At 33.1% G+C, this 72089-nt stretch overlaps 1 protein-coding gene across 2 annotated transcripts; it reads left to right on the top strand.

The window, feature by feature from the left end:
* The first annotated feature begins 28900 nt into the window (after window positions 1–28900).
* On the top strand, window positions 28901–62663 carry LOC127725234 (DNA-directed RNA polymerase III subunit RPC2-like). 2 transcript variants are annotated; one of them, XM_052232094.1, is made up of 27 exons: window positions 28901–28999; window positions 29586–29650; window positions 31185–31260; window positions 31724–31824; window positions 32112–32327; window positions 32720–32951; window positions 35551–35667; window positions 36255–36440; window positions 37486–37599; window positions 38256–38366; window positions 39383–39472; window positions 40654–40816; window positions 41356–41509; window positions 42067–42141; window positions 46189–46287; window positions 47048–47175; window positions 48924–49009; window positions 49571–49694; window positions 51120–51278; window positions 51639–51765; window positions 52300–52443; window positions 52887–52935; window positions 53370–53387; window positions 53824–53929; window positions 54620–54716; window positions 57333–57530; window positions 62099–62663. In XM_052232094.1, exons 2-27 carry the CDS (start codon window positions 29598–29600, stop codon window positions 62319–62321), a joined length of 3246 nt encoding a protein of 1081 aa, XP_052088054.1. In that variant the 5' UTR covers window positions 28901–28999; window positions 29586–29597; the 3' UTR covers window positions 62322–62663. The 2 variants fall into 2 exon arrangements, with proteins under 2 accessions (XP_052088054.1, XP_052088053.1); XM_052232093.1 differs by lacking the exons at window positions 28901–28999; window positions 29586–29650; window positions 31185–31260; window positions 31724–31824 and adding an exon at window positions 32979–33044 and having other exon boundaries at window positions 32116–32327; window positions 32720–32885.
* The last annotated feature ends 9426 nt before the right edge of the window (window positions 62664–72089 follow it).

Raw genomic sequence — 72089 nt, 5'->3', positions numbered from 1 at the left:
TAGATCTTTTAATATTGTTTTATTGGTATAAATAATTATTTGTTATCAGTATTTTAAAACCAAACTAGATATTATTGTTATACACATATGCACTTTCACGGAACTATAATCAGTCGGTATCTATATTTTGGCATTGCACAAGGTCATGTTTTTCTCGGACTGTTAATGACGTCTTTTACTAAATCCATTAGATGTCGAATGTGAACTGATTGATATTAGGCTTAGATACATGATTTTGATAATAAGTTGTTATTGGCTTTGAACTAGCTGTCAGTAAAAGCGAGTACTCTCAGATCTGTTCTTTGTGGCTTTTTTGTTTTTAGGGATGTATAAATACTCTGCCACGTCCGGTTTTTGTAAGATGTTTTTCTGCTTTGTATGGCAAGCCGTTCTCGTCAAAACTATGTTTAAATCATTTTTTCGAAAAAAATACACACTGAGAATTAAAAAAATCAAACTGAGATTTAAGAACCTAAAATAACACACTGAGAAATCGAAATTACACACTGAGATTTTAAAATTACACACTGAGATTTTAAAAAGACACACTGAGATGAAATAAATTGAAAAACACACACTGAGAATTGTTAATTACACAATGAGATTTCAAAAATACACACTGAGATTAATATGCATATTACTAATGAAAAATCACGAGATGAATAATTCAACAAATTAATATCTTGGTCTCCCGAACTCTTGTCATTATAATGAAATGCGGTTCCTACAACCAATGATTTGTATAGTAACTAACTATACAAATCTTTGCTATACAACCAACATTAATAAATTTCAGGACTTAACAACTTTTTTGGCTAACTCATATTCATAAGATTGTTGCCTATAATTCAGCTTATTACTAACAGTATATCGAGATTTTTTGCTTAAAACTGTTTAAGCATAGTCCCTTTTTAAAAGTCTTTCAACTGTTACCCCGATTTCGCAACGTAATATTTTATATTTTTGTTACATATATATGCTATAATAGGCACTTCGGGGAAAAAATCACTGCATTGTTTGTATTTTTGCAGATTGTTCCAATGTTTTCTTATAATTTTAATAAAGTTTTTCACCATTTGGTTATATTTTGTGATGAGAGTAAGTGGGTATTTTTCTTGTTCTATTGGTCTTTAATAACGTAAGTTTTTTTAATGTTTTTTATAAAACATTTAGCGCCAAATTGAAAGACTAACGAGTTCTGTCCCCTAGTTGTTTTAAGCTCAGTTTGTAATAGATTCAGATTAAGCATGCTAAGTAGATATGTGCGCATAAAAAGTACTCACAAATCTCAGTGTGTAATTTCAAATTCTCAGTGTGTAATTTCAAATTCTCAATGTGTGTTTTTCAGTTTATTTCATCTCAGTGTGTCTTTTTGAAATCTCATTGTGTAATTTTCAATTCTCAGTGTGTGTTTTTCATTTTTTGTAATCTCAGTGCGTTTTTATGAAATCTTAGTGTGTAATTTTTAATTCTCAGTGTGTTTTTTTTTAGGTTTTTTAATCTCAGTGTTATTTTTTTTTTTTTTTTAATTCTCAGTGTGTAAATTTTTCGAAAAATGGTTTAAACATAGTTTTGACGAGAACGGCTTGCCATAGCTTTGTATCGATCTGATGAGTTAAGTAAGCCCTTTAATTTCAACTGATTTTCATAATTTTCTCTTATGTTGTGCTGTAACACCACTGTCCCAGGTAAGGGGAGGGTTGAGCGCTCACAAACATGTTTAGCCCCGCCTCATTCTTTATGTGGTTGTCCCAAGTCAGGAGCCTGTAGTTCAGTGTTTGTCGTTGGTTCATGTCTGTCATATTTGTTTTTCGTAAATTGTTTTGTTATAAATTAGGCTGTTAGTTTTCTCAATTGAATTGTTTCATATTTTACATGTCGGAGCCTTTTATAACCGACTATATGGTATGGGTTTTTTCTCCTTGTTGAAGGTCGTACGGTTGCCTATAATTGCTAACATCAACTTCATTTGAATTTTGGTGGATAATTGTCTCATTGGCAATCAAACCACATCTTCTTATTTTTATATTGGTAGAAGTTACATTTTAAATTAATTTGTTTAAGCCGATACCTTCCTTTTTTTCATGAAGAAAACTGATTACTCATACTCGATTTATCCGTATCTTCGTGCTAGCGCTATTGTGTTTCTTTTTGTCTTAATATGTCTTCAGTTTACGTGGATCCATATTTATGCATCCCGCTATCGGGTTTTTTACTTTGGACGTTCCTGGTGCAGGTGTGTCCTGAGGAGCGATTCGGACGCAAGAGGGTTTTTTTCACAGTGTTGTTTCCGATTTGTTTATCCTTGTAATTATATTTTACTTCATATGTTCTTTGTCGAGAAGGTGTGTGCCGTATACGGTATGTACTATCAACTACAAAAGCTTTTTTGGCGGCGTCTTTGTCAAATTTACTTTCAACTACAACACCCTTTTGTTTGAATTTATTTTCTAGTAAGTTGTGATGTATGTTTATGGATTTCGGTATTTTTGTTGAACTTTTTTAAATAAGTATTGAATACTATTGACTTCAAGTCGGATTCTCTATAAATAACCGAGAAAATCCTACTGTTTTGTCTCGTTACGTGAAATATCCAACGTTTTTTTGTTTATGAAGCTCATGTAAATGAACGTCTGACTTCAAAGACAAATGGACTTACCTACAATGACAAATATGTTGTTGTCCCCGGAGACAAAGCCATCGATAATATCGGTTTTATTTTCCTTTTCAACTCATATTATATCAACTGCTTGAAAAGGTATTAGGTATATTGACAGTTCACTTGGAAACAAAACATATACCTCCACGACACATACCAAAAGTCACTGCGGAAATCTTAAACAATCCTTGCCATGTTTTATATAAATATAGAAAGATGTGGTATGATTGCCAATGAGACAACTCTCCACAAGAGACCAAATGACACAGAAATTAACAACTATAGGTCACCGTACGGCCTTCAACAACGAGTATATGTTCCTTTGGAATTTCAACCAAAAATAAAGAGGTGGGCTTCCTGGACTCTAATGGATACCCAAATTACAAATGCGTCCTAACAAACAAGATTATATTGCCGTGTCTGTCAAATGATTCAGGAGACACCAAACTCATAAGACGATAACGAACTTACAATGCCGTGTGACTTTGTCAAAAAAAAACGAAAAACGACCAAAAGAGAACTTGTGAAACATTATACAAAACACATCATAGAAAACTAAAAACTGAGCAATGGTAGTTTATATTTAATATAGGAAGCTTATGTTTGGATTTTTTGTGATCTGTCGGTGATCTAGGGTAAAGGTAATGCTTTGTAACTTGTACCTTTGAGTTTTCAAAGCTATATGTATGTACTGGTAGATACCTCCGTTATTCGAATGATACAGTGGTATCCGTGCCGTTCCCTTACAGGATTAATAGAGATGTGCCACTAACTTGTGTACAACCCACCACCAAGGACAAATCCAAAAACCCAACACCAAGGGAGTGTTAGGACACCAGGAAGTCTGTTATTATGGTGGAGGCAGCCGAAGTACTCGGAGAGAACCACCGGGCAACTCGGCAGGAACAGACAAACCGAAGAGATATCTGAATCTTCTGTCTGTCTGTCTGTCTGTCTGTCACGCTTTGTGTTGTTCTTAACTTGTTTTTCCACAATATTTTTGTCTGGTATAGTTGTCAAATTTCATGGCAGTAATAATGATTGTTCTTTTAGATGTGCTTTTTTTAAATACTGGTCTGGTTCTATAGCAGGAACCAGCCCCACAGCCACTTTGTACAGAAACATAAGCTTCTGGCTTGAGCGTCTTGTCTGTAGGTCTTGAGGTTCCAGTTTGACGATCATATTTGAGACGCAACCATCTTCTCTGGATTTGTAGTCTCCCGAATCTCGCTGCTTGTTACTGTATTATTTTAAGCTTGTTGATGTTTGTAGATGTGTAGGGGTCCCATACTATTGCTCCATACTCCATTGTTGACCTGACAAGCGAAATATATGCTGTTTTCTTGCATTCTTGTGGGCAATATCTCAAAATCCTTCTCAGGAAACCTATAGTGTTGAGTTAGCCTTTTTCGCTACGTTGGAAATAACAAAAGTCCATTTTAGGTCCTCAGAAATATGTAGGCCCAAGTATGGGTTATGTTGGACTTGTTGTAGAATTTGTCCGTTTAAACTGTAGAATTGTTGGCTCTTGTTTTTTAAGCTTAGTATGTAGCATTTCTTTGCGTTGAACCTCATTCCCCAGTTATTTACCCATACCTCTAGGTTCTTGAGATCTTCTTGAAAAATGTCATGGTCTTTTGGGGTCTGTACATCTTCGCTAGCCAAGGGTTACGATCCAGTCTACCAGGGGAGGGGACTGGGTCGTTACCTTTGGCTAGCGAAGATGGGATCTGTAGAGTAGACAATCATCTGCGAATAGTCGAACTGACAGCGTCTGGGATTTATATCACAAAGGAAGAGTAACGGTCCTATGAATGTGCTTTGTGGGACACCAGAGTCAACTGTTACTTCTTTAGATTGTTCTCCTTCTATTATTACTTTATTTTTTGTTTGTTTGTCAAGAACATGTTCAGCCAATTGTTGGAACCCCCCCCCCCCCTTTTTTTTGGACGATCAATGCATTTGAATGGGGACATATGGTTGGTACCCCCCCTTTTCTACTGAGTTGAGACCCCCCCCCCCCTTTAAAAATGGCTGGATCAGCCCCTGTTTATCCTTTTTTAATACGCAAGATATGTTAGCGTTTAGTCAGTCCTGTGGTAGAGTTCAGTGTCTACAGATTTTTGAAAGATCACTGTCAGTCCTGGTGTAATTTGGCTTGCGCATTCTTCGAGTTTTTTGTTTGGGATACCATCTGGTCCAGAAACTTTTGATTGGTTAACATCTTTGAGCAGTTCGTCAAGCCCCTTTTCTGTTAATATGAGGTTATAGGTATGGATTCCTACATATGTTTTGTTGTTTCTGATACAGTTGTGGATTTGTCTATTGTGAAGACAGATTCAAATGGCTGAATTAATATTTCGGCTTTTCCTTTACTGTCGCTGATTAGTGTGTCTTTGTTCTTTAATGGGGACACTCCAATGTTGTCATTTTTCCTCGATTTGATATATTTCTAGAAAGGTTTGGTATTATTTGTTTCTACACCTTTTAGTACGGTATCGTTGATATATATGTCCATTGAGCTTTCCTAATCTGTATTTTGATTTCTTTTTGGAAGTGCGTATAGTTGTTTCAGTTTTTGTGAGCTTTGCTTGTTGGTGAAGTCTGCTTTTCATTTTAAATAGCTTCCTTATTTTGTGTGTTATCCAACGGAGGCTGTTTAATGGCGGATTTCTTTGGATGGTATGTGCTTTTCCATCCTTTGGAATAATTCTTTCTTAATGTGTCACTCATTTCTTGGACGTTTGAGCCTTGATTGTACATCTGTTTTATCCTTGATGATATTTTGGTGATGTCTGGACAGTTTAAATCTCCTGTCAATATGATGTTGGTGTTTTTGGAGGTTGTCATGTTTAATTTTTTATTATTCATAAGCTGCTGACTACTTCGGTATAAATGCTGAAAAAATCATATATGGTGGTAAACAATTACAACAATATTTACAACTTATCAGCAAATCTTTTGAACTAGGCTGTATATCTGACATTCTGAATATTGGTACACTATTTCTTGCATACAAGAATAAGGGTGATGCTAGATATGCTAAAAACTATAGAGGAATAACAGTCACACCTATATACTCCAAAATAATAGAAAAGATAATAAAAATATGGGAAAACCCTATCATCCTGGAGAGACAAAATCCATTACAAAGAGGATTTACTGAGAACACCATCCCTCTGTTATGCGAACTAATCATTGAAGAGTTTGCGCGTGAAAGTAAAGATCTAAAACTACCAACATACATAGCTTTACTGGATGGTAAATCGGCATTTAATGTGGTTGTACATTCGAATCTAATAAGGAGATTATATCAAACAGGAATTTCCGATCAATCAATAATCTTTATAGATAGCCTATACAAAAAAAAATATCGTGTATAAAAAGCCAAGGTGGTGCCATAAGTGCCGACTTATACCAGTTGTATTTCAATCCTCTACTAAACCTCTTATGCGAAACAGGAATAGGTGGACACATAGGCAATATTAGCTGCTGCGCTCCAACATGTACTGATGATGTTGCTACCATAGCAAACAATCCACTAGAGCTTCAGATGTTGGTAAACATTGCTGTCAACTTTAGCAAGAGAGAGGGTTACACTTTACAACCAACAAAAAAGCGTCATATTACCCATAAACACCTCATCCAGATCGATTGAAATAGAAGACAACTTTTGGCATATAAACAATAACCCTATGCCAGCGGTAGAACACTCCTCACATATTGGTATACAAAAGTGTCAGAAAAACTCAGCAAAATTAACTGTAGACGAAAACATCAAGAAAGCAAGACGATCATTATACAGCCTAATGGGTGCAGGCTTGCATGGGAGGAATGGATTACATCCCGAAACAGTAATAACTCTTTTAAATACATATATAATTCCTATACTAACTTATGGTTTGGAAATACTACTCCCGACAGGCAGCATTTTTGATACTATCCACCAATTCCATAAGAAAATTACAAAACAAATACTTTGATTGTCTCAACAAACAGCTGACCCAGCCATGTACATAGTAAGTGGAATGCTACCAATTGAAGCTGATATGCACCTTAATTAAAGCTCTAACACTTTTCGGAAACATCACTAAAGCCAACAAAACATCAGTTGAATGGAGATTGGCAGAAAGACAGCTACAATTAAAATCACATACAAGTAAAAGCTGGTTTATAGAAGTAAAGAAAATATGCCTAAAATATGATTTGCCTGACTGCCAGAAATTCTTAACATATCCTCTTGGAAAATTCCAATGGAAAAATCTGATTACAAGGAAAATTTATACATACTAATAACAACTCTGAGGGTTATTCAAGTTTACAACACATAGCAGGTGCCTATAAGATCAAAGCAATCCATCCAATCCTTACAACAAACACCTCAAACTACAGAGACATCAACAGAATACCTATCAGAACAAAAATCGCAACAGGTAATTACATACTACAATCAAATGGAGCCAAATTCAACAAATGTGAGGTACCTGCCACCTGTAAAATCTTTAATAAAGAGGACGAGACTATAGAACACTTTCTAATCTCATGTACTCCACTAGAACCGGAAAGAGAAAATCGTCTTAAATTAATACGTGAGCAGTGTCTTATAACATTGTATAATGTTAGAACTATTTAACATTAGTTTGGATGTAAACTTAATCCATATGATAATTAACCTTGTGACATTCTGTGTCTGCACTCAAACCAGTGATTTATGTAGCTTTATTAGCTTGCATGTTGAACCTGTCTGTAGAACACTTATATATATATATAACCTGCATATGCAAAGGTACAAGCTCCTAAAGACACAAAACTTAAGAAAGTCAAATTAAAAAAGCTAAGTAGTAGTTGTGTGTGGACTTATTTAAAAGAAAAAATATATTTTAAATTTCATAAGTGAGACTTGATGTGTGATACTGGTGAAGGAATATATTGACAAACTTGTATAGTGTACAGACTTTATTATTATTCTATTGGTGATTGGATATTATTACTTCGTACTGAAGGTGTGCCTATATTTGCAGAATATATAAAGATACAGATACAGATACTTATTCATATTCCAATTCGTCTACGCATTTCATGTTTCGATGGAGCATGTCAAAAAGGTCGAGTACGGTAATTTTTTCAAGTTTGCCTTTGAGCTCAGGTCCGTTCGCGCCCAATACACGTTCACACCCCACACGTTCGCCCCCTGGGTCCGTTCGCACCTTTTTTTTTTATTCAAAAACCTGATGAATTAATTATCAGATGTTTTTTAGATGTTTATATCAAAATATTTTTATTTTCATAAATAAAAATTCGGGAATTTTTAAATGAAATATTGTTTTAAATTGATTTGATTATTAATATTATATGTTAATTATATGTATGATTACTGTTAATATGGTGTTTACACAGTTAATCTTGGTGTTATTGTTATGTGTTTGAAAATCGTGATTGTTGTTTTAACTAGCTTTGATGTAAATTCTGCATGTAGTTAGCATGTATTTAGCTTAGTATCAGTAAAAACAATGAAGATTCAAAATGTTATTGTTGTTGAGTTTGATGATAACGGATAAAAAAATATTCAACACAAAAAACCTTTTTAGAAAGTCACTTTATTTTGAAACAATGAAAAAAAACATTTATAGCAATACACTAACCAAAAATTATTTAACACAAAACCAATAAAAAGGGTGCGAACGTGTATTGTGCGAACGTGTTGGGTGCGAACGTGAAAGGGGGCGAACGTGTTTTGGGGCAAACGGACCCAGATTCGTGTTGTCAACGTATATTTGTTCCACCTAACAGAAGTTCCACTGGAAACTTTGTTATAAACAATGTCATAATATCTGTTCCTGTTGGAACAAATATTCTATACCATTTATTCCGTCAGGAACATTTACTGTAATATTTATTCCAGTGGAAATAATATTCAAGAATATTGTTTCCATTTGGAACTTATATTATGAAGGAACTTCTATTCCGTGACAGTGTTCCCCTGTGGTTTCTGTAAGCTGTGTAACCCTCTGGGAAGACTTCGCTCGAATTAATTGCGTCCTTGGTGGGATTTTTCACGGGTTTTTCTCCTTTTAATCATCTGTTCCACAAATTATGCCGGTTTTGATGTACCTTACTGCTGCTTTGGATACGGATGTATTATCTTTTATACAGTTTACAGTATGGTTTACATTCTCAGGTTTCGTTTTTCGGCTAAGTTAAATATGTTGCTACTATGTGTTCTGTTCTTTTCAGCCTGGTAAGAGTCGGGGCCACTTTGAGTCCGACCGAGGCCTCCTAAGTACCCATTCAGGCATTCTAGTTTAAAGGGTGAAAATCACCCTTCTAATGTACTTAAATTTCCAGCGCCTGAGTCAGCTTCGAACCCGGGACCTTGAGCACCGTAGCCATCCGCCTTAACCATTACACCACGAACCCACACACATTTAGGGGAGGTAATACTTGATGCTGTTTTTTTTCGTACTCTCTTTTGATTTATCTTTACTGTACGTAAGGAACTGAGAGTAATTTGATGTTGTTCATCATGATATTCTTCTCGACAAGTTATTTGACCAAAATATTGATCCAGATATTTGGGAAATCATTTTTGATATGTACAACAACCTTACCTCTAAAGTTAAATGGAAAAACGGATTTAGTAACAGCTTCCCTGTACGGCAAGGAGTCCGCCAAGGAGGAATTCTATCCACCCATTTGTACAAACTGTACATTAACGACCTACTTACAGAACTTGAAGATAATGGTATGGGCCAGTACATCGGCACAAACTTTACGGGATGTCCAACCTGTGCAGATGATATTATACTTTTGTCATCAACTGAAGAAGAAATGCAATCTATGCTAGATACATCTAAAAGATACTCAGACAAACATATATAGATACAAGATCCATTCTACCCAAAATAATATAATTAATAAATATAGTAACTCAAAAACAACGAAGAGTGAAGTTCAATTCAAACTCGATGATAAAAACATGCCATCAGCTAATCAAGGTACACATCTGGGTATCATAAGAGCAATTAAAGACCAAAATAAAACAAACATCCAGGACAGAATTAGCTTAGCCAGAAGGACAGCCTATTCTCTTATGAACGTTGGAGTACATGGTACAAACGGATTAAACCCTAAAACTTCTTTTATGATATACAGAGTATACGTTCTACCAAGGCTACTTTACAGCCTGGAAGTTCTGCCACTAAATAATGGGGACATTAAGTTGCTAAGAGATTTCCACGTGAATTTTTTGAGACAAATACAAGCTCTTCCCTCATGGACAGCAATTTCAGCAGTATACTTACTCTTGGGTGCGCTCCCCATAGAGGTAGAAATTCACAAAAGAGTTCTTAGCCTGTTCCACTCCATCTTTTCATCTAACAACGAGAATCTAAAAAAGGCTCTAGAGAGGCAATATGTCCTGCAAACACATGAACTAACTTTCCTTAACAGAGTAGCAGATCTTTTATACATGTATAATCTTCCTCCATGGACTTATCTGAGAGATCAATTGCCATCAAAGTTATCATGGAAATGCAAGGCAAGAGAAGCAATAAACAACTACTGGAAAGTGAATCTTCAAAGGGACACCAATAGCAAAACAACACTAAAATTTCTCTGTATCCCTAATTTAGACATTGGAAAACCTCATACTATCTGGAATAGTCTACCACCAAATATTGGCGAACTCAGGAAAGCAACAATAAAAGCAAGGCTATGCACAGGGACATATATATTTCAATCACAGAAAGCTCGTTTCTCAAATATTAACCTTGATGCAACTTTCCCAATTTGTCAACTGGAAGAAGAAGATGTCATCCATTTTCTCACTCGCTGTCCCGTTCTGGAAGGCATACGCAGAGAATCTCTAAGTGTTATCAAAAGAATTACCATCAGTAAAATTGGGCTAGGAAACTGGAATTCCAACTTTCACGAGAGAACTTGTATTGCCCAACTAATTTTGGATTGTCTGCAACTGGCTCTAAACAATATTCTCCCTCATGATGACCTTTTTCTTAATTCAATAGAAGAATTAAGCAGGAACTTATGTTATAGACTCCATCTAAAAAGAGTGTCTTCTCTTAATGTCTAGTTGTCATAAAGTCAGTGTGGTTGTATCGCGCTATACCTTAAACAACTATCTTCAACTTCATAAAATAAAATATGGCTTTTTTCTCCAATCTAAGGAATAATCATTTATGCTTCTTCGACAGTACAACTAGGTCAGTGTGGGTGTTCCGCGCTAAACCTAACATCAATCTTTTACACAGAATTAAATGCTGCGAAAATCTAAATGTTTAAATCTTCATTTAATTTAGGTTAAATTAATAGGCTGTTCCGCGCTATACCTTCAATTGCTTTCTTTAACTCCGTAAAATGAAGCAACGTTTATCTTTAATCTAAAGTCATCATAAAGGTTTTTGGACAGAGCAACTAGGTCAGTGTGGGTGTTCCGCGCTAAACCTATCAATCCTTTACGTAAAATTAAATGCTGAGAAAATCCATGAAATTTTATGCTGCGTTCACACGTAATTCGAATTCGATTCGCATTAACTAATTCGAATTAGTTTAATTCGCATTCGAAACGTTTAACGTCCAAACGTAAATTCTAATTCGAATTGCAATGCGCGTCAAATTCGGTTTACTGTCCTAACGACGTTAACTTTTAATTCGTATTAACAAAAACGCATTTCTAATGCGAATTGGATGATGCGATTTAGCCAATTCGAATGAATTCGAATTAAAAAAGAAGAGTGTGTGAACGCGATTAGCGAATTCGATTCGCATTCGATTCGAATTCAATTCGAATTAAATGTACGTGTGAACGAGGCATTAATGTACGTGTACGAGGCATATGAATAACTGGTCAGCGTGGTTGTGCCGCGCTATACCTATAGTTGGAATAAATGTACATGTTTACCGTTAGCTTTAATACCCAGTAGCTTCACATATATATATATAACAGATAGATAATGGCTATGCATAATTAGATCGCTTAGGACATATAAGCTTATATGCATGATTTTATTGATTTTATATCGCCTAGTAGTGCTCATAGACAGATGTAGTAACTCCAGCATGTAGCAGGCAGGAAGCTGAAAACTCGTTATTGTTTACCTTTAAGTAACATTGTTTAGTGAATGTAAAGATTTTTTACTATAATGCATGCCCTGTAAATAATATTCAAACCTTTTTTTTTTTTTAAATTTTATTGATAACTTTTAAACTGTGACCCATTTTTAATGTACATAGAAGTTATTATTAGTATCTTTGCAGGGATTTAACTGTACATAATGTTATTTTTAAATAGTTAGGTATTCACTTAATAATTTTTATAAGGATTTACCAACCTTAATTCAGTAAGGTTGGTGTACTCCAACTATTGGAGGAAGATATAGAGCAAAGAAGAAGTAATCTCGGATTAAAAATGTCTGCGCCCATGGACATTTATTTCTGACTAACGCAATATTTTTTTCTTAGGCCTACTGATGTCTGTTTCAACAAGGCAGCTCAAAAATGTCGACAGCAGATTTGACAGCGCCAATAAAGAGTGTTGAGGTATCATTTTCATTTGACAATTGACAATATTGAATTGCACTAACAGTTTACACCGCTCTTCCAATTGAGCTAACACTAACAGCCTAGGCTAAAGCACAGCAAATGAGGATGTTATCTCTACTAGGTTAGTGGAAGCACCACTACACTTTCCCTGTATCTGTATCTGTATATTACACAGGGCAGGATCCGATCGCGGATATATGCGCACTGGAAGGAGAGCTTGTTGCCAATGTTGGTTCAACTGTCTTTTGGCATGCGATGTTCTCTTCCAGATGGTGACCCCATCTCAAGAATTATTATAATATGATGCAGGTGTTACCTGTGAAAGGGGACGAAGTCAGAAAACCTTTAGAATACTTTATGATATCCCATTAACAGCAGATAATGCCAGATTTATATACATGCAGTCCGGTAAATCCGCCCACATAAGGCTTTGATCGTATGTATTTCTGCTTAATTATATACAAATTGTATCAAATTTCATATAAATCGATTCACTGACCAATGAACTTTGAGTAGTTTATCTCATTTCCCAAAAAATATCTGAAATAAACATGATAAATTTTAAAATCAACAAAACAAGTGGGTCATCCGTGTTTTTATCGGAAATGTGTTTGTCCATTAATTCCACCCACACACAGTAAATATGTATGGAGGGCCAGTTTATCACAAATTTGTGCAAGGAAAGGTTGATCTATTTATTAATTGACCACTTATAAAGATATTCCAGATAAACCAAAAAAAATTTCAAGTCAGAAATGAGTTTTATAAGCAATAATATGATTATCGTTAGCTTTAGGAACTGTATTATATATATCACTAGATATTTTCGTAATAAATGTTTTTTTCTTTAAAATTTGACATGCAGTGATGATAAGTACAGTTCCTATGAATAAAATAGCAGACTAAATATTCACGGAAGTGACAATTACGAAAGTAAATGGTAGTGGGCGGGTTTACCGGACAGGCTGAATTACCGGACACTACTGTATATAAACATTTATTGCAATTCCCAGCATAATTTCTGGTGAAAAGTAACTGAATTTGATTTAAGACATGATTTATACATAAAAACAGAAACATATAATACATATTATATGGGACTATTATACTAACTGTTAGTATAATAACTAGTCCCAGATATTAACATGTAACTTTTCATTCTATCATGTCAATTACTATAATTATATATATATATGCAATAGGTCCTAACCATTTATTGTTAATGAGTTTGTGCCAATAAACTTATTTGTATTGTATTTGTCTTATTAGAAGTGTTATAGTCTCAGCAAGGATTTAGCTTGTTAGATACAGCACCCAGGTATCACTGTAGGTGAAGCTTTTCCTTACATATGCTGATCACTCTATAACCTAGGTTAACTTAACCTATAATTATAGAACCTGTCAATACACATTCATTTCACATGGTGTGAAAAAGACACAAAAAAAACACTTTTTAAAACGTCCATTTAAACTATTTTCACTTTATAAATAATTGTTATACTGCATATATATGTAATTTGATATCTTTATCGAACATTTAGATAATCTGATGATTTTGGTGAAATTCTATTAAAATGTTAAAGTTTAAATATATGCATGCCTTTTATTTAAGCAGAAGTATATATGTCATCCTACATTTCAGGGATGGGGTAATTGAAAATGTAATGGTAATTAAGTGTAATGCATTACAATTTTCCATGTAATTGAATGTAATGTGTAATTGAGCATTTTTTAATTACATGTAATGGTAATTTAATTAATTACAATGAAAAAAGCATGTAATGCTAAATTACTTTTCAATTACATTTCAACTACATGTACTTTTATGGTGTTAATGATAAGAAATTGTGTTATTAATATCAATATTATTTGTTTGACATACAGAAATGTTTGATAAATAGTCTTATAACTTAAAAAAATGTGAGAATCATATATTGATGTTTAAGAAAGATCTTTATCTAAATAGATTGATAACATGTATATACATACCATCAATACATGTATGTATGGTTAAAAAAATGTGTAAATCTTTCTTAGACGGTTCATTTAGAATTTTAAATCACTGCACACAATCATTTTGTCAAATTAGTATACACAAAAGGATTATAGAAATAAAAATTATCAGCTGTAAAAACAAATGACAATTAATCAGACTAAATGTGTAATGAAACAGCCTAGCGACAATGCCACTATTACATGTATGTTATATAATTACCAAAATATTGCTTATATTTAAACATTATACATTGTTTGTACTAAAAATTATTTTCAATCTAATGACATGCATACTTTTGAATAATTGTAAAGTAAAAAACAGTTTACTTCTCATTGTATCATTTTTGTCTCGCCTTGACGGAGTCAAAAAGCGAGACATAGGTATGCTGTTGGTGGCGGCGTCAACAATGTATTAGTTTGTGATATAATCATTAGTTCTAGTTTATGGTGAACCACGTGTGGTAGGTCAATGATATTTGGTATGCAGTTGTATTAGCATTGGCACATCTCATTACCATGGAGATTATTTGGCCCCACCCCTCAGTTATGGTCTATTGACTTTGAAACTTTGCTTAGTTTACATGTATTAGTTTGTGATTAGGTCAGTTTATGGGGAACCACTAGTGGAAAGTTAATGATATTTGGTATGCAGTTGTATGAGCATTGGCATATTTCATTTCCATGTAGATTATTTGGTTCAGCCCCCTCAGTCATGGTCTATTGACTTTGAAACTTGCTTAATTTATATGTATTAGTATGTGATTAGGTCAGTTCAAGGGGAACCATTAGTGGTAGGCCAATGTTAATTGGTATGCAATTGTATAAGCATTAGTACATCTCATTTCCATGGAGAATATTTGGCCCAGCCCCCTCAGTCATGGTCTTTTGACTTTGAAACTTTTGCTTAGTTGACATATATTAGTTTGTGATTAGATCAGTTTAAGATGAACTGCTAATGTTAAGTCAATGATATTTGGTATGCAAATTTATTGGCATTTGCAAGTCTCGTTTCCATTGAGATTATATAGCCCCACCCCCTCATCATGGTTCATTGACTTTGAAACTTTTACATAGTTTACAAGTTAATGTTTATGTTCAGGTTTGTTTAAAGGGAACGACTTATAATAAGTCAATGGTATTTGGTATGCATGGTATGCAGTTGTATTAGCATTGGCACATTTCATTTCCATGGAGATTGTTTAGCCATGTACCTTCAGTCATGGATCATCGACTTTGAATATTGGCATAACTTACATGTTAAAGTATTGCTATTTTAATTTCAACATTTGCATTAACAAATAGGCGAGACATATCTCTGTGTTAACAGTTTATTTTCTGTTTTTACACTTTTGTGATGCTTAGCCATGAATGGAGAAAACAAAAGTTATGTCGATTCTGCTCAAGATCTGTAGGTACATTGTGAAGATATGTAGATTTAAATAACAACAACAATAATACTTTATTTTAAGAGGATTACACAGTTAGCTATATAACTAATCTTCCCTGAGGCCCTCAAAATAGAAAAGCATAAACAAAAATGCAAACATATACACCATGTACACATGATACATGGCATACATTAGTATAAAAGTCAAGTGACACATGACACATTCCGTGTAGAATGATTTTATAATTTAAAATAAAATGAATCTATCTCAATCATGTCAATAGTTATTTTCAATTCTTCGTTTAAGTGTCACTTCTTTTTCTTTTGGCAGTAAGTTTGTAACTAATGTAATTATTGAAATATGATAAAGAAAAGTAGTTCTGTGAGTTCATTTTTTAAAATCTTTTATCAAAAGATATGATTTAAAACTATAAAATGTTTGTTTTTTTTTTTTAATTTGCTGCGTTTAAAAAATGTTATGTCATAAAATGCTTATTTCCTAATTCATTGAATTTCACAACAAGTGATGTCTTCATTCACGTTTCTGAATTATTTTTATAATATTATAATATCAACCTTTTTGTTGTTACTTGTTTCGTTAAAACAAATTTTATTAGTATTAATTATTACCGTTATAAAATTTGTATGCACCTTAATTATTATAACGGCTGAATACCAAAAATGTACTAAGTTAATTCACCTTTCTAAATGTTTCTTTGGTGTCGACATTTTTATTACCCTGACTAATTTGCACATAGACTTGATTAAGGAAAATCAAAGAAGATCACTTATGGTTTTGTTTTCCCTGCATAGATTTGTCAAACTGCCATATGTGTCATATATATATGTGACTTTGATGGATAGTTGTCTCATTGGCACCCATACCACATCTTCTTACTTATATAAACAAAAACTAAATCAATTAAAAACCAATTGTTCAAAGAACAATTGAAGGTCTTTCCACATCAATTTTCTAAATAATTGATAAGAAGCTACTTCTGGTTTACTCAAAGTTACTATTGGGATCCAATCATAAGTTTCTTCATACTGATTCAATAAATATATGGTTTCTATATACTTTTGCCAGAAATAAGGGAGATAATTGCCAACATCCGGTTTAGAAAATGTCACTTCTGGTCTCATATGATAGCTTTATTTACACTGATTCCAAAAATATATGATTTATATATACTTTTGCCTGTAAAAAGGGAGATAATGGGCTACTTCCGGTTAAGAAAATGTCACTTCTGGTCTCATATGATAGCTTCATTGACACTGATTCCAAAAATATATAGTTTGTATATACTTATGCATGTAATAAGGGAGATAATATGCTATTTCCGGTTTATAAAATGTCACTTCCGATCTCAAATGATAGGTTAATGTATGCCCATTCAAAAAATATATGGTTCTAGATACTTTTCCATGAAATAAGTGCAAATATGACTACTTCCGGTTCACTCAAGGTCACTTCCGGTTGACATTTTTAAGGTCATATGTCACCCAACATTTTGCAAAAGATCTTATGGCTTTATCATGTACCAATTTGAAGTAATAATCAATTTACCCTAAAATAAAACATTTCAGGGGCAATAACTCCTATAAGATGTTATTGTATTGTTTCAAACTTAAGTATCATATCTTCATCACAATAAAGCAAACATTTTGCACTAGTTTTTTCATATATATATCTTAAAAAGTGTCAGAGAAAATGCAAAAACAAGCAAATGTCAAATTGAGAACATGACCTTGACCTTTGACCTTGACCTCATTATCTTAGTAAGGGTCCAAGGACCTCAAATTAAAAGACTCTAGGTTTATACAGCTAATGGTTTATGAGTTATAAAAACATAACGACAAATTTATTTGGTAAAGGTAGATAATCCCTATAAGATTTCACCGAATCGCTTCGATCCAAATCAGCCAAAAATTGCTGAAGACGTAACGAACAAATAGGAAAAATAATTTTGTCGTTATCTTTTTTGGTTACGGAGGAGATACACTCACAAGAAAAACAGTGTTTGGGGAGATAACTCTTACAATGAAAAAGTCTTTGGCTAAAAAAGATGAGTTTTTAAAGCGCAATAACTGTTCAATATCATATCCAAAATATCTAAGCGACATCTTGCGAAACAACTTTATACCGCAAGAAAAGGGTTTGGCAGAATAGGAATACGCGAAAAAGGAATTTTAGAGCCTAGTGGCAGTGTATAAACACGTGAGACCTAGCCTCTAGGAATACGGGAAAAAGGAATTGAGAGCCTAGTGGCCGTGTTTAAACACCTGAGACCTAGCCTCTAGGAATACGCGAAAAAGGAATTGAGAGCCTAGTGGCCGTGTTTAAACACGTGAGACCTAGCCTCTAGGAATATGCGAAAAAGGAATTGAGAGCCTAGTGGCCGCGTTTAAACACTTGGGACCTAGACTCTAGAAACACGCGAAAAAGGGTCCGTGCAACATTTTAGTTATATTGAAATTATGATATTTGTACGAACATGCAAGGATATATACACGCCTACAAAAAATATTCTTGCATCTTCCTTTATAAATGTTCTCTTTTTTATAGGGCTTCCCAGAATGTGTGTCTTATTTACTTATTGATCTTATTGTGTGTGCATTGTGTTCAATTTTTGTTTAAAGGAAATCGGACCTGACCTGCTTGGTTTTAAATCTACGTGCACATTTTAATTTTTTTCGAAAAGGGGAAAACCCCTATTTCATTTTAGGTAGTACGCGCTGCACCGGATGCAATGATTGTGAAGTCACCAAGCAGATATACTCAGATAGATAGTTTATTTAATTTCTTTGCAGAGAGAGACGTCGTCCTGACCACACCTATGTATAAAGAATGTGCAAACGGATTTAATTTTCTTTCATTTACAGGTCATTGATGTCGGATCATGCATGCTTTTTTCGTACACATATTTACAGAACACAGATTTGATTTTAAGGCATGGTTAGAAATTTGATTCTAGGATTTTACTACTATTTACGAACTTTGGAGGGAATTCTACGTCATTGATTTTAATTTCTCAATCCAGATTGGAACGTCAAGCGGACTGCACGTGATTTATACTGCTAACGGAAAATATATAATTTCTCGATTTATTTTACAGGTAAACTATTGTCCAATCGCTGACCACTGGTCGACTCATTCATTGCATGCACACAAAAATAATGCTGGTGTTATAGGGGGGCTAGATGGGTAGTTGTGGGCATTGGATGATTTACAAAGATAAATTGCATGTACGCATCATGAGAGCTGTAAATTTTGAAGCTATAATTAGTTAATCTTGTTCATTTTTCCATTTCAGTGGCATGAAAACCCCCAAAATACTACGCGTATCATTTCGACAAATACTCTCGACTTAAATAATGTCGTGACTAACATTTTGCTTACATTTTTTAAAATTTTACCCCTAACTTTTTTCTGAATAAAAGCAGCTTGAAGTGAATGTCAAAATTTAGAACATGACCTTGACCTTATTTTCTAAGTTGGGACCCAAGGACCTTCAATAAAGCGACTCTAAGTTTATATGGTTTACGGTTTATGAGTTTATATGCATATCACTTACATCAAATGCATAAGGGGAAATAACTCTCATATGGAGACTCCGGAGTACTTTGGTGCAAACCGACTCATCATCTTGAAGATATAGCAAGCACTTAGGTAAAATAAATTTGTCGTAATCTTTTACGGTTGCGAAGGAGTAGTGGACACAAGAAAAACAGTGTTCGGGGAGATAACTCTTACAACGTAAAGTGTACGGTTGAACAGGGTCAGTTTCAAAAGCGCAATAACTGTTCGATATCATATGCGAAGGTCTTTCCACATCAATTTTCAAAGTTATTGAAAAGAAGCTAGTTCCTGTTTACTGAAAGTTAAAATTGGCATCCAATCATAAGTTTCTTCATACTGATACGATAAATAAGTGGTTTCTATTTACCTTAAGTGAAATAAGGAAGATAATTACCTACTTCCGGTGAAGTAAATATCACTTCCGGTCTCATATGATAGCTTCTTTCACACTGATTCCAAAAATATATAGTTTCTATATACTTTTGCCTGTAAACCAGGAGATAATAGGCCACTTCTGGTTTATCGAAAGTCACTTCTAGTCTTTAGTGATAAGTTAATGTATCTAAATTACAAAATATATGGATTCCAAGTACTTTTTCATAAAAAAAGTGCCAAAATGGCTACTTCCGGTTATCTCAAGGTCACTTCCGGTTGTCATTTTTCAAGGTCATATGTCACCCAACCTTTTGTTAAAGGTCATATGGCTTAAAAATGAACCAAGTTGAAGTAATAATCAATTAACCTTATAATTAGACATTTCAGGGGCACTAACTCCTAAAAGATGCAATTAGATTGTATCAGACCAAATGTAACATATCTTCATTACAATGAAGCAATCCTTTTGCACTTGTTCTTTTATACATATCTTTTAAAGTGTTGGAGAAAATGCAAAAACAAGGAAAAGTCACAATTGAGAACTTGACCTTGACCTTTGACCTTGACCTCATTTTCTAAGTTAGGACCTAGGGGCTTCAAATAAAAACATTCCAGGCTTATACGGTTGACGGTTGATGAGTTAATAAAACATACCGACAAATTTATTTCGTAAAGGTAGATAACTCATATAAAATTTCATCGAATTGCTTCGATTCAAATTAGCCAAAAATTCCTGTGGATGTTACGAACAATTTGTAAGAGAAATTTTGTCGATATCTTTTTTTGTTATGAAGGAGATGCAAACATATGATAAACAGTGAATAGGGAGATAACTCTTACAAAGAAAATGCTTCGGCTTAGCAGGGTGAAATTTAAAAGCGCATAAACTATACGATACAATATTAATATGAGAAATATCTAAGCGACATATTGCGAAACAAACATTTATCGCAAGAACAAAATTTGGCGGAAGAAAAAAAAAAAAAAAAATAATAATAGTAATAATAATCAGAACAAATACAATAGGTCTTTCCACAGAAAAGTGGAAAGACCTAATTAAAAACCAATTGTTCAGAGAACAATTGAAGGTCTTTCCACCCATAAAGATCAATTTTGATATAGAACTATGAAAATTCAGTTTGAAATATCATATCCAGCGTCAAATGATAGCTTATTGTACACTGATTCCAAAAATATATGGTTTCTATACATTTTTTTTTAAATAAGGGAGATAAATTGTTACTTCCGGTTTGGAGTATGTCACTTCCGGTTTTATTTGATAGTTTACTTGATACTGATTCCAAAAATATATTGTTCAATATACTTTTACATTAAATAAGTACAAAAAATAGCTACTTCCGGTTAACACCAGGTCACTTCCGGTTGGCTTTTCCATGGTCAAGTGGCTTGCAATGTAATGCAAAAAGGTCCCATGGCTTTATCATGTATACATATGAGGTAAAAGCAAAGGTCAAAATCTAGAACGTCAATTTTACCTATGATCTTGAGTTCAATTTCAAGGTCATAAACCAAAGGCTTCAAATCAAAAGACCATAGGTCTTAATTATATATGGTTAATGAGTTATATCACTATATGCCTAATTTTTAATATAAGAGGGGAGAAAACTCCAATTTAATGTTAGCGTACACCTTTCAACCAAAATTTATATGTTACGACATGTCGCAACTTACAATTTAGTAAAAATATGTTGTCGATATCTTGTACGGTTTTTGAAAAGAATTGAAAATAAGCCAAAATCAAGAATTTAAAATATGACCTTTACCTCTGACCTTGACCTAATTTTCTTATTTTTGGATCAAGGACCTCAATTCAAAAGATCCTAGGTCTCTATCACTTATGGTTTACAAGATAAAAATGCATATCACTTATATCAAATGCATAAGGGGAAATAACTCTCATATGGAGTGTTCATATCGCTTCTGTCAAAATAGGACAAATCATGCGAAGGATATAACGAGCAATTTTATAAAATAAATTTGTCGCTTTCTTTTACGGTTACGGAGGAGATGCAGTCACAAGGAAAACAGTGTTCGGGGAGATAACTCCTACAAAGAAAAGTATTTGGTTACACAGGGTAAATTTCAAAAGCGCATAAACTGTTCGATATCATATACCAAACATCTAAGTGACATCTTGCTAAACAAAATTTTTACGCAGGAAATAAAAGTGGCGGAATAAAAAAAAAAAAATAATAATTAAAAACCAGTTGTTCAAAGAACAATTGAAGGTCTTTCCACATCAATTTTCTAAATAATTGATAGGAAGCTACTTCTGGTTTACCTAAAGTTATTAATAGCGTCAACGTATAGATTTCTTCATACTGATTCAATAAATAAATGGTTTCTATATACTTTTGCCTGAAATAAGTGAGATAATTGCCAACTTCCGGGTTAGAAAATGTCACTTCCGGTCTCATATGATAGCTTTATTCACACTGATTCCAAAAATATATAGTTTGTATATACTTATGCCTGTAATAAGGAAGATAATATGCTACTTCCGGTTTATAAAACGTCATTTCCGGTCTCAAATCATAGGTTAACCTATGATCATTCAAAGAATATATGGTTTCTATGTACTTTTCCATGAAATAAGTGCAAAAAAAACTACTTCCGGTTCACTCAAGGTCACTTCCGGTTTATTTTTTTCAAGGTCATATGTCAACCAACAGTTTGCAAAAGACCCTATGGCTTTATCATGTACCAAGTTGGGGTAATAATCAATTAACCTTAAATTGAATCATTTCAGGGACAATAACTCATATAAGATATCATTGGATTATTTCAGACCAAATGTATCATATCTTAATCACAATTAAGCAAACATTTTGCACTAGTTCTTTAATTTGTAATTTTAAAAGTGACAGAGGAGATCAAATAACAAGGAAAAGTCAAAATTTAGAATATGACCTTGACCTTTGACCTTGGCCTCAATTTCATTTAAATGAACCAAGGAACTCAAATCAATATACCTTAGGTCTCTATCACTTACCATTCATGCTATACATTTATATATCCCTAATGTCAAATACAAAAGGGGAAATAACTCTCATATGGAGTTTACGTATCGCTTCGGTCAAAATTGGACAAAACATCCTGAGGATATAACGAGCAATTTGGTAAAATAAATTTGTCGTTTTCTTTTACGGTTACGAAGGAGATGCATGCACAAGGAAATCAGTGTTCGGGGAGATAACTCCTACAAAGAAAATTATTTGGTTACGCAGGGTAAATTTCAAAGGCTCATAAACTGTTCGATATAATATACCAAATATCTAAGCGACATATTGCGAAACAAATATTTATCGCAAGAACAAAATTAGGCGGAAGAAAAAAAAAAAAATTAAAAACCAATTGTTCAAAGAACAATTGAAGGTCTTTCCACATCAATTTTCTAAATAATTGATAGGAAGCTACTTCTGGTTTACTCAAAGTTATAAATAGCGTCAAAGTATAGATTTCTTCATACTGATTCAATAAATAAATGGTTTCTATATACTTTTGCCTGAAATAAGGGAGATAATTGCCAACTTCCGGTTTAGAAAATGTCACTTCCAGTCTCATATGATAGCTTTATTCACACTAATTCCAAAAATATATAGTTTGTATAAACTTATGCCTGTAATAAGGAAGATAATATGCTACTTCCGGTTTATAAAATGTCACTTCCGGTCTGAAATGATAGGTTAACCTATGATCATTCAAAAAATATATGGTTTCTATGTACTTTTCCATGAAATAAGTGCAAAAAAAACTACTTCCGGTTCACTCAAGGTCACTTCCGGTTTATTTTTTTCAAGGTCATATGTCAACCAACAGTTTGCAAAAGACCCTATGGCTTTATCATGTACCAAGTTGGAGTAATAATCAATTAACCTTAAATTGAATCATTTCAGGGACAATAACTCCTATAAGATATCATTGGATTGTTTCAGATCAAATGTATCATATCTTAATCACAATTAAGCAAATATTTTGCACTAGTTCTTTAATTTGTAATTTTAAAAGTGACAGAGGAGATCAAATAACAAGGAAAAGTCAAAATTTAGAATATGACCTTGACCTTTGACCTTGGCCTCAATTTCATTTAAATGAACCAAGGAACTCAAATCAATATACCTTAGGTCTCGATCACTTACCATTCATGCTATACATTTATATATCCCTTATGTCAAATACAGAAGGGGAAATAACTCTCATATGGAGTTTACGTATCGCTTCGGTTAAAATTGGACAAAACATCCTGAGGATATAACAAGCAATTTGGTAAAATAAATTTGTCGCTTTCTTTTACGGTTACGGAGGAGATGCACGAACAAGGAAAACAGTGTTCGGGGAGATAACTCCTACACAGAAAAATATTCTGTTAAGCAGGGTCAATTTCAAAGGCGCATAAACTGTTCGATATCATATACGAAACATCTAAGGGACATCTTGCGAAACAAAAATTTATCGCAAGAACAAAATTTGGCGGAAGAAAAAAAAAAATTAAAAACCAATTGTTTAAAGAACAATTGAAGGTATTATCACATCAATTTTCTAAATAATTGATGAGAAGCTAATTCTGGTTTACTCAAAGCTATTATTGGCGTCCAATCATAGGTTTCTTCATACTGATTCAATAAACATGGTTTCTATAGACTTTTGCCTGAAATAAGGGAGATGATTGTCATTTTCCGGTTTAGACAATGTCACTTCCGGTCTCATATGATAGCTTTATTTACACTGATTCCAAAAATATATGGTTTATATATACTTTTGCCTGTAAAAAGGGAGATAATTGGCTACTTCCAGTTTAGAAAATGTCACTTCCGGTCTCATATGATAGATTTATTTACACTGATTCCAAAAATATATGGTTTATATATACTTTTTCCTGTAAAAAGGGAGATAATTGGCTACTTCCGGTTTAGAAAATGTCACTTTCAGTCTCATATGATAGCTTTATTTACACTGATTCCAAAAATATATGGTTTATATATACTTATGCCTGTAATAAGGGAGATAATATGCTACTTCCAGTTTATAAAATATCACTTCCAGTCTCAAATGATAGATTAATGTATGACCATTCAAAAAATATATGGTTTCTATGTACTTCTACATGAAATAAGTGCAAAAATGACTACTTCCGGTTCACTCAAGGTCACTTCCGGTTGACATTTTTCAAGGTCATATGTCACCCAACATTTTGCAAAAGATCTTATGGCTTTATCATGTACCAAGTTGGAGTAATAATCAATTAACCTTAAATTTAATCATTTCAGGGACAATAACTCATATAAGATATTGTTGGATTATTTCAGACCAAATGTATCATATCTTAATCACAATTAAGCAAACATTTTGCACTAGTTCTTTAATTTGTAATTTTAAAAGTGACAGAGGAGATCAAATAACAAGGAAAAGTCAAAATTTAGAATATGACCTTGACCTTTGACCTTGGCTTCAATTTCATTTAAATGAACCAAGGAACTCAAATCAATATACCTTAGGTCTCTATCACTTACCATTCATGCTATACATTTATATATCCCTTATGTCAAATACAGAAGTGGAAATAACTCTCATATGGAGTTTACGTATCGCTTCGGTCAAAATTGGACAAAACATCCTGAGGATATAACGAGCAATTTGGTAAAATAAATTTGTCGCTTTCTTTTACGGTTACGGAGGAAATGCACGAACAAGGAAAACAGTGTTTGGGGAGATAACTCCTACAAAGAAAAATATTCTGTTAAGCAGGGTCAATTTCAAAGGCGCATAAACTGTTCGATCAAAAACAATGCTGGTGTTATAGTACTTTAACAAAACGTTTATCGATTAATTTTCAGAAATACATGTACATGATTTGGAGCAGATATTTTATTTTGCAGGAATAGATTTGTATTTTTGTATTTCAGAAACAAATTTATTCATGAAAAAAAAGAAGGATTAGCATTTTTATAATAAAATAGAAATGGCATTCCTAAAAAAAAAAGGGGGGGGGGGCTAAATGGGTAGTTGTGGGCATTGGATGATTTACAAAGATAAATTGCATGTACGCATCATGAGAGCTGTAAAGTTTGAAGCTATAATTAGTCAATTTGTTGATTTTTCCATTTCAGTGGCATGAAAACCCCCAAAGTACTACGCGTATTATTTCGACAAATATTCACGACATAAATAATGTAGCGACTCACATTTTGCTCACATTTTTTTCAATTTTACCCCTAACTTTTTTCTGAGTAAAAGCAGTTTGAAGTGAATGTCAAAATTTAGAACATGACCTTGACCTTTGACCTTGACCTTATTTTCTAAGTTGGGACCCAAGGACTTTCAATAAAGCAACTCTAGGTTTATACGGCTTACGGTTTATGAGTTTATATGCATATCACTTATATCAAATGCATAAGGGGAAATAACTCTCATATGGAGACTCCAGAGAACTTTGGTGCAAACCGACTCATCATCTTGAAGATATAGGAAGCACTTTGGTAAAATAAATTTTTCGTAATCTTTTACGGTTGCGAAGGAGTAGTGGACACAAGAAAAACAGTGTTCGGGGAGATAACTCTTACAACGTAAAGTGTACGGTTTAACAGGGTCAGTTCCAAAAGCGCAATAACTGTTCGATATCATATGCGAAAAATCTAAGCGACATCTTGCAAAACCACAATACTACGCAAGAACAAAATGTGGCGGAAGAAAAAAATAAAATCTCAGAACAAAACCTGTTGTGTATGCATTTTGATTGAATTTGTAGGAAAACGGAGTAAATTTTTTCTTGGAAGTTTTATTTTCCCTCATTTGGATATGCAATGTTTTATTCTAAATTTAGGTCCGCGCGCGAGATGGTGTTGTGAAGTCTTGGAAGTTTTATTTTCCCTCATTTGGATATGCAATGTTTTATTCTAAATTTAGGTCCGCGCGCGAGATGGTGTTGTGAAGTCTTTGAAGTTTTATTTTCCCTCATTTGGATATGCAATGTTTTATTCTAAATTTAGGTCCGTGCGAGATGGTGTTGTGAAGTCACGTGACCCTCGAATATATATGTCGAGTTAGAATATTAATTTCTTTTCAGGGGAGACCGTTGAACAGAGCACATGTGTATTGATCAAAGAAACATGATAACTATTGTTTTTATTTTGTACAGGTCATTGATGTCGGATCATGCATACATATTACGTACACATGTTTACGGGAGCACAGATTTGTATTTTAATGCATGTTTAGAAATTTGATTGTAGGATTTCAGTAATACATTGATTTTAATTTCGCAATCAAGCGATTAATTTCAGAAAATACATGAATTGGAGCAGATTTTTGCAGGGATGGATTTCTATTTCAGAAAGAAATTTGTAAATAAGAAGGATTAGCATTTTACAGTATAATGTACGGGACTAAAAGCGATCTTCTTTTCTTTGAAATGGGATAACTTTAAAAAAAAAATCAGTTGAAAAAAAAGGGGGGGGGGAGTGTAGTGGTAGACTGTGGTTCATTGTTGAGATAAGAAACATTTACAACATGATAGCTGCAAGGTTTGAAGTTTGAAGTAATTTGTTGATTCGACCATAACAGGGACATTGACCCTGCAATAAAATGATGCGTACCATTTCGACAAAAAATTTCTAGTAAACACGTGTCGCGACAAACTTTTTGGTTAAATTGTTTTGTCGATATCTATAACTCTTTCTAGGAAGAAGCGATATGAACCTAATGTAAAAAATCACAACATGACCTTGACCTTTGACCTTGACCTAGTTTTCTATTCTTTAGGACCAAGGACCTCAAATCAACAGACCCTAGGTCTCTATCACTTATGACTTACCAGTTACAAATGCATATCACTTATTTCAAATGCATTAGGGGAAATAACTCTCATATGGAGTCTTCGTATCGCTTCCGTCAAAATTGGACAACAAATCCTGAGGATATAGCGAGCCATTTGGTAAAATAAATTTGTCGCTTTCTTTTACGGTTACGGAGGAGATGCAGTCACAAGGAAAACAGTGTTCAGGGAGATAACTCCTACAAAGAAAATTGTTCGGCTTAGAATGGGTGAAAATAAAAAGCGCATAAACTGTATGATACTATATAAGAAATATCTAAGCGACATCTTGCGAAACAAAAATTTTACGCGAGAACAAAATTAGGCGGAAGAAAAAAATAATAATAATAATAATCAGAACAAATACAATAGGTCTTTCCACAGAAAAGTGGAAAGACCTAATAATCAGAACAAATACAATAGGTCTTTCCACCGAAAAGTGGAAAGACCTAATAATAATCAGAACAAATACAATAGGTCTTTCCACCGAAAAGTGGAAAGACCTAATAATAATCAGAACAAATACAATAGGTCTTTCCACCGAAAAGAAAAGACTGTGGAAAGTCTGACTCCAATTATTAAAATATACATATACAATGTGACAAATATTCTTCACTTGTTTATATTTGTACTTCATATATAAAAGCAACTCAATACAAAACTATTAACTGATATAAATAGACACATTTTTCTTTCTTTTGTCTAGCAAGCCGCCATTTATCGTGTTTATAGAATATAGACTATGCGTGACAATAATCAAATAGTAATGTATGCAAATTAACAATTTAATTCTACCGTGACAAATAAGCTGTAGATTATAAAGTTGCATAATTGTAGCTAATTAAAATTACTGTCATGTACATCTTTGGTACTTGTGTTACATGCATGCGATTTGAGGAGAATGATGTCAGAAAATAGAAACTTAACTAGATCTTGTTATTTATGTAAAAAATTAAATAATATAAAAATAAGAAGATGTGGAAATGTACTGGATACAAAACAAAGGAAACTATATATATAAACATACTAATCTTGACAGCCAAATCCTAATAACCAATCAGATACAGCCATTCAAGTAAAACCTTCATGAATATCCATAGAAGATAAAGTGTATATTACAATGATTACTATACATGCTATACACAAAATTCAATTTGCAAGGAATTATTTAAACTCAGATTTAATATTCAAAATATGTAAAATTTTATTATAAAAAAATTAATTATAGAATAACCAATCGAAGAATTCAAATATAGAAAATTATCCAACAAGTGACTGAACAACACATGCCCCCTCTCAGATAAAAATTGTATTGATTTATATGAACAATAGAAGGACAATAGGTGATTTTTAAAAAGGGTGAAACTGAGTGGACAATATGAAATGTAATTCAGGTGTTTGTTTAAAAATAGGCTCTGATTTACTGATCTGGAAATTATCCCATCACTTCTGTAAAATGTATTAGCATCAACATTATATATATAGAAACATGTTAATACTACATTACAACTATTATATTTACAGGAGAAATGGAAGCTATTACCAGCATTCCTGAAAGTAAAGGGATTGGTTAAACAACACATTGATTCATTCAACTTCTTTATCAATGTAGAGGTAACAAAATATATATGTTCATGACTTTTTAAACCTGCATTCAGTAGCTCATAGAAGCAAGGATTTATAGTAATTTTTGTATGTTACAGTTAACCCATTTGTCATTTCATTTGTCAATTTACATTTGAATAAGCAAATTTTCATAAAGCAGTGACAATTTGCAGATATTCTTAAAATTATTCCAAAACAAGAAATGTATTTAAATATTGTTGGTAATGAGAGCTTATCAGTAATTTATTGTTGCTTGACCTTGACCTCATTTTCATGTTTCATTGATCATTAGTTATTATATTTGTCAAAGTTCAAAAACTCTATAACCATGATAACCTAGTATGCATTTTGAAGTGCAAAAAAAAATGGCACTTTTACTGTTTTATTTTAGTTTTGCATGAATTGAAGACATAATATTATTCAATTATTTTTTTTCAAACAATCTATGCAATCTTTAGGGATAAAGTTATTGGTTCTTCTATGTTTTAAGCTTATGCAATTTTCATTTTATTATTTTTTGGTGTTTTTCATCACTGTTATAGAAAGTGTTCGATCACTGAAAATGTTTTTCGATTTAATCTATTTGACAAAACAGATAAAGAAGATTATGAAGGCTAATGACAAGATCACGAGTGATGCTGATCCAAACTTTTATATGAAGTAAGTACATATCTGTAGTAATCAGTCATTTTCATACTTCAACAGTTTATAGCATGTATAATGAAAAACTTGAATATGATTCCATAATACCATATACAAATTATTTTTTCTTTTATTATCACAATGAATTTCTGGTTTCTAATTCTATAACATTTACATGCATGTTAATGTCATGTATTTACAATGATGTGTTGACTTGAAACTACTTTTAAAAAAATTATTTTATGATTCTCAGCTTCCTTCTTCCTCAAGAAATGTAGATAAGAATCGGCATTTATTTACTTTATCTTTTTACTATTGATTTTCTCAAAAATTTGTAGAAATAACTTATGACTTGTATAATCACCAAGATAAAGTAGATACTAAACCCCTAACGGGAAGGATTGTGCCTGATATTCATATGATGAAGACATAATCTTTCAATCAGTTTAATTGAAGTCTGGAGCTGGCATGTCAGTTAACTGCTAGTAGTCTGTTGTTATTTATATATTATTGTCATTTTGTTTATTTTCTTTGGTTACATCTTCTGACATCAGACTCGGACTTCTCTTGAACTGAATTTTAATGTGCGTATTGTTATGTGTTTACTTTTCTACATTGGCTAGAGGTATAGGGGGAGGGTTGAGATCTCATAAACATGTTTAACCCCGCCGCATTTTTGCGCCTGTCCCAAGTCAGGAGCCTCTAGCCTTTGTCAGTCTTGTATTATTTTTAATTTTAGTTTCTTGTGTACAATTTGGAGTTTAGTATGGCGTTCATTATCACTGAACTAGTATATATATTTGTTTAGGGGCCAGCTGAAGGACGCCTCCGGGTGCGGGAATTTCTCGCTGCATTGAAGACCTGTTGGTGACCTTCTGCTGTTGTCTGTTCTATGGTCGGGTTGTTGTCTCTTTGACACATTCCCCATTTCCATTCTCAATTTTATCTAACATTGATTTTTCTTTGAAAATTTTACGAAAGAAATATACCTGCGTTACTTACTTTTTACTAATTCTTGAGGATATCATCAGTTCAGTAGTCTGTGCTTCAGTACTGATATGATTCATAACTTAGCTTTCTCAGATTTTCTGTTGTAAATTTTAAAACTATTAGGAATCTTAGGTTCTTACTCCCTAAGGCAAAGTTTACCTTGGATGAATTTGGCTATTCTTTTTATCTTTCAATATAAACAAGTAATTATTTGAATCTTGAATAATTTTGAATTCTGGAAAATTCATAAGAAAAGTATAATGAAAACTAACCCAACTAAATAGGGTTAGCCATGCATGCATGGCCAAGGTTAATTCTACTTTCACTGATATTTCATTATGAACTAATTAACCCCCTTAGCCATGCGTGCATGGCTAACCCTATTTAGTTGGGTTAATTTTCATCATACATTTCTTATCAATTTTCCAGAATTCAAAATTATTCCAGATTCAAATAATTCCTTGATTATATATCTATTCATTAATTGATAAAGTTGATAAAAAGTTATAAGAAAGGAAGGTTTTTAAAAAATATATAAGATATGTGATTTTATTATTTTCAGATATTCCAATATATATGTTGGTATGCCAGACGTAGAAGAAGGATTCAACATTACCAAACCAATATCTCCTCATGAGGTAAAATTGATACTAGTTAACTGTCAAGAACTTCATGTGACATATCATTTTCTCATTGGGCAGATGTAAAAGTCTGGTAGTTTGATTTTGGATTTTTTTAGATATTTGTAGATTTATTTTTAATTAAAAACACCTACAGGTTTCAGTATATACTAATACTTCATGTATCTTGCAAATTATAGGAGGTAGTAGCTTTCATCAATTCTCATAATTTCTGTATAAACTTTTCTAAACCAAGATTAGAAAGGTACTGCATTTATTTAAATGAAAGAAGGAAATATTTAGAAATCCATGGTTTCAGTACAAGCATTTTCAAAAGAATTGATATTGAAAATATTATTTATAAATTTTTAAATGTGAAACATTGAAAGCAGAAATTGTTTCACTCCACAAACAGATGAAATATTTGCCATATAGGGATGAATTCACTTACATTGAACTTATTAATTCGATTATCTTTCAGTGCCGATTACGAGACATGACTTACTCTGCTCCCATCACTGTAGATATTGAGTACACTAGAGGGAACCAGAGAATTGTCAGGAACAACATGCCAATTGGAAGGTATAGAGATTAAAATATGTTTTCAATGATGAGAATATGTGCTATATTGATGTAATGCAATTTCTTCTGCTATAGAAGTATTTTTATAAAATAACATATGCCATTTTTTTTGCTGCCTTTTATGATTGAAATTAATTTAGTTGTGATAATTTTAAGGACTTATAAGAGAAAAAAATGAGTTGTACCAAAAATATAGCGGAAACTAAACAGACTTCAAAGGTATTATTCTTATATTGAAGTCCTTCATCTTGACAGTTTCCATTGGTAGTTGTTTTTGTGAAATTCAGGATGCCTGTGATGTTGAAGAGTTCTAACTGTGTCCTGACAGGCAAGAGTCCAGCAGAGATGGCCAAACTTAACGAATGTCCCATGGATCCTGGAGGGTACTTCATTGTCAGGGGAGTGGAGAAAGTCATTCTTATACAGGAACAGTTGTCTAAAAATAGAATGATTGTAGATCTGAACAGTGGCAGGAAAAACACAGTAGAATGTTCTGTTACTAGGTAAATTTATTTTGTGACTGTGACAAGTGATAAGTTCAACATAAAACCATACAAGTTACAGAAAACAAATAATGAATACAATTCATTATTGTCCTGAAACACTTAAAGTCAAATCACAATAATGAATTGTATGATATAATACTACTATATTGAGATTGTGAAATGAAAATTAAACACAAAAACAGCTTTCTATGTGACTTCTAATTTTGTCAATTTTAGTCTAGCAGTTGAATATTTTCAAAGGTTTATCAAGGTATAGTTTGTAAAAAGTTTAAATTGGTGGTCATATGACTCATATTTCTTTGCTATAATCATCTTTAATAATGCAATGATGTTCAATAAAATTTAAATAATGAAGGAAGTAAAACCCATTAATTTGAATTTGATTACAGTTCGACTCATGAGAGAAAGAGTAAGACATATGTTACAACAAAGAATGACAAATATTATCTACGTCACAACACCTTCTCGGAGGATATTCCTATAGCTGTAGCATTTAAAGCGATGGGTATAGAGTGTGACCAGGAGATAGTACAGATGATTGGCAGTGAGGAGGAGGTGCTAGCTGCCTTTGCTCCTTGTTTAGAGGAATGTCATAGGGCTCAGGTCTTCACACAAAATCAGGTATGTAATCCTGTCAGTGAGGAGGAGGTGCTAGCTGCCTTTGCTCCTTGTCTAGAGGAATATCATAGAGCTCAGGTCTTCACACAAAATCAGGTATGTAAATCAATTCTGGAGACTACTCACGAATAGCCATCAATTCATTTATAGATTTGAGTCTAAACTATAGAATATTATGGTCAATAGTGAATAGCTTACTGTAACTTAAAAACAAGTTTTGAAAGATTATTTGGCCCTGTCCCCCTCAGTCATGGTCTTTTGACTTTGAAACTTATACATAGTTTACATATAAATGTTACATTATACCATCAAAATTACACAGAGGCGAGACATATCTCTGTCGGTTTTAAAAGCTCTTCAGAGCTTATGTTTGTAATTGTATTGCTTATACCGACTCTAAATAAAGCTTTATGTCTTATGTCTTATCTCTGTATCAACAGTTTATTGCTGGTGTATAGTTTTTGACCAGTCATTTGATTCTGGATGCTAAGTCAAATACTTTTTATTGGATCGTAATCCTTCTTGGTTATATGATCACATATTATAAGAGGAAGATCCATAACTTGAGGTCACCATATCAAAGGTCAAGGTGGTAGTTATTTAAAATTGACTGAAATTATGCAAAAAAGAGGTTTCCCTATGCTTAATATAATGAGAGGAAGATCCCTAATGATTTGATGTTACTATGTGCCAGATCAAGGTGTAAGTTACTTAAAGGGGCATTAGATACGAGATATAAAGAAAAATAAAACATGATTTTTTTGGTTCAATCATTAATGAAAGTAAAAAAGTGAAATAATAATTCGCTTTTAGCAGCCAGTTTAGTTCAATTTTGTCAAAATAAGCTAAGAAACATCTCTGATGAATTATTTACTTGCAAGTGAATAATTCGACCTCATTGAAAACGGATTCATGTAAACTTCAATTTAACCCATTAGCTAGAGATTGGTTACTCATATATAAATAAAGGCAACAGAAGTATACCGCTGTTCAATAGTCATAAATCGATTAAGCGTATAAGTCGTGTTCAGCCTTATAAGAACAAAGAATGTCAACATTGAAAGTGAAACAAAGGTGAACCATTTTGTTGACTGATTCAATCCACAAAAAAACATTCTTGTACAGGAAAAAACGATGATTAATTTATTTTTTTACCCTTTAACATGAAATCAAACAGACCTAGAAAAGTCCAATTGCACGAGGTCGCTATCTATTTATAGTTATGGTTATGTTTATATCGGGTTATGTGACCGTTGGCAGTCTTCGGAGGTCATCTTGATGGTTAATTAGATGGCGTCTTAGGCTAAAATACACACAAAATTGTGTGAACATGAATTTGACGGCTAATGCCCCTTTAAATAATGACCAAAAGTTGTGCAGAAAAATGGTCATAGGATGTATTATATTGGATTGCAACATTACATGGATATGTGTCACATATAATAGGAGGACGAAGATGAAGGTTATATAAAAACAGATTTGTGTGAGACAATATTATTGTTTAAAAACATCATTTATGTCGCGAAAGTGAGATGTAGTGATCCTAGATTCTGGCGTCAGCGTCGGCAGTGTCAACATTTAGGTTCAGTTTGTGGTTGAAGTTTTTTTAGACATCAATAACTTGGTCAAACCTTCATGGAATATTATGAAATTTGGACAGAAGCTTGTTTATGACCAAAACACAGTATCCAGAGCAAAATTTTGAAAATATTTATTTTCATTTTTCCATATTTTACTGATAAATGGACTTAGTTCTTTTTACAGTTAACATTCATATTCAGTCTGAGGTTACAGTTGTTCAGTCATCAATAACTTTGTCAAACCTTCATGGAATTTTATGAAATTTGGACAGAAGCTTGTTAATGACAAAAATACAGTATCCCTAGCATAATTTTGAATATATTAATTTTCGTTTTTCCGTATTTTACAGATAAATGGACTTATTTTTTTTTATACAATCAACAAGTAGATACAGTCTGGGGTTAAAGTTGGTTATACATCAAATACTTTGTCAAACCTTCATATAATTTTATGAAAAAAAAATTTTATGATTAAGAGATAATGTCTGAAGCAAACTTTTGAAAATATATTTTCATTTTCAGTATTTTTCTGATAGATGGACTTAGTTTTTTACAGTTAACATTTACAGACAGTCTGGGATTAATTTTTTTTGACATGATAAGTTTGTTAACCTTCATGGATTGTTATGAAACTTGGACAGAAGCTAATCATCAAGACCTAGAAATAGCATCTGAAGAGAAAGTTTGAATTTTTTTAAATTCTGTATTTTACTGATAAATGGACTCACTTTTTAAGTCAACATTACACTTTTACACTGACAGCAGCCAAACACTTTACATATTTTTACTGTTATTATTCAGGCTCTGAGATTCATTGGCAAGGAAAAAAAGAAAAAGTCACATATTTGGGGTTGATTATGATTCATACAGTTATTTTCTAGGCTCTCAGAGATGGTCCAAATAGTTTTGACATTGTGGAATGCAATTTTGATTATTGCTTTGACATCTTCTGGGATACATTTGCAAGAAAATTAGAAAAAGGTTCATTTTGGGATGTCATGATTTGTACTGTTATTTTTCAGGCTTTAGGATATATTGGCAAGAGAGTAAGACAGAGGCACATGTGGGGAGTTGGTAAGAGAACTAAGATGGATGATGCCAGAGAAGTTCTACATGATGTTGTGTTAGCTCATGTTCCAGTAAGTTTTACTTATAATTCAATTAGTGTTATATCTGCATAAAGTTTTAAAAATAAGTGAATCATGGGTTTAAAAGTTATGTTTAGTAACGTAAAAAATCATGACTTGAGGAAAAATTTAATGTTGTTTATACTTCATATTATCGTTTTGATAAATTCTTCTCGCAAGCCTATAGTAAATTTGCACTTCAACTTGTTGTTCATGTTCAAATTTACAAAAAAAAATCCATACACCTAATGATGAATCCACAATAATATATACTAGGATTTCTGATCACTATATTATACATAATTGAAATATTTTACAAAGGTTCTTTATATTATAAATCATTGGCCAAATACGAGTTATCTCCCATACTATGTAATGTACTAGTCAGAATCTCCCTTCAAAGTTGGAGTAAAAATATTGTGTAATGGGTAGAAATGTGAACTAAAATTCATATCATTTTCAGATATTCATTACTGTAGAAGCTTTCAAGGAATGATACATTAGTCCAAAAACAAAACCCATGAAAGTTGTGGGAAAATACATTATTATTCAGAATATATCGTATCCTTGTAAAAATCTCATTGTGTTTCATTTGACAGGTAGAAGAATGGAACTTTAAATTAAAGTCAGCTTACATGGCCTTAATGGTTAGAAGGGTTATTTTGGCTAAAGGAGACAAGGTCAAAGCTGATGATAGAGATTACTATGGTAACAAGAGGTTAGAGTTGGCAGGCCAGCTACTGTCACTGCTATTTGAAGATTTGTTCAAGAAATTTAATTCAGAGGTAAACATTGGTTATGTATTATGAAGATAAAAGGCAACTTATACATTGACTGCACATTAACATATATTTAAACTCGTGTCAGGAATACACAACTGTATTTATAATAAGAATATAAAACCTAATCATATGATATTATTCCAAGCTTTGTCAAGGTTTTTTGTGAGTCATTAAAAAATGGCTATTCATCTATTCTACCACATTGTTGTAACATAAAAAGTGACATTAAAAACTCATAAGTTAAAGTAAAACTAACAACGCCATGACAAAAGAGAAAAGACAACAAAAATGTAAGCATGTCAACAAAACACTGCATAGAAAACTAAAGACTGAGTAACACCAACCTTTACAAAACATGGGTGTATCTCAGGTGCACTGGAAGGGTAAGCAGATCCTGCTCCTCTATTGGCACTTCTTGTGTTGCTCCTTGTAAGTTCAAATTTGGGGACAAGGCTCAATTGGTGTTGTCACAATCATGGAAAAGAGGATTGTTTTTACAACAACTGGAACATATCTGTCGTCATCTGTGAACAGATATTCCATAACAGTCAACCAACATGAATGGTGTCCATAAAAACTTTCGAAAGTTGATGGAAGCAGACACGACAATACCTAAACCTAGAGCAGCACAGTTGGATATTTTAACACATTTGTTTACATCAGTGTATTTTGTTACAGGTAAAAAGGATAGCTTACATGACCATACCTAAACCTAGAGCAGCACAGTTGGAAATTTTAACACATTTTGTTTACATCAGTGTATTTTTTTACAGTTAAAAAGGATAGCTTACATGACCATACCTAAACCTAGAGCAGCACAGTTGGAAATTTTAACACATTTTGTTTACATCAGTGTATTTTGTTACAGTTAAAAAGGATAGCTTACATGACCATACCTAAACCTAGAGCAGCACAGTTTGATATTTTAACACATTTTGTTTACATCAGTGTATTTTGTTACAGTTAAAAAGGATAGCTTACATGACCATACCTAAACCTAGAGCAGCACAGTTTGATATTTTAACACATTTTGTTTGTTTGTAAACAGTTAAAAAGGATAGCCGACCTGACAATACCTAAGCCTAGAGCAGCACAGTTTGATATTGTGAGACACATCAGACAAGATCAGATCACCAATGGTCTGGTCAATGCTATATCTACAGTATGTATTATAGTTCTATTATCAAAAACAAAATTGAATGGTGATCAGTATGTCAGACGTTTGAATTCTTCTGTTTGATCATTAATTCATTCATTTATTAAAAAAAGTAAGGATAAATGGTATGATTACCAATAAGACAACTATCCACCAGAGACCAAAGTTAGCAACTATTAGTTTACCGAACATCAATTTTTAATACCTTCAAGAGACTTTCAGATAAAGAACAGCAATTTAATTTCATATTTCCTGGTTTTCCATTCTCTACCTCTTTTGTTATCTGTACAGATTGCAGATGTAATGAAATGCTTTTAAATGCTTTTGAAACAATTAATGAAGTGTTGTTTTTTTTTTCAAACTACAGTGAAGTGTATGTGTATAATAGGGAAGTGTTTGATCAAAAAAAGATTCTAGAGATTTTACAAAGTAATTTTCAAAGCATTTGATTGGTTTTATTTAATTGTCAGTTGTTAAGGTAATACTACATGTACTAAGTAAAAAATAAATTTCAACACATTCAAAATATTTTACTAATCACAATATTTTGATTGTTTCCTTAATTAGATACCTTTATAAAAGAATTTCTTTTGCTTTTTGTTGGCTTTGTTATTTTTTTTTTTTTACATAAAAACAAAGGCAATATTTTTATTTTTACTCAGGGTAATTGGTCAATCAAGAGATTCAAAATGGACAGATCAGGTGTAACACAAGTATTGTCCAGGTTGTCTTACATATCAGCTTTAGGGATGATGACCAGAATATCTAGCCAGGTAAGTCTACAGCTCTGATAAAATACACAGATCATTAGATAAGTTGAATGATGACTGAATAAGTTCATTCAGCTGATATTTCTTATTTTGATAATTGTTCAATCTTGACAGTCAATGGGAGATAACTCAAAATTTAAACTGTAATTTGTCAATTAATTCAAACAATTTAAAATTTTTGCCAGAGTTAAAGGGGGACATATGTTATTATTATACCTTACATATATTTCAAACAATTCTATTGGGTAAAACGTTATCACGTGACATGGAATAATTCAGTTAATTTTCATTCAATTGCAAGGAAGAACGAATAACCCTTAAAATTTACACCAGCGTTGAATAACCCTATTATTCACCGGCGAATAACCTTTTTAGTTTGTTGATTTGTACTCATGAAAATGACGTCACAGACGTAAATAAACAAAATGGCAACATTCAAGTTACAGGAAGCCCATTGATCGAGAGAAGAGGAAATAAGGCTTTTGACGTGCATCTTGTGCCGATGATATCTCTAATAACGGTCCTTTTCAGGGCCATCAATATTTTACAAAAAGAATCTACCTTTGTTGTACATACGAGAATTCTAAGACACAAATTACATGTATTTTTGAACGTCAACTTGTGTTTGTTACTGACTCAAGTAAGGGTAAGTGCATTTACAATGATTCAAAATGACCTTCCACTGTTAGTTCGGTATAATAAAACAATTGTGGCCCCTTAGAAGCGATGAATATCCAAAATTGTCAACCCTTAAAAGTTATTTCACTTCGGGCTGCGCCCTCAGTGAAATAACCTTCTCGTGTTGACATTTTGAATATTCACCTTTTCAACGGGCCATAATTGTATATTGATATTTCTATAGTTAAAGTCCATACATTTACATGTAGATGGGGTGTTAGGGGTTACAGGCTTGCTGTTTCATTGATATATATCCTGTGTCTCCTTTTGTGTATCATACGCAACATTTGAAGCATTATAGCTGTAAACCTTGTATTTTTATTGTTTTGTTCATTTTTCAGTTTGAAAAAACCAGGAAAGTGAGTGGACCTAGATCCTTACAGCCATCCCAGTGGGGAATGTTATGTCCAAGTGATACCCCTGAAGGGGAGGTAATAATACATACAAGGTTGTGGATTATAAGAAGGAAAAACCTAGTGATGACAATAAGAGTTTATCTTACCTCATATACATTTCTAGGAATATGATTGGTTAAAAGCAACCGCATGTAGACCCTGTATTTTAATATTGGGTTAGTAGGCGGGGCTCATTTCAATACATGGTTAGTAGTGGTGTTACGTTCCTTTATAAAAACAACACGGTGTTGAGGAAAAATCTTAAAGGTTTCAACAGACAAAGATATTGATGATGAACGATTGAAATAAATTCTTAAAACACATTTAAAGGTAACAAGTTGTTATTGTTGGCATTTGTTTTTGTATAGACCAATGGAATTAGGTTCTTAATACTAACAGTAATGAAGACTTGATCACTTTGATAGGCCACTAGTCTAAATACCACATGTTAATATAGTTGGTAAGATAAATTCGTTACATAGTGTGCTAGTGACCTAATACGATATATATGGGGTCGGTAAATTCCATATTGGGATTTGAGCTTCGCTCTCAACCCATATGGAATTTATTGACCCCATATATATCGTATTAGGTCACTAGCACACTATGTAACTAATAATATCAAACCAACAATGTTCAAAAAGAAATATCATGGATTCATTATTATTTATTGTAAATTCATGGTAAGGGTGAATAACAAATTTCAGTGGTCAACAAAATATAAGTTTCTTGTAGAATTATATGCAAATTTATCAATCCATGAAATCAAGTATACACTAAAATGAAAATTTTCCTAAAACCTTGAAAATTGATTCCTGAGAAAATATATGAATCCACTGTAACAAAAGTGCAAAACGGGTGATATTATAGGTATGAGAGAAATCCAAAGTGACGAAGCAGGTGAATAGACAAACAAAAAAAGACAAATAGCAAAACATCATAAACAAAAACTTTGAGCAACACAATTATCTTAAAATGTATATTTTTAATTTTTGTCATTGGCTGCTGTCTTATTTACATACTCCTCATCATCTGCTTCTAATTTTGATATTTACAGCTACTGTAAAAGGAAATACCTCTTGTGTAACTCCATTATGCGTTAACTTTACATAGAAAGCTAGGTAAATTTCTCTTTTAATGGGCTAGTAATGGTAATGATTTTATAGATTTTAACATGTTCTGAATATTTAGATAGAATTTTTTTGTATTACTTTTAGGCTTGTGGTTTAGTGAAGAACTTGGCATTGATGACCCATATAACAACAGATTTAGAGGAAGCACCTATAGTTAGACTGGCATTTAACCTTGGTGTGGAAGATATACAGCTCCTGAGTGGAGAAGAAATGACTAGTTCTGATGTTTACATTGTCTTTCTAAATGGTTAGTGGTTGTGACATTATTAAAGCCTTTAAGACTTATTTGACATATTTGACAATAAGCTTTTAAATTAATCAGAAATTTTATATTGAATGATAGATTGATTGTTGCTTCCTTAAAGCACAGTGGAATTTTATTTTGACCACTCATAGCAGTATAGCATTACATAAACATAGATGTATATATAAAAAAAAGGAGATGTGGTATGATTGCCAATGAGACAACTATCCACCAAAGTTCAAATAAAGTGATTGTAAGCAATTATAGGCACCTATACGGCCTTCGACAATGAGAAAAACCCATACCATATAGTCGGCTATAAAAAACCCTGGTATACTTCATTTTATAAACATCCAATCAATAACTTTGTGGTCCTTAACATAAGGAACACAATTTAATCACTCTGTCACGATACATTAGACATGTTGCTATTTTATAGAACTGACATTCATTATCAAACTATTTTAAAATCCTTTACCCACAGAAGGACATTTGAAACTTCCTCCATGGACCATTTGTAATATATCTGTGTTGTTTTACAGGAAATATACTGGGAGTTGTGAGAAACTATAATAAACTTGTAAAAACAATTAGACAGATGAGAAGAGCTGGGTTTATTAACGAGTTTGTGTCCGTGTGTTGTAATCATAGTCATAAATGTGTATATATATCAACAGATGGTGGTCGATTGTGTCGGTGAGTATCTCGTAATATATAGATATATTTAAATATCTTTCAAAAGGATTTGTTTTAGGTATACATAACTGACATGGCAACCACATGACAAAGAAAATCTAGGGGTCAACAAGGTCCTCAACAATAGGCAGATACAATATGCAAAACTTGTTCTGCCTATAAAAGTTTTGAATGAATAAAACAGACATAATCAAATATCTGTCATCAACACTGAACTACCTAAAGGACAACAAATATTAAGATGACAGCGACAATGTTCCGAACATTTGACAGGCATATGAATGTGTAGCTGGGTTACACTTGGTTCTCAAAATGCCCCTCCCCCTTTTAATTTAGATCATTGCATAGCAAACTATAATTATACATATAAGAACGTTCAGTCTTTTAAATACTTAGTGAAGCACTGTATTACTTGATCTCTCTAATTAAAGATGATTTTCAGTTTTGAACTGACCATGTGTCCAAGATTTTATTCCCATTTAAAAACATGATAAATTTTTTTGGCCTTATTGTGATACTGAACATATGTCAGTAATAACATTGCTTTTTAATTTCAGACCTTATATAATAGTGAAGAATAAAAGACCACTGGTACAAGATAAACATATACAGGAGTTAAGTCAGGGATTCAGGTAGGGATTTCATCTGATGAGAGTATACAGGAGTTAAGTCAGGGATTAAGGTAGGGATTACATCTGATGAGAGTATACAGGAGTTAAGTCAGGGATTCAGGTAGGGATTTCATCTGATGAGAGTATACAGGAGTTAAGTCAGGGATTCAGGTAGGGATTACATCTGATGAGAGTATACAGGAGTTAAGTCAGGGATTCAGGTAGGGATTTCATCTGATGAGAGTATACAGGAGTTAAGTCAGGGATTCAGGTAGGGATTACATCTGATGAGAGTATACAGGAGTTAAGTCAGGGATTCAGGTAGGGATTTCATCTGATGAGAGTATACAGGCGTTAAGTCAGGGATTCAGGTAGGGATTTCATCTGTAGAGAGTATACAGGAGTTAAGTCAGGGATTAAGGTAGGGATTACATCTGATGAGAGTATACAGGAGTTAAGTCAGGGATTAAGGTAGGGATTACATCTGATGAGAGTATACAGGAGTTAAGTCAGGGATTTAGGTAGGGATTTCATCTGATGAGAGTATACAGGAGTTAAGTCAGGGATTATGGTAGGGATTTCATCTGATGAGAGTATACAGGAGTTAAGTCAGGGATTAAGGTAGGGATTTCATCTGATGAGAGTATACAGGAGTTAAGTCAGGGATTAAGGTAGGGATTACATCTGATGAGAGTATACAGGAGTTAAGTCAGGGATTATGGTAGGGATTTCATCTGATGAGAGTATACAGGAGTTAAGTCAGGGATTCAGGTAGGGATTACATCTGATGAGAGTATACAGGAGTTAAGTCAGGGATTCAGGTAGGGACTTCATCTGATGAGAGTTTACAGGAGTTAAGTCAGGGATTCAGGTAGGGACTTCATCTGATGAGAGTATACAGGAGTTAAGTCAGGGATTCAGGTAGGGACTTCATCTGATGAGAGTATACAGGAGTTAAGTCAGGGATTCAGGTAGGGATTTCATCTGATGAGAGTATACAGGAGTTAAGTCAGGGATTAAGGTAGGGATTACATCTGATGAGAGTATACAGGAGTTAAGTCAGGGATTCAGGTAGGGATTTCTTCTGATGAGCATATACAGGAGTTAAGTCAGGGATTAAGGTAGGGACTTCATCTGATGAGAGTATACAGGAGTTAAGTCAGGGATTCAGGTAGGGACTTCATTTGATGAGAGTATACAGGAGTTAAGTCAGGGATTCAGGTAGGGATTACATCTGATGAGAGTATACAGGAGTTAAGTCAGGGATTCAGGTAGGGATTTCTTCTGATGAGAGTATACAGGAGTTAAGTCAGGGATTTAGGTAGGGACTTCATCTGATGAGAGTATACAGGAGTTAAGTCAGGGATTAAGGTAGGGATTTCATCTGATGAGAGTATACAGGAGTTAAGTCAGGGATTCAGGTAGGGATTACATCTGATGAGAGTATACAGGAGTTAAGTCAGGGATTTAGGTAGGGACTTCATCTGATGAGAGTATACAGGAGTTAAGTCAGGGATTTAGGTAGGGACTTCATCTGATGAGAGTATACAGGAGTTAAGTCAGGGATTCAGGTAGGGACTTCATCTGATGAGAGTATACAGGAGTTAAGTCAGGGATTCAGATAGGGATTTCTTCTAATGAGAGTATACAGGAGTTTAGTCAGGGATTCAGGTAGGGACTTCATTTGATGAGAGTATACAGGAGTTAAGTCAGGGATTAAGGTAGGGATTACATCTGATGAGAGTATACAGGAGTTAAGTCAGGGATTAAGGTAGGGATTACATCTGATGAGAGTATACAGGAGTTAAGTCAGCTATTCAGGTAGGGATTTCATCTGATGAGAGTATACAGGAGTTAAGTCAGGGATTAAGGTAGGGATTACATCTGATGAGAGTATACAGGAGTTAAGTCAGGGATTAAGGTAGGGATTACATCTGATGAGAGTATACAGGAGTTAAGTCAGGGATTAAGGTAGGGATTACATCTGATGAGAGTATACAGGAGTTAAGTCAGGGATTAAGGTAGGGATTACATCTGATGAGAGTATACAGGAGTTAAGTCAGGGATTAAGGTAGGGATTACATCTGATGAGAGTATACAGGAGTTAAGTCAGCTATTCAGGTAGGGATTTCTTTTGATGAGAGTATACAGGAGTTAAGTCAGCTATTCAGGTAGGGATTTCTTTTGATGAGAGTATACAGGAGTTAATTCAGGGATTCAGGTAGGGATTTCATCTGATGAGAGTATATGGAGTTAAGTCAGGGATTCAGGTAGGGATTTCATCTGATGAGCGTATACAAGAGTTAAGTCAGGGATTCAGGTAGGGATTTCATCTGATGAGAGTATACAGGAGTTAAGTCAGGGATTCAGGTAGGGATTTCATCTGATGAGAGTATACAGGAGTTAAGTCAGGGATTCAGGTAGGGATTTCATCTGATAAACATATACAGGAGTTAAGTCAGGGATTCAGGTAGGGATTTCATCTGATGAGAGTATACAGGAGTTAAGTCAGGGATTAAGGTAGGGATTACATCTGATGAGAGTATACAGGAGTTAAGTCAGGGATTCAGGTAGGGATTTCATCTGATGAGAGTATACAGGAGTTAAGTCAGGGATTAAGGTAGGGATTACATCTGATGAGAGTATACAGGAGTTAAGTCAGCTATTCAGGTAGGGATTTCTTTTGATGAGAGTATACAGGAGTTAATTCAGGGATTCAGGTAGGGATTTCATCTGATGAGAGTATATGGAGTTAAGTCAGGGATTCAGGTAGGGATTTCATCTGATGAGCGTATACAAGAGTTAAGTCAGGGATTCAGGTAGGGATTTCATCTGATGAGAGTATACAGGAGTTAAGTCAGGGATTCAGGTAGGGATTTCATCTAATGAAAGTATAAGAGTATACAAGAGTTAAGTCAGGGATTCAGGTAGGGATTTCATCTGATGAGAGTATACAGGAGTTAAGTCAGGGATTCAGGTAGGGACTTCATCTGATGAGAGTATACAGGAGTTAAGTCAGGGATTCAGGTAGGGATTTCATCTGATGAGAGTATACAGGAGTTAAGTCAGGGATTCAGGTAGGGAATTCATTTGATGAGAGTATACAGGGGTTAAGTCAGGGATTCAGGTAGGGACTTCATTTGATGAGAGTAAACAGGAGTTAAGTCAGGGATTCAGGTAGGGATTTCATCTGATGAGAGTATACAGGAGTTAAGTCAGGGATTCAGGTAGGGATTTCATCTGATGAGCTTATACAAATTAAAATCAAAAACTCTTAGAAGGAATTTTTAAGTGGTTTGATAGACAAAGACAGGAGTTAAGTCAGTAAATCAGGTTGGAATGTTTGTTTGTGATTTTATAGACTAAAGAAAGGTGTAAAGTCACGGTTTCCAGTAGCATTTAACAAGTTATCTTGTGAACAGAAACAAGAGTTAATTCAGGGATTTAGGTAGGGATTTTGAAAGTGATATAATTCAGGTAGAGACTTTAAAGTGATCAAGATATATATAAGCAGACAAATATAGATTTAAGGCTGAAGTGAAAAGATTGCAGGTTATCCGATCAACATATTGAAGAGTTGAATCTGGGATTCAGGTGGAAAATATTAACTTGTGATTTGAAAAATATATACATGCATTACACTGATGGAGCAAAGACAAAATAAGTCAAGGATTCAGATAATTAACAAATGATTAAAAAATAGTATACAAAGGTTAGGTCTGTGATCCAAGTTATAAGATGAAAATCTACAACAGTAAAGTCAGGTAACCATGTAGACATTAGACCTGATTTGATAACCATATACAGGAATTCAAATTATATCCAAACTTAAAACTGATAGAGAAACTATAACATTTAAATGCAGTTATTAAAAGTCAATGATAAATACATTTAAAAACTTAATACCCTTTTTACTACAAACATTTGCACATGATACTTGTCATGTTGAATAACTTTCTATAAAATGAGTGTATATTTTATTCACAATTATTAATTTCTGGTATGCAATAAATCAAACTAATTATGAAGAAGAAGGAAAAGGAATTATACCATTGTTTTTTTTTACAGGAGTTTTGATGATTTTCTGAAGGAAGGTTTAGTGGAATATTTAGATGTCAATGAAGAAAATGATTGTATGATAGCTTTGTATGAATCTCAGATCAACAGGTAGGAATTTTGTAAAGATGAGAATATTTACAAATAAAAAACATGATCTAGTAAAACTACAACTTGGTAAATCACATGTTTATCTTTCATTACTTTAAGCAGTTTTAAAATCTTGACAGGATTAATGAAAGATTTTTAAAATCATATATAAAATTCCTAAATTTTGATGACTGAACAAAACTTGCTCACAGAGATAAAACTCAACTCTAAATGGTCAGTTTCAAACTCTGGCTTTGAAATAAATAGAAATTAAGCTTTTCATTCATTTCTATTTAACTTTTTATACTGCATTAAATTTGGAATGTTGAAGGTCTTTATAAAAATTCTTCAATTGTTTGATCTTTAAATGCAAGGGTTTCACATGTGCAGCAGGATCTGTGTACCCTTCCTTAGTGCCTGAGATCTCCCCCAGTTTTTGGTGGGGTTCAGTTATTACTGTTTCTATGTTGTGTTTTGTAAACTGTTGTTTGTCTTTTTATTGTTTGTCATGCTGTTGTTAGTTTGTCTTTGACTTACAAGTTTGGATGTCCCTATGGTATCTTCTGCCCCTCTATTAAATATGGCATTCTATACACTTGTAGATTCTAATAATTTAGTTCTGAAATTTCCTTTGAAGTTAAAGGGATTTGTCCTATAGTTGGAGTAAATGTTATGCCTGACAGAAGATGATGTCAGTAGCAAAATGTATGCTATATAAAAACATTAACCATATAGGCCTTATGAAGCAATTTATTGATGAGCAAATCTTTGTGTGTTTTAGTGATACAACACATCTAGAGATAGAACCCTTCACAATACTGGGTGTGTGTGCTGGACTTATTCCCTACCCTCATCATAACCAGTCACCTAGGAATACATATCAGTGTGCCATGGGGAAACAAGCTATGGGTACGTATTAATTCAAACCGTTCACAACGTTGGAAGTTTGTGATGTATTGACAGTGAATATTGTCTTTTGCACATCCTGCTTTAAAAGTTATAGTAGATAACAAAGAAAAATAACCAAAACACCATATTCCTTAATGGAAAATGGTACACATATATATGGTGTTAGTTCATTATACAAAATTCATACCTACTCAGATTTCTTGTCCTTGTTTAGTTATATTTTGGATCTTTTTGTCTCGCTTTGACGGAGTCAAAAAGCGAGACATAGGTATGCTGTTTCCGGCGGCGGGGGCGTCAACAATGTATTAGTTTATGATTAGGTCTAGTTCATGGTGAACCACTAGTGGTAGGTCAGTGATATTTGGTCTGCAGTTGTATTAGCATTGGCACATCTCATTACCATGGAGATTATTTGGCCCCGCCCCCTCAGTCAAGGTCTATTGACTTTGAAACTTTGCTTAGTTTTCATGTATTAGTTTGTGATTAGGTCAGTTTATGGGGAACCACTAGTGGTAGGTCAATGATATTTGGTATGCAGTTGTATAAGCATTGGCATATCTCATTTCCATGGAGATTATTTGGCCCCATCCCCTCATTCATGGTCTATTGACTTTGAAACTTGTGCTTAGTTTTCATGTATTAGTTTGTGATTAGGTCAGTTTAAGGGGAACTGTTAGTGGTAGGTCAATGATAATTGGTATGCAGTTGTATAAGCATTAGCACATTTCATTTCCATGGAGATTATTTGGTCCTTACCCTTCAGTCATGGTCTATTGACTTTGAAACTTTTACTTAGTTTACATGTATTAGTTTGTGATTAGATCAGTTTAAGATGAACCACTAATGTTATTCAATGATATTCGGTATGCAAATGTATTGGCATTTGCAAGTTTCATTTCCATGGAGATTATATAACCCTACCCCCTAATTATGGTTCATTGACTTTGAAACTTTTACATAGTTTACAAGTTAATGTTTGTGTTTAGGTTTGTTTAAAGGGAACGACTTATGAAAAGTCAATGGTATTTGGTTTGCAGTTGTATTAGCATTGGCACATCTCATTTCCATGGAGATTGTTTAGCCCTGTACCTTCAGTCATGGTTCATTGACTTTGAATATTTGCATAACTTACATGTTAAAGTATTGATATTTTAATTTCAACATTTGCATTATCAAAATAACAAATAGGCGAGACATATCTCTGTGTTAACAGTTAATTGCGGCTCTTCAATATTTTTATTAGGCTTTTGATTTTAAAAAACTATGGTTTTCAGTATCACTAAAGAGATCTTTTTTGTCAAAATGCCCATCTGCAACAATAAAATTGTTAATGATATTACTGCTCTTGACAAAACGAAATGCAAAGGAACACTTTTTTAGGCTTCAACAGGGAGCAAAAACTCACACCTCATTGTTATTTGAAGATGGCCTAGAGCACTAGCAGAATTCTTTGCTAGAAGTAGATAGATCATTCATGAACACAGATGCAGCGTAATATTGACAATTCAATAAAAAGTTTAGTGATATTTAAAATTGAGATATAGAATATGTCTGCCCTTTTTTGCATAGGCAAGTAAATGACATTACAAAGGGGTTCAATTTAACATTTTTGTATGGGAAAAGAAAGACTTAAGATCATTTTATAATCTAATGCTTATAAATGCATACAAAAACTAGTATTTATATTATTATGAACAAGAAAAACTTGCAAAAAGGATAAGATTGATATATGTTCTTTCTTTTGACAGGTACAATAGGTTATAATCAGAGAAATCGAATAGATACACTACTATATCTGCTGTGTTACCCACAAGCACCACTTGTCAAATCAAAGGTATAGTTACAATAGAAACATATGTATTACTTTATTTACTGTGTAACCCATAGACACTGAACACTGATTTTATCATAGAAGCACCTACATTTTCATATCACCTATATTTTCACAGGTACATTTGTCAATTTTAAGGTAGTGTTACCATTGAATCAAATTTCAGTGTACACAAGCTCTGGAGGAGAGAAGGGTTGGGTTAATTGATTTGCCTTTGTTTGTCTGTCTGTCAATCCATCCCATGAAGTTTTCTTCATAAGAGCTTAGCCAAATAGATGACCATGTTGCTGTTGGTCAGAAGTAAAGATAGTTTTATGTAATAAATATTTCAAAATTGGTCTACAGATACTTTTTGCCTCTTCACTATAACCAGTTTATTGACAGAATAATGTAATACTTAAGTTTGTCTACACTTATGATTATGCTTGAAGCATAACTATTATAATCAGCAGTACTAACTTAATTAACAATAAAATGGGGTTTATGAACACTGGTATTAATAGTCTTATATATTTGAATTTTTAAAATCAAACATTTGAATTGGACCTCTCCAATCTGTTTCAGACCATAGAAATGATAAACTTTGACAAGTTACCAGCAGGAATTAATGCCACCGTAGCTGTAATGAGTTATAGTGGATATGATATAGAAGATGCTCTCATTCTAAACAAAGCTTCTGTTGACCGGGGTAAGTGCAGTTAAGCATGTCATTGTGATAACAATTTCCAATTACTATTCACATTTTCAAAGGTAGACAACTGAATTGTATTATATTGCATAGAATGTAATAATGTTATAGGGATATTCACATTGATTGATTTATGATAAATGCCTAATGTCCAGTAGCAAATAGTATATGCATTTTTAGGACAAAAAATGTATTATGATATGATTATGAGACCTGCTATGTTAAAGACATCACAGTGAGCCAGAATTTTTAAAACATGCTGGCTCAAATATATCCGATATGTCACCACACCCAAACACTATGTTCTAACTCTTAACTGAGCTAAAAACAAAATATGCTGATGATTTCAAAAAATAAAAACACATAAAACAATCTATCCTTTTTATACAACATAATTAAGTGATATAGCTGATATTTGTCATAATATATATACAATGTATATATACAAGTCTAAATTGAAAACAACATTCAAACCTATGATTGCGTTGGATAAAAAATGCAATTTTTGTACATGTGCATGCAAAATGAATTTCTTGGTAGAGGAGTCTAAATACAGCACAAACAACATTTTCCAAAAGACCAAAAAAGTGAAAAAGTATATTTTAACAAAACACATTTGACTAGCAGTTCGAACAACAGATGTCCTTAAACCCTGCTGACTGCCATGGCGATTGCCAAATAAACGTTATCACCAGATGTAACAAAATGGATCTCAATTTTTAATTTAATACCATACAGAAAACAATAAACTTGCGGAAAAGATGGTATATAGCAAACATGAGGTGCAAAAATTAGTACACCATATCCGGATTTCGACAATTAATGTCTCTTCAGTGATGTTAGGAATCAAAACCGTATTTGGAAGGCCATATAATTTACCTCAATTTAGGATAGACTCTTTAATTTTGAAGAGTCGAAATAGGATGAATGGAATATATAAACCCGAAGGCAAATATAATACAATCCCAACTAAAAAATATAAACAAGTCTAAATTGAAAACAACGTTCAGACCTATGATTGCGTTGGATAAAAACCGTAATTTTTATACGGGTGCATGCAAAACAAATTTCGTGGTAGAGGGGTCTAATTACAGCACAAACAACATTTTCCAAAAGACCCAAAAAGTGAAAAAGTATATTTTAACAAAACGCATTTGACTAGCAGGTCAAACAACGGATGTTCTTAAACCCTGCTGACTGCCATGGTGATTGCCAAATATATATATATAAATGCCTAAGAATGTAACTTTAACACACTAATGAGTGTTATAAATATAGTTGTTATATTTTATATATTCACGCAATATTTCGCTAAACAAATTAGCTTCATCAGGCGTGTCAGTCATCCAAGTAAAAATCTGTTGCTGTAAAGAATTCTTTGCAGCTTATTGTACATGTCCTTTAAATATACATATATAATTCCAGGTTTTGGTAGATGCTTGGTTTACAGAAAACAGTCAGTTGTATTAAAGCGATATGCTAATGACACCTTTGACAAAGTGATGGGTCCAATGTTAGATGCTACTACACATAAACAGATCTGGAAACATGAACCACTAGATTCTGATGGTATTGGAGCTCCAGGTTAGTATCTTTATCAGTGCTGTGATGACTGGAAGTTACTTTTATGTCCATGATGTTTTCATGATGTTCAGAGTTTGAGAAGGGATTTAAATTTCCAATAAAATTATTGTCAATTCATGGTTCCATAAAAAAAAAACTTGAAAATATCTAAGCTTAACTTTTGTCCTCTGTATTGAAAAAAAGAAATTTTTTATGAATATGGCATTTATATACCCAGGGACTATTACAGTATTTCAGCAAGTCTAAATTTAATCAATTCTTGTTTTGAAGGAAGTAAATTGCAAAGCATTGTTTTTTGATTGATTTATAAATTGATTGATGGATTGATTGTTGCCTGTTTAATGTATAGTATAATTGTAGGTGAGAGGGTAGACAACAGACAAGTTCTTGTAAACAAAGCAGTCCCTGCTGTAACTATTAGTCCATTAGCAACAACTGCTGGACCGCCTCAACCCAGACAAGTAGACTATAGGGATGTTCCAATAATGTAAGTATTTTGGTTGGACCTCCTCTGTGAATGAAAGGAAATATGGCATAAATGTCACTGAAACAGCACTAAAGAAATACATGTTTAACAAAACAAAAATGAAGATCTTCAAATTGAATTCAATATCCACAAAAAAAATATTTCCAATAACATCAAAGATCTTGAACTAAATTTACTGCTTGTTGTACTTTTCTACCTTCATCATGAATCTTTACTGTAGATAATTTTGGAAGACTAAGGCCACAATATGTAGAAAAAAACATTCAAGGGATCAGTCTTTTAGGAAAAATAAAATTATCAAAATACATACAGCTCATACATTTTGTATTGAATCATGTTAGATTTAACGTTTTAAGGGAGATAACTGTAAGACTGCTATACAGAATTTTAATTCTCCAGGTAAAAAGGAATAGAACCATCCTTTTTAGAAAAGGTTATAATTTCTTCTATCGCTAAGGAATCCTTCCTTATAAAAATGTTTATGTTCTAAGGGAGATAACTGATACAATGCTATGCATACTTTTAATTCTCCAGGTATAAAGGAATAGAACCGTCCTATATAGAAAAAGTAATGATTTCTTCTAACACTGAGGAGTCATTCCTTATAAAAATGTTGTTACGACAGACAAGGAGGCCAGAAATAGGGGATAAATTTAGCAGTAGGCATGGACAGAAAGGGTAAGTTAAAACTTAAGATGTGTAAATTCTTATAAATTTCGATTTTATTGCCAAAAAAATTAATGTAGAATCTGATCATGAAAATTTATACTAACTCTTTATATTATTTTTGTCAAATTTTGTCAATCCAGCAAGTACAAGTCTTTCATAAAGTACAAATTGCACAGACCAGTTCGTTGAAGAATGAAGAGGTATTTTCAGATGCACCCTTTGTCTAGAAAACTATTTAGGCAGAAACTCTGGTGTATTAATGTTATAATATCCTTTACATATCTTTATGGAATAGCATTAATGAACAGAACATATCTATACCTGTTTGATGTGAAAACTATTCTTAAAGTCTTTACTATTTCAAAATTGTTGCAACATTTTGTTCTCAATCAAATGATGGTAACATATGTTCTTTTCTGACTTAATGTGAACTTTTTCTATGATTTTAATAGGGTGTGTGGACTGATAGTGCCACAAGAAGACATGCCATTTACTGATCTGGTAAGTACTAAAAACACAAGTTTCTTGGTCAATTCTATTTCAACTTTATCAAGAAATATTTATAAAAAATTGTGTGTTGAAATCAAAATTGCTCAGAGAAACTAAGATAAATCTGAGATAAAGTCATTTGAAGGAAGTTAAGTTACCTCAGCAAATTCAAGTTCATACTTAAAAATTGGGTAAATAGTTCAGATAAAATACAAATTAAACAAATCAAGAATGAAAAATAAGTTAGTACAATGACTGTTTTGGGTGTTAGTTGATCCAGATTTTATAATAGATAACTGGATCAGAAAGAATACAAACATACAGCTACTAATAAAGTTATGGATAAAAGGAGATGTAAGATATTTGTCAATTGTATATATATGAAAAGAACCTGGTTTGGTCCCATGTTTCTTTTAACAAAAAATAAAATATATTTTATTTTGTAGGGAATTTGTCCAGACATAGTAAGTTTAACTGTTAAGACTTATAATATTTTGTGTTAAATATCCTAATTGATATTATTTAGGTTACAATCACATTTATGTTAAATTTCCTGAATGTTTTATAAAAATGAATAGTTGAAGAAGTAATGGAATATACATTGGTCTACATTCATCGGGTGGTCATTATGGTTTCTCCCTTTTTTCCTAAATTTTTATATTAAAAAAAGATAGATTTTTCTTGACAGCTGGCTTTTGATACTCAATGTACTATTCAATTTATCATTGATATAAAATAAAATATGCAAATTACTAAATAATGATATAAATGTTGTATGGAACATCTCTGTTTTGACAAAGCATCAGTCATACTGACATGACTGAGGAGTGGTGAAGTTTTTAAAATAATTTCAAATGTATTGAGCTATTACCATATTGTCAGAATAATTGTATATTGTAGATAATGAATCCCCATGGTTACCCCAGTAGAATGACAGTTGGTAAACTATTAGAATTGATGGGCAGCAAGGCTGGTGTTTTAGATGGAAAATTTCATGATGGCACAGGTTTGTTATTAATCAAAATAAGATGCAGTTTTGTCAAATGATAATTCATACATGTTATTTATCTACATGTAATTTTAAACCCATTTAAAGTTCAATGTCAAGAGGGTAGGTTCAGATTTATGTCTACGTTGGGAATATTTTTACTTGATACTATTTTATTTACTTGGTTTTAACAGACAGATTTATCAGGGGATCTTCTTATCAGTTTATCTATCCCTTTTTTTCAGCCTTTGCTGGAGACAAAGTTGCCGATTTATCAGAGGACCTTGTCAGACATGGATTTAATTATCTTGTTTTTTTTCAGCCTTTGCTTGAGACAAAGTTGCCAATTTATCAGAGGACCTTGTCAGACATGGGTTTAATTATCTTGTTTTTTTTAGCCTTTGCTTGAGACAAATTTGCCGATTTATCAGAGGACCTTGTCAGACATGGGTTTAATTATCTTGGTTTTTTTTCAGCCTTTGCTGGAGATAAAGTTGCCGATTTATCAGAGGACCTTGTCAGACATGGATTTAATTATCTTGTTTTTTTTTTCAGCCTTTGCTGGAGATAAAGTTGCTGATTTATCAGAGGACCTTGTCAGACATGGGTTTAATTATCTCGTTTTTTTCAGCATTCGCTGGAGATAAAGTTGCCGATTTATCAGAAGACCTTGTCAGACATGGATTTAATTATCTTGTTTTTTTTCAGCCTTTGCTGGAGATAAAGTTGCCGATTTATCAGAGGACCTGGTCAGACATGGATTTAATTATCTTGGAAAGGATTATGTAACCTCTGGAATCACAGGGTAAATGACCAATAAAACAACTTCCTAAAATTAAAGTATTTGCTTTAATGAATGCTTATAACAATTAAAATCTCTGCCTGAAACTGGTTTAAAAACACTTGCCTAGTGTGAAAAAAGTAGGGATGTCAACTAGGTAAAGATTTACTAATCGAGTACTCGTTGGATTTACCGAGGGATACTCGAGTACTCGCTTGGAAAAACATCTACAAAATGGAAACACAAAATTATACCCATTTTATGTATTGTGGGTCGTTATCTTATGGACGTTAAACCCTCAACATTATTACCTAGGACTAGATAATAGTTCCAGGAAATGTATACCATAATTAGTAGCTCATTTACTACTTGTACCATTTAAGAAAACTGGCAATATTCTTATCAATTAACTAATAAACATCTTTAGAAAAATGATTACTCAAACAGCAGTTTTTTGGAATCGTAAAAAAACACATTAAAAGATTAACAAAGGGTGATGATTAGAACTTACTGATGCCTTTAATCATTTTCTGAGGGTCGACACAGGGTGCAACGAATTTGTTATTATTTAGAAATATTATCTTGTTAACTTTTTCTGGGACGAGGCGATTTCTTAACTTTGTTACGTGATTAACATTTCCTGCTGATGAAAATATTTGCTCTAACGGTACAGAGGTGGGGGAATGACTAAGATTAGTTAAAAGTGTAAGCCTTGGAAGGGTGCTTTTTTTCATAGCCTACCTCTGTTCGGAGGAATTTTAAATGACAATTAAACGCAAACATTCGAAATGTATTTGAATTTTGATTAATTTTGATTAATATTTAATTTCCCAGGAGGCGCTCTCAATAAAAATATTTTTTGTTTAAGCTTAAGAAAGCAACAACATTCTAACAGGAAACCGATTAGTCGAGTATCATTTTGGTATTAGATACTCTGTACTACCGAGCGATACTCGAGTACTCGAGTACTCGTTGACATCCCTAGAAAAAAGTGATAAACTGATCACAAATACAACATAAAGATAATCAGTGGCTGGTCTTTATCCAAAATTTTAAGCCCAACTTTACTCAAAATAAAGCATTCGTACAGGGGCTCTTATCAAAAAAATTATGGCAACTCAAATTAATCATAAGTTATACTGAAATGTGAAATGTTCATGACTTACAAGAATTTTTTCTAATAAGATTTTTTGTGAAATTAGACGCAGTACTTTAAGGGGCATTAAATGTCAAATTCATGTTCACCGATTTGACTCAAATTATAATATTTGATTTATAACATACTAAAACGTATACCCAAATTATAAAAAGTCTAAAATAAACAATTTACAATGCATGGAATCGATAATATGAATCAGCATTTCGTGTGTATTTTAGTGAAGACACCATCTAATTAACCATCGAGGTGACCTCCGAAGACTGCCGACTGTCATATAACCCAATATAAACATAAATAGAGATATAAATAGAAAGTGAACACGTGCAATTGGATTTTTCTAGGTCTGTTTGATTTCATATTATAGGTTTAATAAAAATGTTAATCATCGTTTTTACCTGTATAAGAATGAGTTTTTGTGGATCGAATCTGTCAACCAAACGGTTTACCCTTCAATATTTCACTTTCAATGTTGACATTCTTTTCCTGTTAATAGCTGAACATGTCTAGTTCATGCGTAATCCATCTCTTGCTAAGAAGTTCAATTGAAAGTCACATGAATACGGATTCTATGAGGTCGAATAATTCACTTACAAGTGAATAATTAATCAGTGATTTCTCTTAGCTTATTTTGACAAAATTGAACCAAACTTGCTGCTAAAAGCGAATTATCATTTCACTATTTCACTCCGGGGGGGGGGGGGGGGGGGGCACTTGAATACTTAATTGATAGGCAGTGCCATTGGGGTTCTGTTGCCCCACCCTTTTCATATAATTTAGATTTAAAAAATGTAGACCCTTTCATATATTGCGTAGGTAAAAATGTAACCTTTTCACATATTGGTTGGGCTTTGTGTGGTATGTTGGAAAAGTGGAATACCAAAGTGTCAAAAGAGGGAATATTTGTTGATAAAAACACAGCCGGAACACCCAGAAAGATGTGAAAAAACTACAGGGCTTTTCATATAACAAGTAACAGGAATTTAATTGACCTTATCATATATTTCTGACAGTTTTCCCCACCTATTCACATATTTTTAAGCTGGAAAATGTGACCTATTCCAGCTGCACGCCCTATCACCTTGTATATAGGAAGTGGGTCCCCCCAAGATTTCACTTTCATTAATGATTGAACAAAAAAAAACAGATTTTAATTTTTTTGATGTTTCATAGCTAATGTTCCTTTAAATTTGTTATAGAGGAAGTAGCTGAAAATCAAAATAAATAGGTAATTTCCTGATATGTGTACAGCAGATTCTTTTTGTACGGTATTTTGGGGGTCGAGAAAAAACATATATACTTACAGCAAGGATACTTGATTTCATAGTATTAACAAATTCTAGATATACAAGCCTGTAGTAAAGTTTATACTATGTATATTAATGAATCACCTATAGCCATAAAATGCACTTAAATCAGTATTCAGGAATAATAAATAATTTATGAGAGCCTTTATTTTAAAGATAATATTTTAAATTTTTCAGGGAGCCATTATCTGCATATATTTTCTTTGGTCCTATTTATTACCAAAAGTTAAAACACATGGTGATGGACAAAATGCATGCGAGATCTAAAGGTCCCAGAGCTGTCCTGACACGACAACCTACTGAGGGTAGGGCTAGAGATGGAGGTTTACGTCTGGGTGAAATGGAAAGGGACTGTCTAATTGGTTATGGTGCTAGGTAAGAGTTGTCATAGCAGCAATGTACAGCAAATTGTATTCATATCAATGACATTTTTTTCATCTCTTTTTGTTCATGTTGAAAATGAAATGGATACAACTGTTGATGATCTATACATAAATACTTAAAACAATTTCAAACAAATGAACAGATGCATAGAAGATTACAAAAACAGAAATGTATGGCACAAATTTCAAACTAAAATATTTATGAAGTAAAGAAAGCTATGTATCATTTAGACATCTAGTCAACTCATTTTCAGATACATGTAAAATAATTGGTGTCAGTAACCAAGTTAAATTTGTTTTTATAAAAAAAAACTGTGTTAACTTCTTTAAAGTTCCATGATGTAAAAAAGACATAATCTATAGAACAAGCCAGTTAAAAAATGTTATCTATTTATTAGCCTTAGTGTTAGATTCACCAGACAATATTCCATCCTCTGTACTAGTTTTTTAAAAGCTTTTGCTTTTATTGTCATCATGTACATGCCATTTTGTTTACCGACAGTCACGTGAAATAGAGTGCACACGTTTTTCATTCTACAGTTCTTTCAAGATCGAGTAAATGTATGTGTTTGCTTGATTTTTGTATTGGAAATTAAGTTAATTAGATTAAATATTCCTTAAACGCAATATTTGAATGGAAGTTCAATAGTTAACCCTTTAACTTAGAAAATGATTTGCTAACGGTTATATAACCGACTTCATTTCCAACGCAGTGATTCTAGAAACTTAGCACCCTCTATCTGTTAATCTCGATCCATTGTATTACCAGTTTAAAGGGTACCAACACGGTTAAATTTATTTTTTACAAATTCAATATTGCTGTTATAAAAGAATATATAAGGGCTCTCTTGCTAGTTTCGATATCAAAATAATTTTTTAAATTTATCAGAGTATCATATTTGTTAACCTTACTGTGTTTGCGGATCTGTAACAAGTCGTGTTTACTTCCACGTGGTAATTTGTGGTATTAAGATTTAGCATGACTGGACTGGTTTACGATGTCCGGTATTTCGTATGGAAACAGTTTAAAAGAAACGATCCATATTTTGGCATTTTCTGTAATAAGAATAGGAATAGCAGAGAATATATAATTACGGACAAGTTTCAATGGTTCAAATAATTTAGACCTGGCACAATGAAAGAATTGTTTTTTATACGCCCGTTTACGGGACGTATTATGGTATACCGTTGTCCGTCCGTCCGTCTGTCCGTCTGTCCGTCCATCTGTCCGTCGTCAACATGTCGGACATTAACTCAAGAATGCTTTAACCAATTTGCATAAAACTTTGGTGAATTGTTTATATCTATTGACGTGAGCTCCCTTTCGTTTTTTATAAAATTTAGATTTTACGTTTCCGAGTTATGGGGTTTTATTCATTAAAAAAAGGGGGATTTTCCAGTTTTCGGACAATAAGTCAAGAATGCTTTCACCAACTTGCAAGAAATTGTGGTGAATTGTTTATATCTATTAACATGAGCTCTCTTTTGATTTTTATAAATTTTAGATTTTACGTTTCCGAGTTACAGGGTTTTATCCATAAAAAAAGGGGGGATTTTTCAGTTTTCGGACAAAAACTCAAAAATGCTTTCAGCAATTCTTATGAAACTTTGGTGAATTGTTTGTATGTATTGATGTAAACTCTCTTTAGAATTTTATAAATTTTACATTTAACATTTCTGAGTTATGGGGTTTTATTCATTAAAAAAAGGGTGATTTTCCAGTTTTCAGACAATAACTCAAAAATGCTGTCACCAATTCTTATGAAACTTTGGTGAATTGTTTATATCTATTGATGTAAGCTCCCTTTTTATTTTCATAAATTTCTAATATGGCATTGAGAATTAATTGAACTTTATTTGTTTATAGTCTTGACAACAGATTTACTAAGTGTTGCACAACAGCAAGAAATTTTTAATTGAATATAAATTCAATTCATATAACCAATTTAAGTTCTTTGAATACATTTATTCAGAAACCTATAATATGTCAAATATTTAATTACAATCCAAATTCAGACCTGAATCAAGCTTGAATATTGTGTCCATTTCTGCCCCAACTGTTCAGGGTCGGACCTCTGCGGGCGTATCTAGCTGCGCTCAGCGAAGCAGTTTATTACCCACTTGTTATTGTGACTTGACTGTAAGTGTTGCTCTTTACCTATTGCAGTTTATTCAAAATTCTGACCAAATTGCAATTTGTTTTATCAAACCAAACTGTTCAACTGGTCAGAAATTTTAACAAACTGCTGTAGATAAACATAGTCAAGTGGTTAAAGTGCGAGGTGATAAAATAAATAAAATTGAGAATGGAAATGGGGAATGTGTCAAAGAGACAACAACCCGACCACAGAACAGACAACAGCAGAAGGCCACCAACAGGTCTTCAATGCAGCGAGAAATTCCCGCACCCGGAGGCGTCCTTCAGCTGGCCCCTAAACAAATATATATACTAGTTCAGTGATAATGAACGCCATACTAAACTCCAAATTGTACACAAGAAACTAAAATTAAAAATAATACAAGACTAACAAAGGCTAGAGGCTCCTGACTTGGGACAGGCGCAAAAATGCGGCGGGGTTAAACATGTTTATGAGATCTCAACCCTCCCCCTATACCTCTAGCCAATGTAGAAAAGTAAACGCATAACAATACGCACATTAAAATTCAGTTCAAGAGAAGTCCGAGTCTGATGTCAGAAGATGTAGCTTACTTAAAAAAATATAATAGTCTTTCAAGACGTCATAATTATTTGGACTAGGAGTCTAGCATGCCTGGCACTATCATTTTCTCTCTCTCAAAAACTGGTTAGGAACGACCATTTAACTTTGAGAAAGGGGTAATATTTTTTTCATTCTGAAATATTTTTACTTACAATCCTATAAAACTAACAATTTCTAAAAAAATATTCAAATCAGAGAAGGAAAAAAATTCTGAATGAGAGTTATTGCAATTTTATTTATATAATTAATGTTAACAGAGGCATATAACACAAGTATTATGTATCTCTGATGTTTAGTTCAAAATATTTTTGAACATTCACTGTGTGACATAATAAATTAATTTGATGCATGTGTGAAATATTTCAGAATGAAAAAAATATAACCCCTTTCTCAAAGTTAAATGGTCGTTCCTAACCAGTTTTTGAGAGAGAGAAAATGATAGTGCCAGGCATGCTAGACTCCTAGTCCAAATAATTATGACGTCTTGAAAGGCTATTATATTTTTTTTCTTTGACGCCTTATCGTCGCAGGAAGGCGTCAAAGCAAAAATTTAAAATAGCCTTCTAAGACGTCATAATTATTTGGACTAGCTAGACTCCATGACAAACATTGCAAGTCTTTTGATTTATCAATATGCAAAGTAATCTGAGTTTCTTATCATGTTGATAGTTTCACAAGTTGTCATTGGGAGGCATGCCCCAATCCCTTCTAGCTGATTTGGCTAGCTTTACGGGCCTCAGTTGATAGTCGAAATTTTCTTGGACTAGTTAAAACATTTTTGGAATAGTAAAATTTGATGACTCACTAGCCCATAGGACAAGTGGCTTGTTTTGTATAAAGTTAATTCATGACTTGTGATAACATAACTAATCTTGTACTTGTTTTATAAGAAGGGACACTGTCAGTCTTTGTTGTCTCATTGGCACTCATACCATATCTTCTTATTTATATTGAATATTTCTTAGGATACGGCAAATGCTTTTTCCAGGGCCATCACGCTTTGATTATATGTTTAATTCTCTGTTTCAGTATGTTATTGTTAGAGAGACTGTTCCAGCGCCATCACACTTTGATTATATGTTTAATTCTCTGTTTCAGTGTTATTGTTAGAGAGACTGTTCCAGCGCCATCACCCTTTGATTATATGTTTAATTCTCTGCTTCAGTATGTTATTGTTAGAGAGACTGTTCCAGCGCCATCACACTTTGATTATATGTTTAATTCTCTGTTTCAGTATGTAATTGTTAGAGAGACTGTTCCAGCGCCATCACGCTTTGATTATATGTTTAATTCTCTGTTTCAGTATGTTATTGTTAGAGAGACTGTTCCAGTGCCATCACACTTTGATTATGTGTTTAATTCTCTGTTTCAGTATGTTATTGTTAGAGAGACTGTTCAAGCACCATCACGCATTGATTATATGTTTAATTCTCTGTTTCAGTATGTAATTGTTAGAGAGACTGTTTCAGTATGTTATTGTTAGAGAGACTGTTCCAGTGCCATCACACTTTGCTTATATGTTTAATTCTCTGTTTCAGTATGTTATTGTTAGAGAGACTGTTCAAGCACCATCACGCTTTGATTATATGTTTAATTCTCTGTTTCAGTATGTAATTGTTAGAGAGACTGTTTCAGTATGTTATTGTTAGAGAGACTGTTCCAGCGCCATCACACTTTGATTATATGTTTAATTCTCTGTTTCAGTATGTTATTGTTAGAGAGACTGTTCCAGCGCCATCACGCTTTGATTATGTTTAATTCTCTGTTTCAGTATGTTATTGTTAGAGAGACTGTTCCAGTGCTATCACGCTCTGATTATATGTTTCATTCTGTGTTTCAGTATGTTATTGTTAGAGAGACTGATGATATCTAGTGATTCTTTTGTGGTGGATGTTTGTGGACAGTGTGGATTACTTTGTTATTCTGGCTGGTGTCAGTATTGTAAATCATCAAGGAATGTATCCACGTTAAAAATGCCTTACGCATGTAAATTGTTATTCCAAGAACTCCAATCAATGAATATAGTACCAAGACTGTCTCTGAAGAGATATAATGAGGTATAGCTAAAAACCTGATTAGTTGTCAGAAACTATCAGACAGATTGACATTACTAACGACGGGGATCAGATATCAGCTGGTGATTTTAACATGTTTAACGTAGAAAGAAGGAAAACATGGTGAAAGAAAGCTATTGATGTTTGTGGTGATAAGATGATTTGAACTCAGACGAGAGCATCTGAGCAGAATTAAAGGATTTTTTATGGCAAAAAGCAATAATGAATATTTTGTTCAAAAATGTTCCAACGTTTTGAGAGACTTTTGCATCTTAGCAGAACCGGTTAACATATTTTTTGTTATGGATGATAAAAATAAAAAGTATTTTGTTATAAAAGGATTAAACTGTGCTATCTGTATACTGTATAGCGGGTTATTTTTGCGGGTGTAAAATTTCTCGATTTAAGGGCAACAAAGTATACAAAAAATTTTGGCGGTTTTTATTTTAGCGGATTCTTTAATCCCAATTGAATATTTTGGTTCTACTTAAAAAGTTGTAAAAATTGACAAACAAGGGTCTATTGTTATGGTTTAATGATTGTTTTTCCTGCATGACGTCTTATTTATTGATTATATTTTGATACAGTTAATCAATAGAATACAAGTACATAGTTATTTTTCACAGTAAATATTACGGTTGACCGGACCTTTGATGTACTAATTAGATTATAAAATTATCATGAGTGACTTGCAACTCTTATATAATTTGACACTAATTAATAAGGATAAAATACCTGACAGAGTACCTCACACTCTTATATCATTATTTATTTTATGTAATCAATAAACTAATTAATACCTGAAAGCCAGTGAACAATGGCCCTTGGCATTTATGTTGTTCAAATTAACAAGAACCGTGATTGATCCGTCGAACGGGATAAAAATAGATAGTTTACAAAACGCTTTAACCTAGAAAGTATCGAATGTATGCACAAATTTTCGCGGAATTTATTTTCGCGATTTCTCCTGACCCGCCAAAATAAGCGAAAATAAACACCCCGCGAAAATAACCCTCTATATGGTATCAGCTAACTTTAGAACAGTAGTTTGTGTGGTCCAAAGGGTAATTTAATTGATATGAATTAAAGCAGATGAGTATATGTCAGTTTGACAGTTACCAAACAATTAAAAAAAATTAGTATGCATAAGCTATATAACAACCCAAAATCAGATCTAACAAAAAAATTATCTAGTCAACAAAATACAGTTTTCAAAAATAAATAGGTGTCTATACTATAGTCAAGCTCTAAATCATCATCATAAAACTGAGAATGGAAATGGGGAATGTGCCAAAGAGACAACAACCCGACTAAAGAGCAGAAAACAGCCAAAGGCCACCAATGGGTCTTCAACACAGCGAGAAAATCCTGCACCGGGAGCCGGGCTTCAGCTGGTCCCTAAACAAAAATGTTCTAGTTCAGTGAAAATGGACGTCACACTAAACTACAAAACATATAAATGAACTAAAATTAAAAAAAACATACAAGACTAACAGAGGCCATAGGTTCCTGACTTGGGACAGGTGCAATAATGCAGCAGGGTTAAACATGTTTTGTGAGATCTCAACCCTCCCCCTATACCTCTAGCCAATATAGAATTAACAAACACACAGCAATATGCACAGTAAAACTCAGTTTAAAAGAAGTCTGAGTCAAATGTCAGAATAGGTAACAGAAATACCTAGTCAAAATGACAATGATACATAAATTAACAAAGGACTACTAGCAGTTACTAACATGCCAGCTCCAGACCTCAATTAATCTGATTGAAAGATTATGTCTTCATCATATGAAAATCAAGCACAATCCCTCCCGTTAGGGGTTTAGTATCAGTCTATAACACTCTTTCTGCAACTACTTATAAAAAAATCCTCTGATCAGGGATTAATTCATCTACTAAATTACATGACCACAAAGGCTAAATATAAAACATACGGGTAAAATGCAAGTATTGTCTATTATTTTGAATACTGTTATAGATGGAGAAAATCTGACAGCAGCAAAAATGTTCAGAATGTCAAGATTTACATACTTATTATCAGATTAATCCTTATATGAGTGTTGCTTTTAAATTTTTACCTTATTTTATACTGTTTTACCTCTGTCTGTCAGTCCATATGTCAGTCTGTCCTTCCGTCCCATTAAATTTCTGTCACATTTTCTAAAAAACTACAAATCCTGATATTTGTAATATGTCTTCATGGCAGCTTGCTATACCATGTGAAGCAGTGACAGATTCATTGCTTTGAACCATAAAGACATCTAGAGGTCTACATAAAGTTGTTTCTACAATAGACACATGTTTGTACAATATGTCAAGCTCTAAATTGCCTATAGTGTCTTAAAAGATGTAAAAACTATCAGGATTATCAAAAGTGTACTATGATTATAGAATAATTCTCTGAGGCAAACACTAAGGGATGTATAATCCATTACACCTTGTAGGGGTTACCTGCTTAATAGATATTTTACCATTACCAATTTTAAACAAATGGTTGGCTTTAAAATTGGTGTATTATATTTACATAGAGACTTCGTATATTTATATTAAGACTATTGGCACATTCTGGAAAAACATCACAATCAACATCTAGTTCTCACATAGTAGACTTTAAATGCAGGATTTTTTTATTTAAAAAACCAGGTCTAACATGATTTATTGATTGTAGTTTTTATACAGTACAGTCAAATGTTTCTTCATATTCATATCTTATGTTATCTTATTCACGACTACAGCATAGGAGTAGGGGCAATAAGGCCCTTATTTGGCCTAAATATTACTGCAAATTTAAAAGTTATCATACATATTCTGAAATTTGTCATAACTAAACTAAGGTACCAGGTATTCAGAAAATAAAAACAAAGTTCAGGTTTAACCATGGCAACAAACCATGACGAAATCTGTATATTTTGTAAAATTTCTTGATTTTCCTTGTTTTTCATCAAATTTTAAGTATATTTTAGATTGTCAAAGTATGTGCGCACACAAGAAACAACTTTATATTTGGTGAGATTATGTCAGTAGTTATAATAAAGCTTCTCTTAAATTATTTTGTTGTTTCTTGGCTGCACACGATATTTCCACAATGGAAATAAAGATGGAAACTGCATAAGTTCTGTATTTTTCATCGTTTTCATGGAAACGGTACATATTATGACGTAATTGTGACGTCATCAGATAAAAATTCTTATGTTTTTCATTTATATTTCCTGACTCTATGCATTTCTAAACAATATGTGCAAATTTGAAATAGTTGTCAAATATTTTATTTTCTTGGGCCGAAACCGGGCCTTAATGCCCCTACTCCTTTGACAACAAAATTGTTAATATTTTAATTAGCTACTGTATGCTAATGGTTACAATACACTGAGGCATACTTACCATGTAATAGTAAACATATGATGAGACACCAATGCAATACATCTGATGAAAGCGTTCATTTGTTTTTACCAAAAAAGCCAAAAAAGACCAAATATAAAACAAATCACATTTGCCTATATGTATAAACTTAACTTTTGCTTTTGGTTCTATTGTTTGTTGCTTTGTAATTGGTTAAAGGTCCATATCTAACACAATTACAGATATGTTTCATACATCTGAAAGTCTATCTGATGATAATATGTATACCTCTCTAAATGTAAGTAAATTAATATACACATTCTGTTTTGCATCACATAACTCGTACCAGTTAAAGAAAATACATTTTAATTCAATTTTTATTAGTGACCCCTCTGACTAAGAGAGAGCATTCAATTGTCAGAGGCGGATTTAGGGGTGGCAGGGTGCCCGGATCCCCCTTTTGTGGGAAAAATTTGGTTGATTATTTAGGGAATCACTGAAGCATGACTAAGCGGGATCCCTCATATGGCAGTCAGTGAGTCCCCCTTATGAAAATTTCTGGATCCGCCACTGATTGTTGTGTGGGGTGTTTAACACCCCCAACTAAGTAAAACCTAATCACATGACTCATTACAAGCATGTAATTACCAAGAAAAAATCCAAACTGATAGCCAGAATGCACTGTGTCAGAACGTAGTACTTCGAATGACTAGTGTAAATCCATTCAAACAGGAAAACCAACGGTCTAATCTATATAAAAAACGAGAGACGAGAAACACTTATAATTTAACTCATTACAGCATATATGGACCAATCAGTATTTTTTTATTAGTCAAGGCACTTACATAACTTAAAATTCGAGACCAATCCATTGTTTTATGAATGAAGTTTATCTTTGTGTAAAATCCGTGTTGATCACACTGAGACCGATTTCGGATTTTTGGGGAAACTGACACTACCTCTTTACTCTTAGAACAAGCGTGCTTCCAAAATATCACAATACATGTCTTCGTTTATAACCGTTGATGTCTTATTTTTCAACTTTCTTTTACTATTTGTGAATTATCAGTTTCTTCTTTTTCTTAAAATTTAGCAATGTTCTCTTTGCCGCAAGACTTCCTCGATCTTGGTTAGTGAAATCGTTAATATTTGGTTTCTTGTTTCTGTCTCTTTTCTCCTATGATATGTTTCTTTTTGTTATTCAGGAATTTCTCTCCCCCAATTTGTCTTTTTTCTATTTACATTAATATTAAAAATTTTCATAGAAAGTGGCTTATACTAGTGTTTTAATTCATATTTCCTATTTTATCGGGTCAAACTCGAACAAATAATCATCATATACACATTAGTTTACAATTTGTCATCATCTAGGATTTAGTGGAAAATGAAAAAAGCGGTTATATTTCTTATTAAGCCCTAACGAACAAAATTATAAAATATGCATCAAGTTTGAAATAGAAATACGTGTTCTTATGCTGCCATTGTCAGTTGTCGATATTTCAAGGAAGATCGGGGTCTGAATTATTTTTCTATTGCAGATTTCACTTCAAAAAGAATGTTTTCATTGATTAAAATTTTCAAATCTTGATTGTTTTATCAGGCAAATAATTCAGAAAATTATTTTATAAAGGGATTTACAATAAATTTACCTATTTTGTGATTATGTAAGAAAACGAAAAAGGGGGATCCGTTTTTTTGTTGTTTTTGTTTTTGCTTTAGGAAAGTTAAGCACATTATAAGAGAATTATCTTCTCATACATATATTATTCAAACTCTTTCGTTTAGTTTAGACATTTTGTGGTTTATTTAGTGGTAAAAAAGAGGAAAATATGATATCCGTGTATTATACATATATACAGTGTGTTCAATGTGGTATAGTTATTAGTATTTGAAATTGATATTATTCCTAACCTTTTGTATAAAATGGTCATACATGCAAAGAAGTTTGAACTTCTCGCAAAATATACGCTTTAAAAAAAATATGGAAAGAAAGAAATTTTGGAAATGTGGGATAGAGTGCGTAGTTACTTTTTTTTCTCGATACGTTGAAATGTACTTGGTAGTGTCTGTAAATTACTACACTGGAGCCAGTTACTCTCAAATGAGACAAGTTTCAATTAAAATATTAATACTCGTCGCATCGCAAGCCTATGTTGCAGGCAATTCTGTTGGATATTCGAGACAACAAACTCTTTTCTGCCACACATTAATTCTAGAAGCAATTACCTTCTATTTCATACACATGATGCTAGGCAGATGACTAGAGATTGTTCTTCTCACAGTAAACACCAGCGACTGATTTCACAAAAAGTCTTACGAGAAAAAATACTCGTAAGTCATGAGTATTTCAGTATAACTTACGATCAATTTTTGTGGAAAGAGCACAGGCATTTATATATGTGTACTATTACATTGAGCTTAGAAACAACATGCCTACTATGTAAATCGGCTGAATAAATTTGATTCTTTTATATAGTTTCGATTCTTTTCACAGCAACACTAGGAATTAGGGCCAGGTTGATTTTCAGTGGCTGATCCAGAACTTTTCATAAGGAGGGGCCCGCTCCAGTCATGCTTCAGTGATTCCCTATATAATCAACCAATTTTTTCCCACGAAAGGGGGGGCCCGGGCCCCCCAGGCCCCCCCCTGGATCCGCCTATGATTTTGAACCGTTTGTAATCTGGCCAGGTGGGGTGGATTAATAAGATGAGCTCACTTTTTATCGCATTTACATTTTCACTGAATGTTCCTTTTTATAAATTATTTATACAATGCAGATTTACTTGAATGCATATTTCCTATCATGATTTCCTTGATAGAGGATTGCTGCTCACAAGGAAGCTATTAAACCAAGAGTTACAAGCGGTGAAGTTGAAATCATCCCTTCGTAAATTTTACGGACACCATCACGAGTTGGTTGACAGTTATGGAATATCCGTTTCACAGATGATAGCGGATATGTTCCAAATGTCGTAACTACAATCCCGTCACCTTTTCCCCAGATGTGACCTACCGAATTAGACTTATTACCGGGTTTGTACTAACATGAGCAACACGACGGGTGCCACATGTGGAGCAGGTTCTGCTTACCCTTCCGGAGCACCTGAGATCACCCCTAGTTTTTTGTGGGGTTCATGTTGCACAGTCTTTAGTTTTCTGTTTTGTGTTTTGTGTACTGTTGGTCTTTTTCTGTTTTAGCCATGGAGTTGTCAGTTTATTTTCTACTTATTAGTTTGAATGTCCCTTTGGTATCTTTCGCCTCTCTTTTAAACAAGAACTTTATTTTATATAGATCAGACCATTTCATGAAATCAATTTTATGTGAAAAATGCAAGAAAAGTCGTGTACAGTTTAGCGTTATCATGACGCGAACGTCAAATTACAGTTATGGGGACATGTCATTGGACATCTTAGATCGTTTCTTTTTTTTCTACCTGCAGCTCAAACAAAAATATATATCATATCATTTTAGAGGAAATTAAATGTATTTTCCATTAATATCAGTTAAAAATTGGCGATCAAGTAAAATTTCGTTTAATAAACAGCTTCCGAATTATTCTATGTGTCATTTAGTCCATCGGGACATTTTATTGGACACGGAAAAACTGACGATGTTTTGAAAACAAGACCGCAGTTATATAGTGTTGGCTTCAGATAGCTTCTTTATGATATGTATAAATTGTCTGATACTATCAAAAGTCAATAACATTTGTTATATCTTATGATAGTGAAGGCAGAAAGTTTTTATATGAGCTGAGCAGTAAAATGGGACATTTTTTCTCTTCCTTATCTCAACGCTTCGGACAATCTTCTTTCACTTACAGTTAAATACTTTGATGACGCCTTTTTCGTCAATGGTATACAATATTGTTGTAAAATTTTATCACATTTAACCTTCTAACTAATCTGCACTGCGATTTCAAAGACGTGCACAAAACAAAAATTGTAAAAGTGGGACACCCATAAAATGACGTTGCAGGCATCGAAATGAGCAAAGTTTTCCTTTACATAATATAAAAAGCACAACATCATCTATTGTATTGATTTCTTTAGTTTATTCCTTTCGAATGATATGCAGAACATGGATATTTATGTGTAGGAAAAAAGCTTGAATTATATAACCTGCTATTTACCGCATTTTTTTTTAAAAAGACACCAATACCGTGCGCAACGTCATACCTTTAATGATATAATGCAATAGCCATTTCGTTTCCTCCTGGGAGTAAATACGTCATCTTATAAATGCCGAAAAGTGAGATTCTGATTTCTATTTATGATATTCTGTGTTTTTTTTATTGTAATATCATTAAAACTGGGCAGTAAAGAACCGAACAGTGTTTTTCTTTGTTTTTAAAACTTTCGATAGTATTGCATTTTCCATACCGGCATTACTTTAAAATCCGTATGAAAAATTTCGGGTTTATTTCGAGTGGTATTTTAATCTTAGGTTGTTTTGTTAAAAGATCATTTCAGTCGTTGATTTGATAATTCTTTCAACTAATATCATTCAAATAGACATGCTACAAGGGTACTGTATATTTAAAACACCTTCATATATAACATTCAGATGGAAGGTTGTGAAAAAATACACGTCAAAGACAATTTTTACACCAGACGGTTACACTTACAACACAATAAATGTCAATAAAAAACCTGACGAAAATTTCCCAATCTCCTGATCTGAGTTTCACAGTCCATCAACTGTATGGAAGCACTTAGACTGTCCCTGGTGGACGGTGATACACGTTTTTTTAAAAAGAATTTAACGAGTTTTTAAAGCCAGAAGCAGAGCAAAGAAAAAAATAATTGACGCTATCATATCGATTAAACCAAAAACCAAAAAATTACAAGGAATTAACATTATATAAATTTGACTTGTTGTTCAAAAATATTTATTAATTTTATGAGTAATAGCAAAAGTGGACGATAAAAATGTGCCTTTGAAGCAGGCATGAATTATATAATTTTCATAGATGATATATGCAATAATTCGAATATTTTTTGAAATATTTCTGATCTATTTATGACCCAAAATATATATATTCTTTAATTCCTTTTGTAGAGAGATGTGTAATATATAACAATTAGATAACTATAAAAACAAATCATTCATGAACAATTAATGTTTTTTGGCAATTAAAGCGGAAAAAACGAATCGTCTTCTGAGCAAAACACACGAGTAGTGTCACGTAAGAACTTGATGCAAATGTTCACAAAGCTGTTTATATCACATTCTATATCTGGACAGTTTTCTATGACAAGATTTGTATGATCCATTAGAACGTAAAGTAGTACATATGTGAATGACTAGTACAGATTATATAAAAGAACATCCGTTTGAATTCCAAATATGTATACAGTTGCTGTACATTGATGACTATGCAGTATAAAGTATTTATGTTGATTATGATTTTATTAGAAGTTATCAAGACTATTGTGTATGCATAGTTATACTAAGATATATTTTACAGAAGTTGGTACCATCAAGATTAATCAACCGTAACCACAATTTTTCAAACTATGGGCCTTGATCTCCTTATTTAACACAGTATTGAAGTTCTTAAAACTCAGAGGTTTTTGTTTTCTATAAATGAGTGATTACTAACCCCGTTTTTTCAATAAAATTCATTATGGTAAATAATCTGTACTAACAATTACCCTAATTACTGTTTAATAATATGAAGATATTTCAAAATCTTTTCCACTCTATTTTAATGTCCTAACGGGTTTGATAGTATACCACTAAATATAAGTGCTATTGCACTTGTCTGAGACCATGAGACAAGTGTAATAACATCATCATTCTTAACATATGCTGTGAATATGGCGTCAAATATTGAATCCTTTTTTTATAAAGTTGATATCACAAATCAACACCATCCATATCATATGAAAATGCTGTCCTGTTTGATTTAAGGACGTGGCGATGGTTGACTGGTCACAGGTTCCACCACTCTTTCCTTTCTATTACATATTTGGCAGTCACAACATCTACATCTGCCTCCTGTCGAACATTGGCCACAAGTATATCCAGAATTAGAATCTGTAGTCCACCAGCAGACGATACACACGGCATCATGTCCACCGTAATCTGTACTTCCGGGACAACAACAAAAGTCACAACCACATAACCCACAGGTCACAACTTGACAGCACGTATTTGTACAGTTATTGTAAAATTGACAAAAAGAGTTTTCACACTCAATGTCATCGCAATCGCAGCAATTTTCACATGGTGAACAACCGTCGCACTTACAGCAATCACATTCAAGACAGTCACAACTGTCGCAGTCGCCGCAGTCGCCGAAGTCAAATCCATCTAACCCATCACACATTTTTGAGCTAATATGAAAGAAAAGATAAACTAAAGATATATTGTTTGATTACAAATATCAGTCACAGTACAAATGAAGCAGACGTACATACGCAACTAAAG

Source organism: Mytilus californianus, unplaced genomic scaffold (assembly GCF_021869535.1).
Source record: "Mytilus californianus isolate M0D057914Y unplaced genomic scaffold, xbMytCali1.0.p SCAF_15, whole genome shotgun sequence".
Lineage (NCBI taxonomy): Eukaryota > Metazoa > Mollusca > Bivalvia > Mytilida > Mytilidae > Mytilus > Mytilus californianus.
This window is presented reverse-complemented; position numbering and strand designations above follow the sequence as displayed.

Coding starts and splice junctions, on each gene's coding strand:
- LOC127725234 (XM_052232094.1), top strand. CDS start 29,598: ATGAAGGCTAATGACAAGATCACGAGTGATGCTGATCCAAACTTTTAT. Junction 29,651..31,184: donor GATCCAAACTTTTATATGAA/GTAAGTACATAT, acceptor TATTATTTTCAG/ATATTCCAATATATATGTTG. Junction 57,531..62,098: donor CTAATTGGTTATGGTGCTAG/GTAAGAGTTGTC, acceptor TCTGTGTTTCAG/TATGTTATTGTTAGAGAGAC.